This window comes from Canis aureus, chromosome 22 (genome assembly GCF_053574225.1).
Source record: "Canis aureus isolate CA01 chromosome 22, VMU_Caureus_v.1.0, whole genome shotgun sequence".
NCBI lineage: Eukaryota > Metazoa > Chordata > Mammalia > Carnivora > Canidae > Canis > Canis aureus.
Window position 1 is genome coordinate 7,085,238 of NC_135632.1, and position 72,089 is coordinate 7,157,326.

Sequence of the window (72,089 nt, forward strand, 5' to 3'; positions counted from 1 at the left end):
GTGTGGCATTTTCCTTGTTAATGTGGTCCCAGAGCTCAGCCACAGAATATCCTGTTTGGGGAAGATTCTTAGAGAAATGTCCTTCTGGCCTTGGGATCAGGATTCGTTGTGCTTCTTCCAAAGAGCTGTGGCTGTTGATTTGTTTCAATGGTACCATCACCCACTGTAGGTTAGTCACTGAAAAGCCTAAAGCCACATCTGTGGCTCACCTGTTGCTGTGTCTGGGATTTCCAGGGCGCATGTTATATCCTTGTAACTAGCCTTAGTCCTGCTGGCTCTGGGGTTCCAGTGTTTTGTAAGTTTTCTAGTGATTTACTTATCTCTTCTACTGCTGTTTTGATCTTGACAAATTGATTAACGTACTTTATACGTTGCTTTAAGTGTTTTAGAACAAGGTGGCACATAAATTTTACAAATCCAAGACTTTTCATCATCCTAGGACTACAAGGCCATTAAGGAGAGATGTGAATAAAATATCACCCCCTCTTCGGGGTGCCTGGGTGGCTCGGCCGGTTGAGGATTCGACTCTTGATTTTGCCTCAGATGATGATCTTAGGGTTGTGGGATAGAGCCCCTCATTAGGCTCTGCCCTGGGTGTGGAGCCTGCTTAGGATTCTCTGTCTCCTCTCCCTCTGCCTTTCCCCTCACCCCTGTGTATGTGAGCAAGTGTGCTCTCTTTCTAAAAAAAAAAAGTAACATAACATAAAATAAAATTTATATTTACCCCATCCTTAACATACTTTCACTTTAAATCAATTTTGTGTTGTCCACTGCTGAATCCCTGGTTCCTAGAACAATCCCTAACATGTATTAAACACTTGATAACTATCTATTGAATGACTATAGTCAATTTTCAACCTTCTTTCTGTTCCAGAAAAGCTGACTCCGGCTCCTTTTTTTTTTTTTTAGGATTTATTTATTTATTTCAGAGAGAGGGTGGCTGGGAGGGGTATAGGGAGAGGAAGAGAGAAGAGTCTCAAGTAGACTCCACACTCACTGCGTGCCCGATGCAAGGCATGCCTGATGACCGCTCACTGCGGAGCCCAATGCAAGGCTGGATCTCACAACCCTGAGATCATGACCTGAGCAGAAACCAAGAGTCAGACACTTAATTGGTTGTGCTACCAAAACACCCCAAGCTGACTGCTTCTAGATCTTTGGAGTCCCTAAACTGAGTCCCCTCCCTTCCATCTTGCACGTACCCATTCTCGGTTTCCATCTAACCATAAATCTACCAGGGCCTTCACTTCGAAGGGGGTGATGCTTTGGAGACATAAGGCCTACTGTACGGCCACCCATGCCCAATCCTTTGCCAGCAACTGCCCACAACACACGAGAGAAGATGCACAATGTCCATTCTAAGGAATGAGTCAGATGATTCATGAGGTAATGATTAAGCTTCAGCCACATGGCCTACTGGAAAGAGAAGCACAGGACACAGTCCCTGTTCTTAGAATTTAAATCAGTTTTTCAAAAATCACAGAAACAAGGCTGCTGCTAAATTACAGACCATTTTCTCAATAAGAATTCAAGTTAAGCCAGCTTGTTGAAGGTGGGGAGAGCCTTGGTTCAAGTCCAAACTCCTGCTCTCACCAGTTGCACAACGCTGGAGCACATCTAACTTTTCCTGACCTTTGTTTTTTTTTTAAATATTTTATTTATTTATTCATGAGAGACACACACAGAGAGAGGCAGAGACATAGGCAGAGAGAAGCAGGCTCCCCGCAGGGAGCCCGATGTGGGACTCCATCCTGGGACTCCAGGATCATGCCCTGGGCCGAAGGCAGACGCTCAACCACTGAGCCACCCAGGAGTTCCTTTTCTTGACCTTTGTGTGCTTATCTGAAACTAATCTAAATGTCTGCAGACTTCCCCAGGACATGAGCATAAATTTAATCATACTAGGTTAAATTTCCAAATTTTGATAGCTCTTAATAGTCAGCCCCCTGCCAAACAGAGAACCAAGGCATCGCTCTCCACCCTCTCTCCCAGGGCCCTGTCATTTCATTCTGGCAGCGCTGAAGCTCTGTGTCCTCAGGAACAAGTCTGTCTACATCGAGGTAGCTCACAGCCTACCTGCCTCCCAGGCCCCTGTGAGGAGACTGCTTTCCCAGAGCAAAGGGATTGTTCCGTGAAGGATACTCTGCAACCCTAAGGACCCGGAATGCGCTGAAGTCTGTGACAGAAGAGCTCCTCCTCCACTCTGTTACATATTTTGTCATCTGTTTTCCCAACCAGCTTTGTTGGCGTCTGGGATGTCACATATCTTCCGAGAAATCTCAAAACCAGACCCACAGGCTGAGCACAACACAAATGCCACCCAAGTGCTTGCATTCTTTCCTATCACAAGACTTTTTTCTCTCCTCTCCGGACACCCAGCCACAACATTTTCTTCTCCAACCCAAAAGGAGAAGCCCCATGCTTATCGGCTCTTGTCAATGGCATATCAGTGCATCCAGGAGGGTCCCCAACCCACGTTCTGTAGAGTCAGGATTCAATCCACAGCTGGATTATTCATACATGAAATATGATCCCCTTGAAAGATGTCTAGGATCCCTCACAGCTAAAACAGCCAATGACTGGAAGGAATCAGCTCATCCTGAGGACACAGCACTGCCAGGCCCAGCGACACATCATTGCAAGCATAGATTTCAGTGGCACAAGGGTGAGCAGAGGGTACTAGGGCCTGCTATAACCAGTGGTCCCACATCATGGGCATCTGGGAGCCTGTTCTGTGTAGGGTTCCTCCGTGCAGACCAGAGAGGCAAGACGGTGGACCGTCAGTTTTTTAAGCCATCTGTATTCCTGGCACATCTAATCTTTGAGGTTTCTTCTTCCCTCCTTTTTCTTCTTCCTTTATATCAGTACTACTTTCCATTTTTTCTTTAAAAGGCTCTCTTTGGAAATTGGAAGTTTCTGTTGGGGCACCTCGAGGGCTTTCCATATGTGCCCCTTGCTCAGAAAGTTTCAAGCTATACACTGGTGCCTTGTGAATTGGAAATGTTCTAGATTCCAAGTCAAATTCATCACTGACTTTAGCTGAGGTTTCCTGCTAAGAGTAGGGAGGATTGTGTTGGTTTAGCAAGCTGAGGTAGTAGCCTGAGAAGGCATGTGCAAGGCTGATTAGATCTATTCCCTGTCGGCAGTGTGGAGAGTGCTCAGCATCCATAGGAGGCCAGCTACGTAGAGGTGGCATGAAGAGAGCAAGCACAGACCCCAGGGAAGGGCCATGTGGGCTGGTGGTTCCACCAGAAATCACGGAAGACAAATGGCATAGCTGGATTTCCACCCTGGAAGAACCACCTGCGAGGGCCCATTGAGGAGGGACTGAAACAGAGACTGGCCAACCAACAAGAACATTTTATAGAAATTCACCCAGGAGAAGAGAGGCTGTCTCAGGCAGCAGAGGGACACAGAAATGCCTATGAGGCAAAGTAAGTCGGGGTCCAGTGATTGACCAAACGTGAGGAATGAGGACCTGGGGTCTTTGCCATACTCAGAGTTGAGTTCAGCCTCTTCCCCTTGCTTCCATGGTTTGAATAAAATCCCTCCTGTCATTTTGAACAAGTGTCTGGTGAGAGTGTGTTCTACTGTACCACACAGGCCACCCAAATATCAGGAGGTGGGTGAGGCCTGAGAGGACAGGACACAGGACTGCAGCCACAGAAGCGGAGCCCATGGGTCAATGAAGCTGATGGGAGAAGCCACACAGACCACACAGCGGTCTAGAGGCTGGAGGGTAGGCCTCAGAGAAAAGGAGAAATCTCCGGTGAAACATGTGAGGAGCCAGGTCTTCTGTCTTCAAATGCCAGATAGCTAAGCCTGCCTGTGACCCCACAGTGTGGCATGGACGTGGGCCAATGTGGGGATGTGCACATGTGCACAGGCACACAGGCAATCTAGGCAGCCAGGTTGAAAGATCTGCCCTTCCTCCAGGAAGTCCACCCTCATCTCTTTCCCGATACATCCAATCCCTTTATTGGAGGGAAAATATGTTTTTTTTTTTTTATGTAATTAGAATTAAGGATAGCATGGTCACTGTAGGTGAGGCAGAGATCCAAAAACTCATGTGTTTTCACAGCGTCAATGGTGGCAGTTGGAGCCTCTTCTTATGGCTAATTTTGCTTGGGAAGAAGCATGGCAACAGGAAGAAACTAATTTATCAGTCACTTGGAGAGGGTTAAAGGGCACAGATTTTTAAGACAAGGGCATCAAATGTTAAATTTTGCCAAATTTCCCAATAACCCAGTTGCTTGGTTTAAGGTTCTTGTGAGGAAGAGAAACCAGGCTAACAAATTGCAAGCAAAGAAGCGAAGTGTATTGAAGAAATAAGGTATCTCACAGAATACCAAGGCTTGCTGACTTCCAGGACACGGAGAGGACCCCAGGACCGCAGGGACTCTGGGAAGTCCCTGCAGACCTTGGCCACTAAAAGGACTCTATCATCATCAGCTGACCCTGAGGTCCAAATGCATGTTTCCAAAAGAAACAGGCCAATTGGGATGAGATTCTATGTCTGAATCACCCAGCTGTGACCCTATGAGAAGAGTAGTGTGATCAGATTCAGCGACAGTACAGGGCACCAGTAATGTGGCTTTCTCCTTATCAAAGCCCAGGCACTTCCCTACAACTGTGCACATCCTCACTTATCACCTAAGGTAGGCTCTGCAAGGGCTCTTTCCTGGGATGCAGCGATGCTTTCTTCCACGTGAGGAAGATGAGGCTTACAAAGTTTAGTTGACCCAGCCGAGGCTACATACGGGGTAAATGAAGGAGGCGAGACTAAAAACCCATGCCTCCCAAACTACGAAACCAAATGCATGACTGTGGTGTGGGTGTGGGTGTGTGTGGGGGTGGGTGGGTGGGTGTGGGGAGAGGCCGGGTGACTGCGTGGATAGGAACGCATGCACAATAGGTGAGTGGGTGTCTGGATCAGAACCACCAGACCTGAAGGAATGTGGTCACATGGGTTCCCACAGCAAGCTGTTTACAAGAAGGTATTGAAAAGGGAAGGGACAGGGGGTCGGAATGAAGATGGAGGAGAGGGAAAGGCAAAAAAATAAACTCCAAGCAAGAGGGAGACTCCTGGAGTTCGCATACCAACATAAATGTAAACATAGACATGCATGGCAAAGGCTAGTCATTGTGCCCCAACAGCTCTTCTGCCCTTACTGTGTGGATAAAACATGCCTAGTGCAATGGATGGCTCCCAGCTGAGGACTTCGCCCTTCCAACCTCTCTTCCAACTAGTGGCCACGTGATTCTGGCCGGTGGAAGGGAAGCAGAAGTGACACGGGCAAATTCTGTATCATGCCGGCAAGGGCATGCCCTTCACCATTTTCCCTCTCCTACATTCTGGAATGCAGAGTTAATGGCAGGAGGCGAAGCCGCCGTATTGGACTATGAGATGCAGCCAAGCATGAGGATGGCAGAGCCACAAAATGGGAGTGTCTGTGGCCTGAGCCCCAGATGCCTGCTGATTGAGAAGCCACTGTACTAAGCTCTGAGAACCCAGATTTATCTTCATGTCCAAGGAATAATTTTATGACAGTTACATTGAAGAAATAAAATTCCACATGCCATGCATAGTATCATACTATGCACCTGACAAATGGTAAATGTTTCCACGACTGAGGCACACATTAAAATAAATAAATAAATAAAATTAAAAAAAAAAAAAAAAAAAAGGGCAGCCTGGGTTGCTCAGTGGTTTAGCACCGCCTTTAGCCCAGGGCATGATCCTGGAGACCCGGGATCGAGTCCCACGTTGGGCTCCCTGCATGGAGCCTGCTTCTCCCTCTGCCTCTCTCTCTCCCTGGGTCTCTCATGAATAAATAGATAAAATCTTAAAAAAAAAAGTTGATTTGACTAAGAAATTAATGGTAATTTCTATATCTTCTTTAAACTTTCAAATGATTTTTTAATCAATAAAAAGCTTATTAATAAAATATATTCCATCAATCGAAATTTTTAAATGCTTGGAACTTTTGACACAACACAACTATTCCTCCCCAAAGAATTTTTTTTCTCAGGAAAACTTGTTTCTAAGTATTTTTATTATAAACACATCTACAATGACCGTAATTATACAGTTTTGGCAGTTGAGTGAAATTTTTCATAGACCAAATTCCTTTTAAGTATAAACTTTTAATCCCTGGTTATCTATGATTAGAGAAAGTAATAGAATGAACCCCTCTGATCTATTACACATTTCAGCTGACTCCTGACCAGTTTTTTTTTTTTAAACTATACATCCTCACCCACTTTCAACCCTCCCCAACTGGATCATTTTGAGGCAAATTGGAGACACCACATCATTTCATTCATAAACATTTTAGTATGGATCTTAAGGACTCTTTTTTAAAAAACATGATCACAGTTTCAGTATCACATCTAAAAAAATCAATAATTCTTTAAAAAAAAAAAGACTTTAATTATGTATTCATGAGAGACACAGAGAGGCAGAAACACAGGCAGAGGGAGACATCACTCCCATAGGGAGCCTGATGTGGGGCTTGATCCCAGGACCCCCAGGATCATGACCTGAACCAAAGGCAAATGCTCAACCACTGAGCTACCCCGGCATGCCAATAATTCTCTATTATTATCAAACATACAGTGATTCAATTTCCCCAATTATCTCATACATTTTTTTTTTAGGATCCAAATAAATTCTATAGATTGCAAACAGTTGATATCTTTAATGTAACAGTCACCTGGACTTTTATGGAAAAGCCTGGTGAGATTCTGGTTTGTTTAAGCCACTATTATTTGGGTTCTCTGTCATAGCAGGGACATCCTAACACCTCATCTCTTCACTAGGCCTGAACTACTACATATCCCCACTCTCAGGGTAAACCCGTGACTCATTGCCCTGGTCCCCAGGCCTGGGCTGACCCAGAGTGAGGGCAGGCCAGAGGCTAGCATTCCATCACATATTGATCAAAGACATTTCTAGTTTTTTTCAGGCTACCCCAGGGCAGCAATCAGGACTCACTGGAAATGCCAGATTTCCTGTAAGAGCAGCCCAAGTGTGGTTCACTGGAAGCCTGGAATTTCTTCCCCAGGGTGAGAGGGAATTGTGCTAAGAATTAGTCAATTTGTAAAATGGAGTGACCAGGACCTGAGAGACAGCCTAGCTCAGGGGTCAGCAAACTTTTATGGTAAAGAGCCAGATAGTAATTATTTAGGCTTTTCAGGCCTCAACAGCCTCTGTTGGAACCATTCAACTCTGCTACTGACTGTGAAAGCAATCATGGGGGGGAGGGGGTGGCAGGTAAACAGTGGTTGTGCTCTGATAAAACTTTATTTGTGGATGTAAATTTTTGAAAATCATAATTTTCACGAGATATTTTTATATATTATTAGATGTTACATCCTATAGCTATATACTGTTATACTATGACATAGTATAATATTTTGCATCACAAAATGTTATTCTTTTCATTTGTTTTCAACCATTTAAAAATGTAAAAACCATTCTTAGCTTACAAGCCATACATAAAGAGACAGCAGACCGGATTTGCTGGCCTATGGGTCATAATTTGCCAACCCCCGATCCAGCCAACTTTCTCATCTCTTTTACCAAGAATTAAACTGAAGACCAGAGAAATGAATGAATTCGCTCAAAGTCACACAGCGTGCTGATGACAGAGGTCAGATTAGAACCCACAACTTCATCTCTCAAAATGCCTAAAAGAGTTGAATAATTTGCAGGAACAGTCTACTTAAGAACCATTCGAAAGGCCAAAGACTGAGAGCCAGAGCTTATATTCAATGCCATATGGATACGTAATGACAACAGAAAGCCTGACTGCAGGGCCCGTCTCCTAGTAACCACAGCCTCTCTGATGAAAGATTGCTCTGACTTGTTATTTATAACTTATTCCCCAATAGGGAGGGTGAGTGATTTGTTTATATTTAGTTACAAGGGCCAAGGAAATCCTGATCTGCCATCTTAGGATAGACACAAACCTTATAGCCACAGCTGCCAGGAGATGGGTGAAAGCAAAGAAAACTGCGATGTACGGTGTTGTCCCCGTTACCAACAACAAGGGTCACATATAGCAATTACTGCCTGCCTGACACAAATAACAGATGGTGTGAGGGGAGACGGGGAGGGAAGGGATGCATTCCTATTTATACTCTACGGAGGCAGTCATTATGAAAAACCTCTCTGCACCTTGTTCATTACTCGGAGCATCTGTTAATTTTGCCTGGCTTTTGATGTTGTTAGCATTACTTTGCTTCTGGTTCCTGGAATTACATTCCTGAGAATGACTTCTGCTGTCTCTGAAGGGGCTTTCTTGGTTTCATAGAGAACTGCATGATCTGAAGTCCAGGGAGAGGGTACAAAGTATTATAAAACCACAAACGGCCTATAAATAGAGAGGGCTCGTGGGCCTGAGTCAAGAGATTCCAGGTGGAGTTAGACTCGACAGATTAGAACCCAGTCAGAGGAGGTAAGCACTGAAGGGGTTATCAGGCAATGATCTAGTGTTGTCCAATGTCTTATTTTACCTCCTCAGGCCCAGCGAGGGTTAGTGACTCCCATAAGGTCACACAGCAGATTCAGTGAACCCACATCTCATTACTTGCTGCTCCATGACCTTTCTGACACCTAAGCAGCCCCTAAAACAGGACAGAAGATATCACGGAACAGGCAAATGTGAAACACCAGCAAGATGAATCAATCCAGAACCTCTACTTCTCTCTGTCCACAAATATAAAGAGACCATTATGGGTCATTGCACAATCAGAGGAAAGAAATGAAAAGCTACATTCGTTAAAGAATGAGGAAAACACGCCCTAAAACAGTCACCAACCCCATAGTTGCGTGCTATTTTTCAGTTAGCAGAGATGCCTCATCCCCTCTGAGTTTTGTAACAACCCCAGGCAGGTGGTCAGTAGTAGCAGAAATTGGCAGCAATTGTCCCTATTTTGAAGAGAAATAGTTAAAAGTCATTAAACACTTACTACGTGGCTCTGTTCTAAATGCTTCTTAGGTATTAATTAATGAGTCCTCATAGTGAACCAATGGGGTGGTTAATATTATTATACCCATTTTATAAGAGTAGAAACTGAGGCACCTAGGTGAAATGATTGACCTAAGATCACTGCCAGCATGTGCTTGTGGTAGACACACCCTAGGTGACCCTCCCAACAAGTGTCCCTTGAGTGTTGGTGGGACCTGTGATGTGCTTATTAACAGAATATGGGATGAGGGATGCCTGGGTGCCCCAGTGGTTGAGCGTCTGCCTTCAGCCCAGGGCATGATCCCAGAATCTGGAATTGAGTCCCACATTGGGCTCCCTGCATGGAGCCTGCTTCTCCCTCTGGTTGTGTCTCTGCGACTCTCTGTCTCTCATGAATAAATAAATAAATAAATCTTAAAAAAATAAAATAAAACAATATGGGATGGAAAAGGGCCTTATATAATGATATAGGGGTCAATTCTCCAGAAAGACATCATAATTCTTAATGCGTAAGCACCTGACAACAGAGTGTCAAACTATGCAAAGCAAAAACTAATAGAATTGCAAGGAGAAAGAGATTAATCCACTCTCATAGTTGGGAACTTCAACACCTTTCCTTCAGAAGTGGAAAGATCCAGCAGGCATAAAATCAGTGAGGACACAGTTGATCTCAACAGCACCATCAATTAACTGGATACAATTAACATACATAGACTGCTTCATCCAACAGCAGAACATGCGTTCTTCTCAAGCTCATATGGAAGTCTCACCAAGATAGACCACATTCTGGGCAAGAAAACACATCTGCCCAGTTAACTGGTTGACCTCTTAGCGTTGTTATAGAACTTAACAGATGTAAAAGAATAAAAATCATACAATGTCTGCTCGCAGAACGACAATGGAATTAAACCAGAAATCGGTATCAGAAAGATAACTGGAAAATCCCTAAATATGTGGAGATTAAACAGTGCACTAAGTAACACATGGATCAAAGAAGAAACCTCAAGAAAAATAGAAAAATATTTTGAGCTTAATGAAAATGAAACACAACTTACCAAAACTTGTGGGATGTAGTAAAAGCCATGCTGGGAGGGAAAAAAAAATATATTTTTTTTGGGGGGGGAGGAAAATTTGTAGCATTGAATGCATGTATTAAAAAAGAAGAAAGCTCTAAAATCAATCATCTAAGTTTCCACCTAAGGAAATTAGAAAAAGAAAAGCAAGTTAAATTCAAAGTAAGGAGAAGAAAATAAATAATAAAGGATTAGAGCAATTGAAAGCAGGAAATCAATAGGAAAAAACAATCAATGAAACCAAAAGCTGGTGCTTTGAAAAGATCAATAAAAGCATCTGGGTGGCACAGTCAGTGAAGCTGGTTGGACTTTTGGTTTTGGCTCAGGTCATGACCTCAGGGTCCTGAGATTGAGCTCCACCTCACCTGGCGCTCTGCGCTCAGCGTAGTCTGCTTAAGACTCTCCTCCATTCTCCCTCTGCCCCTACCCACCCCTTCTCTAAAATAAATAAATAAATCTTTAAAAAACGAAAACAAAAACAAAAGCAAACCTAAAAACCAAACCAAAAAAGCAATAAGTCTCCAGCCAGGCGAAGAAAGAGAGAGGATTCAATGGCTAATATCCGAAATACAGGAGAGGACATTATCACAGATTCCACGGACATTAAAAGGATAAGAACACTAAAAACAACTCTACGCTCACAAATTTAATAACCTAGATGACATGGACCAATTCCTTGAAAGATACAACCTGCTAAAACTCACAACGAAAAAGAGACAGTCTGACTTAGCCAACAGAATATGGCAAAGGACTACGGGATGTCGCTCCCACCATTATGTTACCTGATCCAGCAAAGGTGAAGCGCTTTTGCAGATGTGATTAATGCTTCTAATTAGTCTGGCCTTTGAGCTAATCAAAAGGGAGATTATTCTGGGTGGGTCTAGCCTAATTTAGTGAATTCTTTACTGGGATGCTAGGGCTTTCCTCCCCGGTCAGAGAGACTTAAAGCAGCGGAGACTCCTTTTGTCTGCTGGTCTTGAGGAAACTAGTTCTATAATCCCAAGGAGATGGATTCGGCCAACGATGACGTGAGCTTAGAAGAGGACCCTCTACGTTGATGGGAACTGGAGGCCTGGCTAACGCCTTGATTGCAGTTTTGTGAGACCCTGAGCAGAGCACCCACTTAAGTCACGGCGGGGCTCCTGATGGATAGAAACTATGAAATAATAAATGGGTGTTGTTTGAAGCGGCTAAATCTGTGCTAGGCTGTTAGTAATAGATAACTAATACGGTGAAGGTGCGAGAGTCCCCACCCAAGCAGCCTGACTCCAGGATGTGTGCTTTAAATGCTAGTTGCCGAGTTGTTTTTTGACACTAAGTGAGAAGTTCCCCCTGCCCCCCCCTCCCCCCACTGACCCATTCTCCAATTCTCTGAGTAGGTGAACTAGGTGTCCTATAATTAATTCAATGCTGGCACTAACTATCTAGAGTTAGAATCTATGGGCTTAAGAGCTCAGTTTCGCAAGAATGTTTTCACTTCAGACTCTAGTCACAAGTATCAGATCATTCTGACCAATTGGTTAGAATAGGGGTTTCTCACAACTCCCTCATGAGGCTCAGTAATTTGCTAGAGGGGCTCACAGGAAGCACTTTACTTACAAGTTTATATACTAATTTATATGCTTTAACATCCAAGTGAAGAGGTACATGGCTGGGGGGTCCAGATGGGTCTCAAGTGCAGGAATCTCTGCCCACAGTGGAGATGGAATATGTCACCCTCCTGATACGTGGATGTTTAGGGGTTTTATGGAGGCCTCATTACACAGGCATGATTGATCAAACATTGGCCATTGGTGATCAACTCGGTCTGTGGCCCGTATCCTCTTCCTGGAGGCTGGGGGCTAGGGCTGGAAGTCCCAGGCAGTCCTATCACCCTTTGTCACTCAGGAAATCCCAAGGATTTCTTAAGAGCTCTGTGCCAGTAACCAGGAACAATGACCAAATATATATTTCCCATTATACCACACTGGTCTTTAAGGTCTTTCGGATGAGGACTGGGGCCTACACCAGTGACTGAGTGACCAACCAAATGCCACATGGAATGAGGGACTGGTTGGGACCAATGTCTGCATCTTCTCACTTTAGGACTTTGACTTCTAGCTTCATGATGCGACTCTCAAAATACATAAAGCGGTGAAAAAAAATGTTTAAAGGAGAGTTTTTAACATATAGGAGGCAAGAAAACATTGGTTAAAGATTAGGAATTTTCACATAAGTCCTATTCTTTACGATTCTATGAATTAAGTCAGAGGAGCCACAGCAAACGAAGCTCAGAGAGACTGACTTTTCCAAGGTTACGAAGTCATGGGGGGAGGCCCTGGGATTTGACACCGTCCTCATCACATCACCAAAGAACAAAAAGAGAAGATATCAGCCATCTTCTGGTTTCCTGTGGATTGGCAGAGTTCTTTTCGGTAAGGAATGTAATCAGGAAATTTCCATCTCCACAGAAAGGAGAACTAAAGAAAATGAATGATTCTCAAAGCATAAAGGATTTAACTTAATCCTAAGGAAGAGCTTTCCAGGGGTAAGGTTAATTAAACACTAATGAGATTCTGTTTTAAAAAAAAATTCAAAAGTTTCTAAATTTTACTTCCGGATTTCTGTTTATGAAGCATCATAAGAAAACAGCAAGAAGAAAGGTTGGGGATGATTTTGCAAGCTAGTCAAAATGCTTGCAAGCCCAACGTTTTTAAATTTGACTCTAAGGCAGATTGAGTAAATGATTGTAAAGATCAGTCATAGCTTTCTGGGAAACGATAGCAAATGTTAATAACGTTAAATTTTTACACAGTAATTTCCAAGTCTGGAATAGATACTAGCTTTTCTCATGAAATCACTGGTATTACTTCAAAATCATCCACAAGGAAAGCAAATGGATTCAGACACAGGTTTTTGCACTTATGTAGTGTACTTCCTTCACAGGTGAACGATTTCGGACCCTCTACCGTCACCCACTGCCCCGAAAACATGGCTGCAAAATCCTCCCCCTCCCCCACTATCCCTGCTTGTTCTTGTTCTTTCCTTTTGCTGCTGTAGGCCTACTGCTGCCCTAGACTCCACATGCAAAACCAATTCTTTGCCACAGCAGGGATGGTCTTGGAACAGGAGCTTTAGGTGACTTCACATGCCATGCCATGGGGTAGAAGCAAGGGTAGAAAAATGCAGAAATGGACAATCCCAGATTTCACATGTTTCTGCACCCCTCCCTTCTTGCCCTGTCGTTCCAACCTGGCCCAGGGTCTTCAATCCCATCTTTTCAGTCTACCCCATTTCTTACACCCAGGCCTCCTGCTCTAAGTCTTGATAAAACACTCAAAGAGATGGGTGGTTTTCTCTGGATGTGGCTGAATGACATTCTTGACTCTTGGTGTCTTCCAGAGACCAGCCTTTTCCATCTGCGGAGCCCTTATCAACATCCGATGGAAAAGTGAGCGAATGGTGAGGAAGTAAAGGCAGTAACTTCTTTATTGCAAGGAGCAGAACCATGAATTCCAACCTGAGAATGAAGGGAATTAGAGGGGCTGGGCAAGGGATGCTCACAAACAGCGATGAAAGTTGGACTATGCATCAAAAGTCTTTAAAATGACCATATACCATTTAATTCAGGCATTCCACTTCTGGGGTCAAACAATGGGAAGGTAAATACGGCCTAAATAAGTAGAGTGACATACCATTTGGATAGATTAGAAGTCTTAATATGGTGAAGATATGAAAGCATCCCCACTTCACAGATGAATAAACTGAGGCATGGAGAGATTAAATAACTTGTCTGAAGCCATACAGGTAGCAAGAGGTGAAGCCATGATTCAAAACTAAGCAGTCTGGGCCCAGAGACCACGTCCTTACCCACTCTGCTCTCCTGCCTGCCTCCTGCGTACCTACTCACAGCCTGCGGAGCCTGAGTTCTCACAGCGTTTCCCTCTCTTGGTGTCCGTTTCCACCACTAGAGAGAGCAGGAACTTCATCTTATTCACCTTGGCATTTCCAAGCGCCTGGCACATAGGAAATACTCAAAACATGTTTATGAAACCCAACAGGAAAGTTTATTTGTGAGTTGTCTATTCGTTGGGATTTATGCTTCTACCTTTACAGAATCTTCTGTAAAATAGGACAGAGACATAAACAAAAATATGCAGATTTAAGAATGATTCTTAAGAAAAAGACTTTCTTAGCGACTCTCCTTTCTTGGGCTGGGATTGTTAAACAATTGAAATGGCAGACGCGGAATTTATTTTTTCTCATGACTTTCTAAATAGGGAAACCCAAGACAAGACATTTCTCATCATTATATTGTTCAAGAGCAAGGATCACATAATTTCTTATTTTTTTCTATACTGAGAGTGCCCAATAAATATTAAATACTAATGCCACTATTAGAAAGATAAAATTATGAAGAGTGGGACAGTAAGGGTTTTAAAAAAAGGATTTATGGTTTGAGAAGAAAAAAAAAAGAAAGCAATCATTTATGCCTCTTACGTTGACACTAAAAATGTGAAATCTGATGAAAGTTTATGGGACTTGTGAATACGAATTGGTTCTACGACCACCAAAAGTTCATTTCAGAAACTGATGGTAGAGAAGTTCAAAGCAAAACCGTGGATGCCTAAATCCACCTGTGGTCTACTTAGTGACTTGCTGTGTCTCAAGGTCTCTGCCATATTGCATATAACCAATCTCCTCAGCCCCGGCCATGCGAGTCATGATAGATCCAAAAAGCCTCTTCGCCTCTTCCCCTCTTAGGATTTTACAAAACTCGTCATCAGAAATGTTCAAAGAGAAAATGACCTCCTGAGGCTCAAATCTGATACTCCACCAAATCAGAAGAGACAAGAAAACTTATATTGGTCGCCGGTATTGGTATTTGTTTTTGATAAACACATTTATATTACTCAGGATCCTCCCGAAAGAGAGGGAGAGAGAGAGAGACCTTTATTGTAAGGAATTGGCTCACGTGACTGTGAAGGTTGACTAGTCTGGGAACGTTCAGGGCGCTTCTCTGGCTGGAGACTCAGGGAAGAGTTGATGCTTCACTTTGAGTCTGAAGACTATTGACAGGCAGATTCCTTCTTCTTCCCGAGACCTCCGTCTTTTAAGGCCTTCACCTGATTGGTTGAGATCCAACCACCTTTTGGGGTATAATCTATCTTACTCAAAACCTACCATTTAAATGTTAATCACATCTTAAAAAAAACAACAACAACAAAAAACAAAAACACCTCCGCAGCAACATCTAGATGGGCATTTGACCCAAAACTGGGCTCTCTATGTAGCCTAACAAGATGACATAAAATTACCCATCACAACAGGAATATTCTTTATTATGCCAGTTATCGCAGCTACATTTCATTCAGCCAATAGGGCATGATATCATTTTAGACCTCTCCCTGAAACAAATCAAACCAGTCCTTCTTCAAACTGTCCGCAAGATTTCTGTGTACTAGACTCGATGCCAAACATCTGTTGGCCAATTTCTTCCTTGGCCTACATATTATCCAACAGTAGTCGATACAGTTTTTAGATATCAACAGGATGGCTCTTACCCCCCTTTGCTAAGTATCTCTGTACCACAAACACTTCCACAGAAGCATGATGGCATCAACTACTCTCACATTCCACCAGGATGGTATCCTTGGCCAATTAAATTATCCCAATTGTTTTGATGCTGCTGAGAAGTAATTGCAATCCTTTTGTTTATAAATCTGGGTCTTGGATTAAACATTCATGGCGTCTATACAGGGAACAGCAATACACAAAGTATTCCGCCTCCAATGAAAGTTTAATTGACATCTGAGAGCAGGGCCTTTCAGAGAGCCCAGAGCAGCAAGTGTATGGTGTGATCTCCTCGCTGGTCAAAAGTAGGGGCCGCACTCCAGCTGGCCCAGTCCAGAGAGCCAGCACCTGGCTTCCCCACTGCCCGACCTTCTTCTCCCAACCTAACAGCTCCCTTCATCAGTTCACCACATCACCCAGAGGACTATGCAAGTCTCGGACAAGGAACAATGCTCCCAGGAGCTGGATTTGGAGGAGATAACTAGGAAAATTTCATTTCTGGACAAATGGCGGCAAATCTTTAGTTATCATCGGTAAGAATGTCCTTGTGTTCTCATTTCTCTAGAACCAGAGGGATTTCAGGTGTTCAGGCAATCAGCTTTTATGCTCGCTACATGAGAAGTCTCCATTATAGGTTTACATTTAAGATGCTTCAGGTATAACCATGTGTGGAGAGAGACTTTGCTAGCAAGGTTGGGTTGGAGGAGGTTTGAGGGTTGAATAGAGGGAGTCATTTACTTGATGTTCCCTCTTTCATTTATAGGTTGGGAGCCAATAACACAACTCTTCAGGTAATTACTTTTCTCAAAACCAGTGTGTTTTCCTCTGGTTGCTTCTTCAAACAATCACATTAACAGCATAATCGGCATTTATTCTATGCACATAATGTCACTCAGGCACCCGGCATTTAACGTGCGAACACAGAAAACTAGAAAGCCTGTTGAAATCTTTTCTTTTGCTTTCCTTTTTTTCTTTTTTCTCCATAAAAATCTCTTCCCACTTTTAAGTACTTTTCATCATTAAGAACACCATATGGTTATTATTTTAGAAAAAAGTAATATTAGAATCTAGAGTTCTTACACGTGCAAAGCAACACTAGATTCTGACATCCAAATGCTTCAGCGTTCCTGAAGAAAAGTAATTTTGAAAGTAGCTATCATCTTTATTCAGCTTCTGAAAAACTGTTTTCCTTCATCATTTTCAAAAATGGGAAAGCTGACTGAATTCAGGGGTTACAAGGCATTTTAAAATCTGTTATACGATATAAGACGAAGGATTTTTTTTTTTTAATCTCTGTAACCCGAGGTTACGAAGTAGTGAACTTGGTATTTCAGATATTAATTCAATCTCTGAACAAACACAGCACAAAACATGAGGGCGATTTTCCTGGCACTAATATATGATATGATCAAACAACTGAATAATTAATATTTTAACTGTTAACGCTAAGGCATCTTCCTTCCAGTAACCTGTCATCAAAAGCCTTATTTGTGCTAAAACTTTCCTAACCACAGTCTAAATTAGAATCAGAGAGATAATGCTTCCATTTTAGTCCTGGAAGTATTCAGTGGAAATAGCTACCATTTGGGAGAACAGAATATTCAAAAGATAAAACAATCTTTGAAAGGAAAAAACTAAATAAATGTCAAATTACGCTTCATACAAGGTGAGGGAAACCCATCGCCACAAATGTAAAGATTTTCCATTTGATTTACGGAGTGCAGTAGTCTGCAACTTGGAGGCTGTGTTTCTGAGATAAGAAAACATCTTGGCCTCTAGGAATCTAGAAAACTAAGGAGACAGTTTCCTTCATGTTTCGGCTACCAACGGGGCAGATTTGTTTCACGGCATCGGTATAGAAGTCAAATAAATTGGAGGAAGACTTGACGCTAACATATTTAAATGCCATAAGAATCGGTCAAGAAGAGTAAAAATAAGTTTTTTTCTTAAAGATAGGGGGTGGTTTTCTTAAAGACGAAAATTATTATAACTCACTTATTAGGGAGCAGGAATCTGAGAAAATTAAAAGGAGGTAACCCGACTTCATTTATGGGCCAGTTAACCACACAGTGAGAAATCCCTCGTAGACACTGGAAGGTTCATTTACTGTTTATAAAGTGTTGTCTTCTCAAAACAAGAGACAGCGACATTTACATTCTTCTCTAAACATAATTTCAAGTCAAGGTCTTGATAGCATTAATTATGTTTCCATAGTTACATTTAACCTCTCCCAGTCATGTAAAACTTAGGAGAAACCCTTTGACACAGACACTGGGATTTTTCTGCCTCTTTTATTGCTATTTATCACAATTTTCAGAGGTCTCTAAAAGGGAGACAGTATTTTCTGAACACTGATATTTCCGAGAGAAAGAGAGAAAAAGGGGAGGGGGGGGGAACAAGTCATCACCAGCTCTGTTTGCTTTGGGTTTTTTTGTTTGTTTGGTTGTTTTTTTTGTTTTGTTTTTTTGTTTTTTTGGTTTTTTTTGGCGATGGCATTTTACACAGAATCATGAAGGCAACCATATAACTGTGGATGAAACTGAAGATGGACCGGGAAAGCCTCAGCTCACAGGACAAGGACATTTGCCATCAAGCAGCCTTTGTTCTATCCCCAAACCCTCTATCATCTCTTCAAAATCAGGCGGCTTCCCTATCTCCCTAGCAATGGCCATGGTAAGTATAGCTTGTCAATTAAATATGAAAGGAAATGTAATCTTCCCCAAACAACAAGGCTGGGAATCTTATCTGCTGTCATGTGAGAGTATTACGGAAGATAAGACCACAGACGGTTGTTATTGGTAAAAGGAGAATATAATTAAAATGACTTATTTATGGTATTTTTCAAGGACGTCGGTGGTGTTAACAATCTTTTCCTCCCAAACTCGGAGAGTCTCTCCATTCACTTCCTTGGTCTGTTGATTAACTTTGAGGGAGTGAGGGAGTTAAGTTCAAATAATCACTACATAAGGTAAGATAGGGCAGGTGACAAGTGCCACAAACAAGCATCCAGAAAGCCAGGTCGCAGCCCTGTCCCAGCACAGGCAGGAGGGAGGGAGTGAGGGAGGGTGGTGGGACACCTGGGCCAGGCCTGGTCCTGGGGCAAGGGGCTCGTCTCAGGAAATGTTTTCTGGGGCTGCCAATGAACATGCAGAGTTGAAAAGAAGCTGACATTGAGGATTCAAGTGGATTTGGAATCTCCTGGTCCCAGGGACAATTCGCTCAATTCCAAACTTGCTGGGTGGGGGCAAAGGGCTGAGGCCGAGACCCAGCTAGGGGGCAAACCAGCAGCATCTCATGGGGTCAAACAGGCCAGGGCTGGAGCCAAATGCCTTGGTAATGGTCCGAAGGCCCAGCTGTCAAGGTCAAAGAGGCACGGTGGGGCACTGGGGAAGCTAAGCCATGGGTCAAGCCAGGAGGGGAAGGGAAAGGACCAGCTAGGGTGAGAGATCCCTTCAGTCAAATTGCCTACAAGATAGTTCTCTCAATCAGAGTGGGACTCGGGGCTTCTTAGGACAATTTCTTCCTCAGGACTTTCCTCCTGTCTCTTCAGCCTCCATACTGTATTCTGGAGCCTCAGGCAGAGACTTTTCCTGGGGGGCCCTAAGAACAAGAATTGGAGGAAGCACTTCCTTCCTGAGGACATGCTGCCCTAAGCCTGGGCAAGCTTGCAGAAACCACCCAGGACCAGCCTGGTCACCTGGCTGAAGGCCAGTAACACTTGCCCTGTAGTCAGGCCTGCCGCAGGCCGTGCGCTGCACACAGGGTCAGGCAGGAGTGGGGACTGGAACCCCTTCTGGGGAAACCACACAGTCTCCATCTGCTTGTTGGGTTGGCCCCGACTGCAGCATTTGCAACCCCGAATACAGGCTTCCCTTAAGGTCCTCAGAGGGGACATCGTCACTTGTAAGGGACCAAGCCCCACATTCCTTTTTACCCTGCGCATCCTCACGGGCCTTACAGAGCAGCTCTTTCCTGTCATCCTTGCAGTACAGATGTACCAGGAGGCCCGCCGTTCTTTCTTATTATCACAAATCTTTGCCTCGATCCACCTTCCCTCCCTTGCTCAAATGCCAGATGTCACAGGAAGACAGGTCAGCAGGCTCCCAGGAGACGCCGCATTTGCTTACTGGCCTCACAGCCCCTGGCGGGTACCTTGACTCGTGTCTTGCGTGTCCAGTTAATGGCTAGCCTCTCAGGGAACGAAGACAGGCCATGCACGTGTGACCCCGTGAGAGTCTCCAGCCTCAGTGATTGGTCTGTCTACACTGTGCCGTAGAACCGGAAGCGAGGGCAACTGTGTGCATTTTCCAAGATAACGAGCAATCTCTAATAGGAATGTATTCCTGGCTCTGTGATGCCTTTCTATGAAGACCCTCATTGTAGGATTTACACATATCAGGAAATTAGACTACCTTTTCTCTGAGAAAAAAAAAAAAAGAGAGAGAAAAGCATGAATCTCTATTGGTATTTGCCTGTCCGGGCTCCCAGAAATTCCAGAAGCCTTCGTATGATGTAACGGTGGAGGGAAAGAGTGGGGTAGGAAGGAGACAGAGGTGGGAGGGAGTCTTCTCTCAGTGTACCTTTTGGTGCTCTCTGGATTTTGAACCATGTGAACATGCGATGTATTTTTAAAAACACATGTAGAAACTTTAAAAACAGGAGAAAAGCAGTCGCAGATGTTTCCAAAGCCTTCCAGTCTCTCCGTATATTGTTGGAAGCAAGAGAGCCTGGGTCTGAATTCCCCCACTTATCCACCAACACAAACGTGATGTGATTGCAGACCTCCCCCGTGACTTTTCCAAGGTAATTCTCTCCCTTTGGAAAAGCCTGGGGGACAAGAGAATCAGACGGCTAGAGCCTGATCCGGAGTCGATGGAGTGGTAAGGAAGTCCCAGAAGTGGAGATAATTGATTTTTTTTCTTTAAAAAAAAAATGAATTTGGACTTATTCCCATTGTGTGGGCCAGATGATAGTGTGTTCTTTAAATAGCAGTAGCATTAATTAAACACACCCTGGGATTTCGAGCTGCTGAGCCTTGGATCCTGAGTACGCGTGTTCCAGGGAGCTGGTTTGGAAGCTTGACCAAGTCTAATGGACGGGTGGGCGGTGCAGCCGCCTGGCACATTATCAGAGCTATTGAATCCTAATATTCACTTGAGGATGCCTTTTGTTGTCATTGGGCCCTTCTCTCTTCCCTCCTGTTTGGGGTAGGGATGCATGGGATTTCCTGACTTGGGACCACACACTCTTTGCTGGAAATCTGCTGAGAAAGGAGGTGTGTGTGTTGGGGGGGGGGGGGGGAGTGCGCATGCCAGCCCTCCTGTTTCTCCCCTTTTGTGACTCGTTTCCAAGACTACAGCCCTCTTCCTTTCCCCAACGGAACATCTTAGGGTGCATGAGGTGTGAGGAATGATGGCCAAGGCGGCTGGCCCGGGAGAGACTAGAGAAGGTGAGCAGCCTCCTCTGCGCTCTTGCACCTGCACCTCCCCGCCCCTCACCCCAAAACTGCCTGCCTTCCCTCCAGGGCACTCTCCCGTCCTCCTCCGAAACCAGGCCCTTCTCCAGAACCCAGCCCTGAACACATTCCTGTAGCCTCTTTCATCAGCAGCCAATAAGCAGGCCCCTGGTGTGTTTGCAACACCACCCAGCAGGAGCATATTATATTCTGGTGGAGACCCAGGTGAGTGGAGCTTCCCTGGAGCCTAAGAGGCAACGGGTGAGGCTTTTTGGAAGGAGGAAGCACAGCCTGGTGCCCCCGCAGAAGGTCTGGCCAGGAGATGGACCTCAGTGGATGTTTACTTGGTTCATTCACTGTTCTGGACAATATCCCAGGGAAGCAGCCCAGTGTGGGGCAGTAGGTACCATCCCGGTGCCCCTCTTGTACTCTCCACCCTTCTCCATCCTGCCCTCTGCCAAAACTGACCTGGAGGGACTCCATCAACAGGGCTCCCTCCTCTCCTGGCGCCCTACTCAGTTTGACCCATGGGAGCTCTGGAAGGAGCCCTGGAGGGAGCCTGGAGGGAGCCTGGAGGGAGCCTGGACGGAGTCTGGAGGGAACCTGGAGGGAGCCTGGGAGAGCCTGGAGGGAGCCTGGAGGGAGTCTGGAGGGAGTCTGGAGGGAGTCTGGAGGGAACCTGGAGGGAGCCTGGGGGAGCCTGGAGGGAGCCTGGAGGGAGCCTGGAGGGAGCCTGGAGGGAGCCTGGAGGGAGCCTGGAGGGAACCTGGAGGGAGCCTGGAGGGAGGATTTGGAAAGGAGTCAGGGTCTGTGCAGCCAGCAGAAAGCCAGTCCTCTCTCCCCAGAGTGGTTCAGGTCACTACTCCCTCCACTCCCCCCTCAGGTCTAGGGGAGATGCTCTCGCTGGCTGCTCTCGCCCCATTAGCCTCTGGGTTCCACCCCCCCTCCCCCATGCAGCCCACGTCTTTGTAAGTAGTCCCTGTCTTCAACTTTCCTCAGGTTGATCATCCTGACCTAGGGCGCCATCTGGTCCCTGCGGGCCCTCTACTGGTACAAGCTGAAGGGCTTGCATTTGGGGCCTGGAGCTGCCATTTACAAGGGAGTCGACCTTGGGCCTACACGCAGCTGCTCCGCACCCCAGATGTTTTCATTGTACACTGAAAGGGCCAAATTCAATTTTTAGAAAATTCAGCCGATGCTTACTGGGAGCCTGTCACATACCAGCCAGGGCCCTGGATGCTGAGGAATCCATGGTGAACGTGACCAGGCCGAGCGTCTACCACTCCATATGACGGGCGAGGAGAGTAATGTTTCCTTGGACCCAATAATTCTAAACTCTGATCCCGTGATGAGCTGGTAATTCCTAAGGCAAGAAAAGGTTTAGAGAAGAAGCTTCAAAAAGTCATGCTACTTAATGTGTGAATGTGGGCATGTGAGCGTGTGTGAGCATGAGTGCATGAGTGTGCGTGAGCGTGTCAGACAACGATCCTCACCGCTGTCATCATCCTGGCGATCAGGAAAGAGAGGCATTCATTACAAATTCTAGAAAACTAACCAGGGGAGAAGAGAAAAACTCAGAACCGTGCTTGAGGGTGCCAAGTAAGAACGATCGTCCTGGTCACTCATTAGGACCGTCACCATTTGCGTCCCGTTAGCCGGCAGCACGATGACCCACACCTCTCCTGAGTCTAGCAGGCCGGGCTTGGGCCAAGCGATATACCTTATGAAGGTCAATGTCAACGTAGGTGAGATGAGTCACCTTTACTAAGTCACGCAGGCTGGGAGGGCCACCCCAGTCGGGCTGGCTGGTGACACTCCCTAAGTTGGAAGTGGTACCTGGCAACAGAAGGAAGACTTTGTTTAGACTTCCAGAGGTTTGTTTTTTTAAGTGAATTTGAATTCTAAGCCTTCTTAGTCTCAGGCTCTCACATTTACACACTTCCCCTCCCCTCCGCCTGTCAGGATAAGCAATAAAATCTTAGGAGGGGCAATCTGTCCAAGGGCACGCGGTCGGCGTGGAGTCAAACCCGTCGTCTTCTCAACCCGGGAGTGGGGGGTGCTCGGTCTGTCTTCTGGGCTGTGCCGCCTTGATGGCAGGGAAACACTCGATTTCATCGTCAGCCCTCTTCCTGGGGATGTCCTGTGGTTGGTGGCCTGTTGGCCATGGGACACACCTGGTCTGTGTCTCCCAAGAGCAGTCTCTATGCCCTTCTCTTCTGTCTCCTTGACTTGCTGTTACCCTGAGACACCAAATTCTTTCTTCCTTCCTTTCTTTCTTTCTTCCTTCCTTCCTTTCTTTCTTTCTTTCTTTCTTTCTTTCTTTCTTTCTTTCTTTCTTTAAGATTTTATTTTTATTTTATTCATGGGAGTGATTGAGACAAACAGAGGCAGAGGCAGAGGGGAAGCAAGCTCCTCGAGGAGCAGGGAGCTCAATTCAGGGCTCCATCCTAAGGACCCTGGGATCATGACCTGAGCAGAAGGCAGACGCTTAACCGACTGAGCCACCCAGGTGCCCCCAGGCAAATTATTTTTCTTCAAGTGCACTTCTGGGCCCTTGTTCATGCTGAAATGCACCTGCCTCTATTTCTTTGTAGAGGCGATCTTTTCTTTCGACAGTGGGAGCAGAGATGGCCAGGAAATAAACTCCAGCCACAGAAGCAGACCCTGGTCCCACCAGGGGACGAGCATTCCAGGTGCAGGCTTCTCCTGCATCTCTTTCTTAGAAACCATTTAGCTCTGGACCAATTGGGCTGCATGTTCTTTTTTGTCCACACCGTCCAGTTGGCTTTGAGCGCCCGAATGTGATATTAAGGTTTCCAGGATCAGCCCCCAGGAACTCTTCAGTCTCAACTTCCACAGACTTCCTGTACCACGGTTCTGGAACACACACATACATGCATACGCATGCACACACCGCAGAGTCTCCTAGTTGCACTGAACCACTCCCTGTCCCAGGATGCTCTGAGTACTCTGTGTGTGCGTGTGTTTGCAGATCTTCTCTGCCTCCTCTCCCCTCTGTTACAGGCAATAGGCCAATGTGTGGTCTGTCCCAAAGTGTGAGACATGTGCCTCTGCTGGAGCATGAGTGCTTTTAGGGATACGTCATTAAGTGCCATATTACATAGACTGAGGCACCTTGCGGGAAAGTTAGCTCCTTCCTCACCCAGGCAGACCCTGGAAAAAGGCTCTGTAAGGGATGACACCTCATTCACACTTCCTGCTTCCTTAATTCCTTAAAAAGAATGCCAGCTTAGGTGGAGCTTTCACAGGCAACGGTTCCTAGCATAAGTCAATCGAACATTGTTTTATTTCCATTATTTTTTTTTCAAGATGTGGCGAGTGATTTTGATTCCTACTTAAAGATGTGATATGAAGTGTCCTTACTAAACAGATATTTTTGAAGTTATCGAAGAGTAGCTCCAGCTAGTGAAAAAATATTAATTAAATAAAGACCAGCACGCAAAAACAATAGCGATCATAGGATGACACATACTTAAAGCTAGGGAAGCAAAGCAATGGATGCAAGTCCCAGCTGTTCCTACCAACTGGGTAACTTACTCGAATACTTCTCTGTGAAAAGGGGATAATAAGAGTACCTACCTCAAAGAATTAAATCAACATAATGAATATAAAGCACTTAGGCCAATGCCTGGTGCATAGAAAATGCTCAATAAACGCTAGATGCCATTTGCCAGCCTGGTTCAAATGCCGCCCCCTCCCTGAAACCTTCTGGAGTGCTTCAGTCAGAAGTTCTCCTTCCTCTGTTCTCTCAAGCTACCTTGTACTTACGGAACTTCACACCTTCTATCTTATACATAGTTGTGGGGTATCAGACTTTTTATTTCTCTATATCCCAAATAGGGCCAAGCGCATGCTAAACAATTTATATGTCCTTGATCATGAATAGATTCTCTCTCTCTTTTTTTTTTTTTCATGTGTTTGGTTTATAAAGGCTTTTTTTTTTTTTTTTTTTTTTCTGGGAAGCTCTAAAAGACCCTCTCTAATCTCAACACGCTATAGAGTAGCCAGGAAAACCTTAAAGATTCTGGGGCAAGAGAACGGAGAATGCTTTGTTTAGTGTCATTGGAATCAATGTTGTACTCAAGCTAGAAATGCAGAGTCCTGTTTCGTCCTGTTTCTTTTTCCTAGAGCAAGAGAGAAAGACTCAAAGATGGGATGGGTAGGGGCTGTGGAGTCATGGATATAGATAGGGACAAGAGGCAGAGGGCCAGCGCAGCAGCCCGCGGTGGACTGCAAGGCGTAAGGGAGACATGGCTGGCAATGGAAGGTGAGACAGACACAAGGGACAAAAATTGGTTGGGGACCACAGGGTGCAAAGTCGACACACTGAGCCTTCAGGATAAAATAGTCAAAGGGCACCTGGTTGGCTCAGTCAATTAAGCGTCCGACTTCAGCCTAGGTCATGATCCCAAGGTCCTGGGACTAAGCCCCATGTTGGGCTCCTTACTCAGTGGGGAGTCTGCGTCTCCCTCTCCCTCTGACCCTTGCCCCTTGTGCTTTCTCAAATAAATAAACAAAATCTTAAAAAAAAATAGTCTAAGGGAACCTGGTGTGATTCTTCTGCACATGACTCTACACTTAAGATAGGGGAATAAGGTAACATGTAAACCAGAATGAAGGAAGGGGACGGGCCTCCCTCCATAACTTCACCAGCATACTTAAGGCTCTTTATGAGGATTGTGTCCAAGAAGAATTATCTTTGTTTGAATCATTTATTTCCCCTCTTCTCAGAAGTTACGGCAGAGCCTCTTTGGCAATACCATCCATGTCTTCAGCCATGACTGGAAAAAGGCCTATTTCAGGTTCCATGATCCTTTTTCTGACCTGGCTTTCGCTTTGGAAGTAGGAAAGGTAATAATAGGCAAAATTTTGTAGATATTCTAATCCTATACTCCCTATCCATGTTTCCCTCCATCCTCACCCATCAGGAATGCATGTTTTCATTATAATCATTTCTAGAAGCATATTTAATATACTTTAAAATTTAACCTTAAATGACAAGAGACTGTTTGCAACTATAAACTTACTGCCAGGATTGTAGCAAAGTCTCAACTTCCCCCCCATCCCCCCCATACACCCCGCCCTCCCCAATTCTAGCTTTCCTGGCTCTTCCCTCTAAGTTCAAAGTATCCCTGAGGATTTAGAAGACAGCAGGAGACCCAGGATCTTCTTTCTGTCTTGTTTGAAATCTCAGGAATTCATGTCATCAGTTACCAGTCGCACAGAATTTCAAGGACTAGCCAACAAATTCCTTGCATCCTACAAATCTACAAGTTTGATATGAAGCAGGGGCATGGTGGAGGAAGGGTGGAGGAGGACACACATCCCCAGGTGCCAGTCTACAGAGCTCCTCGAAGGAGCTGGTCATTGCAGATTCTGGCCCAGCCATGGCATCTGACCATGGCCCCATGTCTATATAACACAGTGTCCCTTTGCCACGCTCAGGGATGCTGTACCCCAGGAGGCAGAGAGTTGCCGAGAATAGACAGCATCCATTTCCAAGAATTCTCCTTTGTCATGTTGGCCCCGAAGGAATTCCATTAGAGCCCCGCTCCCAGCCTTCACATGCCTCACTGTATTCACCTTCCCCATTTCAGGGAGGTGCCCGAAGTATTCAGATGGCTGTACAAGGATCTATCATCAAATACTTGTTGTTTACAAGGAAGGGAAAAGACTGCAACTTTCAAAGGTAAGAGGCCTAGAACTACTTGAAAGTTACGCATTTCAGGAGAACCTTTATGTGCCAAATAGTCAATATGGAAGTTCCCCTGGCTGGGGGGGGGGGGGGGGGGGGGGGGGGCTCTGGAAGGGGACTTGCCTCATGAGACCAAAGGGGCTCTGGTTCTCCCGGAGGGACTGGATTTTGTGATTGGGGAGGACTCTTCTGAAGCCACTCTCAATGGCTGCAGGAATAATGTTGACAGTTTTTATGCTCCACTGCAAACCATCCTGTCAGGTAAAATGATGCACCTGGTCTCAGGTGGGCTTACTTGACAATATTTGATGGGAAGCCCCAGACTAACAATTTCAAGGAGGAACAAAAGGGCTGCTTTTTAGAAACCCTGGTAAATGAAGGATTAATTCTCCTATTTAACCAGGCTGATAAAGTACAGTGTTTGGTAGTTGCCAACTTAAGAAAATCAGTTCATCTGACTTGATGTAGAAGTCAATAAACCCCTATCGTGTGCAAAGCTCTATGCTCGATATCAGAAGAAATAAAAATAAGTAAAACGTATGTATCTGCCTTCAGCAGGGTGAGTTATCCCTCAAAACAGGAGCTAAATGTATAATTTATTCTAAGATCATGAATTGCCAGTTTCCTGAGAAGCGGAGCCAGAGATGGGAGTTCTTTATACAAGTGATTTATGAAGGGAATGCCTTGTTGGAGAGAGAAAAAAAAAATCTTTTATCCTTCTAGCTTCTTTGGCTGGTCTAATAATTAACCTGACAGAGGACAGATTAATAGGAGAAAAACGAACATAAGTTTAATGACACGTATACATCCTGTATACATGGGAGAGACCCAGGAAAATGGAGTAACTCCCCAGAATAGCCAAAGGCATCACCTGAAATACCATCTTTGGCTAAAGACCAAGGAAGATGTTGAGGGAGGGGAGTCCGTCATGGGAGATTACCAGGAAAAGCAGAGCAAACGAGGGGTAAGGTTGTTGTGCAGATTTACATCCATGCGTTCTTGACCAATAGAAGTTTCTGGAGATTTAGAGCCACCCCCCTCTTCCAGTGAGAGAGATACCCTTACAAATGGCGATTTCCCTTATAATGTCTTTTGCAAAAGGCTAACTTCTACTGAGCTTTCAGACCTTCTCTGAAGTCTGTAGTTAAAAAAGGAAAAATAAACCAGCTTAAAATAATCAATATGCCAAAGAGGTTGGGGTGGCAAGACTCACTCCCCTTCAGCCCGCAGGAGGAACCTGTAAGAGGGAGGGATGCAGGGTAGGGAAGGAGAAGCTGGGGATGTAGTGTCCAGTGATGTCCAGGCTTGGTCTGATCCCATGGGAGTTCTGCAGCCTCAGCTGCCCCATTTTCAAAGAAGTAAGTGGGGCCTTTGGGCTTCCCACCCTGTCGGCCTTTGGCTTTCAGCCATCCCTCAAAAGGCAGGCATAACTCCTAATCACTCCCAGGCCAGGTGGTTCCTGATCTTCAGAGAGAGTTGAAAAGTAGGAGTCGCGGGTAGCCATCCCCAAGAGCAGCTGGGAGAGGTGTCCGCCAAGTAAGTAAAAGGGGCCTCAGGGAATCCAGATGAAGTACACACACATTTGCTCCACACATAAAGCATCTCGCACAGCACCTGGTATGCAAATTTAATTTAAATATTAAATATGTGGTGATGAGGAACCGCTATCCGAGACCTGCTCCATGAAGACTTCCTGAACCTTCTGAGTCAAAAGCTGTCTCCCTCTTCTGGACTGTCATAGCCCTTTGGTTTATTCTCATCCACCTCCTCAGACTAGGTTTTGGAGTATGGAACTCCCTGATGCCCAGTTCTGTACCACCGCAGAGCTAGAAGGATGATATACATAAATCATTACTGAGTTCCTTAATGAACCCCAATCATGTGTTTCTCCAACAGTTGTCAGTGTTAAATATTTAGAAAACCGGCACAGTAGAGGTCTACAATGTAAAGACTGGCTCCCATGTCCTGGGAAATCCTGACGGACTGGGATTGCTCCATAGACTCTAATGGTTAAGAGCAGGGAGTCAGGAGCCAGCCTGCCTGATTTCAGATCACTGCTCTACCATTTCCCGGGTGAATGACCCCCCGGGGCGGGGTGGGGGGGACAATTACTCAACATCTCTTTCTTTCTTCACCTCTAAAATGTGAGTAACAGGGGCGCCTGGGTGGCCCAGTGGTTGAGTATCTGCCTTCTGCTCAGGTCAGGATCCTGGGGTCCTGGGATCGAGTCCCTCATTGGGCTCCTTGCAGGGAGCCTGCTTCTCCCTCTGCTTCTCTCTCTGTTTCTGTGTGTGTGTGTGTGTGTGTGTGTGTGTGTGTGTGTGATGAATAAATAAAATCTTTCAAATAAAATAAGATGCAAAGTAGCTGTAGTATCTACTTCACGAGGTTCTTGGGAGGATGAAATGAGGTGACGTGTATGAAGCACTTAGAGCAACGCCGGGGACAGTGATGCCAGGCAAGTAAGTGTGAGCTACAAGTCAGTAAGGACAACACGAGGTGGGCCTCCAGCGAGGCATAGGACAGACATGAGCAGGCAGGACAGACAATGAAAGATACACCTTGGCATGAGCAAAGCTGTGGAGGGGCAACGTAGGATGTATGTTCAGGTCACTGGTCCATGGGGGCCAGCGGGCTTGCACAATAACACAGGGAGATAATGCTGGGAGGATTGTTTGGGGTCACACTTGCAAAGGGCCAGTCATTGGGTTAAAAAAGTTGGCTCAGTCTCTGCTGGCGTTCAGGAGAGAGGACAGTTGGTGGGGTCACAAAAGGTGGGATGACTCACAGGGTGGCACTGGCTAAGATCACCCACAGAAATAATATGCTGCTGTGAGGATGCCAGTTTCCGTGATGTTCTCACGGCGTAGTTGATGAAGGAACCAAAGAGACCCACCTGGTGTTCAGAAAGGGACCTAAAGGTAGACGCACCTCGCGTTCAGCTAGGTGACTATTGATGCCAGTGTTTCCCCACCCAACCTTCTGCATTGTAGTTTATGTGCCATAAGCAAGCAGGAGCAAGAGCAAGCCCTGGCTGCGGCGCTCGCCAGCATCGTGTGGGCTGCAGGAGCAGCTGAGAAGGCCACCGTCTGCCTTGTCACTGAGGACACTTACATCACCTCCACCCCCGACTATCCTGGAGATGATTTCACTGAGCGAGTGAGTGCACCCCTGCCTGTCCTGCCACATAAAGGGCCAATGAAGCCAAAGAGTGTACTAGGCTCACCATGGAAATGAAGGTAGAGCCCCATCGATGCTTCTGGAAGTGTCGATGTGACCAAAGGCATCTTCCAAGGAGGTAACCACCAGGGTTGTAAGTGATCCAGGCGGCCTAAGAGGAGAGGAGACTCCTGCTGTGAATTTTTCCTTCCAGAATTCATCACGATCGGGATTATCCCATACCTGAGATCATTACAGGCTGCATTTCCACATCCACTGTCTTAAACATTGCTGAGTCCTACCCATCAGGAGAAAAACATGTTTATGGTTTTGCTGCTCAAGATATCATATTGGCTTAAAACTAAGGAATGTAGAAGTGAGGCCAGGTCATTCACTTCCACTATGTATGTTTTGCACGGCCTTGTGGAAGACGACACGTCAGGCTTTAGCAATGTGATTTTGCAATGAAACAAAAAGCTTCCTTGAGGAAATAGCCATAAGTTGACATCTTATAGATGTAGCTTTCATCTTCCTTTTCATTTTTATCTTCTGTTCCTGATTTATAGCTCCAGCTGTTTGAACTTGTAGAGAAAGAAGCCACTGAGAAATTCATCTATGATCATTTACAAAGCGTAAGTGTTTAAGTGTTGAGATAATTCCTTTATGTTGAACTGATCTTACAGGAATCTTCTTTCTCTTACAAAGTGTATTTCTAATGATGCTTATTAAGAAAACCAGGTCATTTTGAAAGCTAAGGAAAGGCCAAATGAGAGAAAGAGAAGCCCGCCTCTCCCTCCCCACAACCTAAAAAGAGGCCAGCTCACACACAGGCCACTCACAATTGCCTCTTTGTCCCTGGCTAATCAAACCCAGAGAATAATGCTATAGAGGGCATATGCCAAGATTTCTTTTGTGGGAAGAGAATATGTCAAAGCAGCCTTGTCTCATCTGATGGATAAAACACAAAAATGCCTTACAACAAAAGCCCTGGTCTAAATTGCCAAAATGACTCCAAGGAAATGACTTCTGTTCTGAAAAAGGTGGCCTCGTTTCACCTTGTTTTACCAGCACCTTCCATGCAATGTCCTCCTGGCAGTGGAACTTCCCCACCTCCCAGGTGGGGACAGTGTTGGTGGAAAATCTAAGGAGCTTTTTAAAGATTCCTTTGCAGTGGAAAGGGATGAGTACTGATTTTCTAAAGAATCAGAACCCTAAGAGGTAAAAGAGGATGATTAGTAGGGTAGCCACGAAGCCACACAACTGTGGATTATACAGAAGGGGGAGATGTGTTCTACGAAACTCACTGCTCCGTTCCTTCCAAAGTCTATAGAGGCAGAAAACTTGTGGCCATACATTGGCCACACGATCTTGATTAAACCAGTTACCCCAGGCCAACCTCCCCCACCGTCTCATAGGTCTGTATGGCAGGTAGAAGAAAGACCCTCCCGCCAATGCCACCTCCCACACAAAGGTGTCCATACCTTACCTCCGGAAACTGTGAATTTTATTCTTCCGTAGAAAAGGGGAATTAAGGTTGCTAATCAGCTGACTTGATTTTTTTTTTTCATTTTTAAAGCTTGTATTATTTAAGTATAGGTGACACACAACATTATACTGGCCTCAGGTGCACAACATAGTGATTTGGCAATTCTGTGCATTGCACAATGCTTCAACATAAGGAGAGTACTCTGCATCACCCAGGTGAGCCCAATTAATCACAAAGGCCCTTAGATGTGGAAGAGGAAGTCAGAGGGTATAACATGAGGAAAGTGGCACCTGCCACTGCTGGCTTTGAAGATGGAAGCAGGCGGACAGGACCACTAGAAGCTGTAAAAGGCAGGGAAACAGATTCCCCCCTAGAGCCTCCGGCAGGCCTGCTGACATTTCGATTTTGGCCCAGTTAGACCCACTTTGGGCTCCTGACCTCCAGAACTGTAAGATAATACATTTGTATCGTATTTCGTTTTATCAACTTTTTCGTTGTAATTCCGGCAGAGTTAACATGCAGTGCTGTATTAGCTCCAAAATTTGTATTATTCAGGCTATGAAATTTATGGTTATTTGTTACAGCCTCATTATAAAACTGATCAAAGCTGTATGATAGACTTTAAAGACCTGACATGAAATATTAAGGGAGAAGTTTGCTTAGGGACTCTTTGTTGTGGGCAGGAGATGTCTAATGGGGTGACACAGAGAGAACCACGTGAGGCACAAGGCTTCCAGCAAAAATAGGCAAACCCCTTCCTCTTAGTCCTCTATCTCCTCAATGCAGACCTGGGGTCGTCTGATGCAATAGGAAGGACTCCCACGTCTGTGGGCGATTCCTCAGTGTAGCCAGAGTCGAGAATCACAACTATCCTCATTGAAGACTAAGAGTAAAGCCAGAATAAGTAAAACAGGCCCAAAGCAGAGGCAGACCATGTGGTGTGGGTGAGCGTGGCACAGGAGCTACCCTGGTCAAACAGACCTCTGCCAACTGTCACCAAAGCCACTCTGGGGAAGTGTGGGCAGCAGTTCCTCAGTGAGGGTGGCACTTGATGCTCCTCTCAAGGGCACCCCCGACCAGGGACTTCACTCTAGGATGAGCCCCCATCCCAGACCTTTACCAAAGCCCATTCACTCTCAAGATGCACAGTGCTGTGTCCCATTCCTGTGTCCCATCTCGAGACAGAAATCAAGCCAGAGGTCTGCGGGCTACATGTGAATAGTAGGACCTATTGTAATGGGTTGGATTTCATCCTCCAAGAAGATATGTTCAAGTCCTAACCTCCAGTGCCTGTGATCTTATGGGGAAAGGAGGTCTTTGCAAATGGAATCAAGTTAAGAAGAAGGCATGCTGGATTGGGGTCGGCTCTAACCCAGTGACTGGTATTGTCGTAAGAGGAAGAAGGACATTTGGACACAGACACGGGGAGAGCACCAGTGGTAATGTGGGCAGAGGCTGGAGTGGTGCATCCTATAAGCCAAGGCACCCCAGGGATTGTCAGTAGCACCAGAAGCTAGAAGACGCAAGGAAGGATCCTTCCCTACGGCCTTGCCCTGACACCTTGGTTTCAGATGGCTGGCCTCCAGAATAAATTCCTATTGTTTTTAAGCCATTCAAATTTCTGGTGATTGGTGACAGCAATCCTAGGAAACCAATACACCCATCGTACATGATCTGCAGCAGTAGCCCACACAGCGTTGTATTTTTAAAAATTTGACTCAGCAACTGTCGAAAACAATCAGGAGATGCCACACAAAACTCTGGATTTTGTAGCTTCCCCCCCAAAAAAAATCAGGAAATCTGGTTGCCCTAGGCCTATCTCCCGGCAAGTCCTCAAATTAGCTGACATGGGGGCGGTGACTCCCATTGGGCAAGCTCGGAGAGGCTGGATGATGCCACCCACCTGGCAAAAGGACTTTGCAGATGTGATTAAGTTAAAGATCTTGAAATAGGGAGGTGATCCAAATTTTCCTGGTGGTCCCAGTTAATAAGAGGAGTCTTATAAAAGAAAGTGGATGCCAGGGTGGGGGGAAAGGAAGAGGTGTGGCGAGGAAAGCAGAGGGAGAAGAGGGGTCGCGGTGTAGGGTCACACTTTAGGATCATGAGCCAAGGATAAGGACGGTTTCTAGAAGCTGGAAAAGGAAGTGAACAGCATTGCCCATCAAGCCTCCAGAAGAAACACGGGCTTGCCAGCAGCTTGAATCAAACTCATGAAGCGACACCCCTGTTGGACTTCATATCCCAAACCATATGAATTTGTGTTGTTTCTACGCCACCAACTTTGTGGGGTTTGTTATGGTCGTAACAGGAAACGAACACACCAGTGCCCCCAGTCTGCCTCAGGCCCCACCTCTGCTCATTTCTCCGACACCCTGCAGCACACCCATTCGGGTTCCTGTCTGGCTCCTGTGGTGCTGGAATGTTTTCTCCTGCCTGAGGGTCCTGCCCCTGCCAGGGCACAGAGCATGAAGGGCACAAATTAATCCAGGAAAGGGAAAGCACCTGCATTTTAGTAGAGGCCCTCCTGTGCCTCTGGAGGAGTGGCTTTCACCCTGGGAACCTTGAAAGCCAGCCAAGGAGCTACTTTTCAGCAGCCGGAGCACGGACGGGAAGCTAAGGCCTACTACCTGAACGTTGGTTGGGCAATTTGGATCTGATCCTGGAGCTCACAGGGAACCTTTGGAAACTTGTAAGCAGAAATAGAACCTGGCCAAGAAAAGACACAGGGGAGACATGTCTGAAAGAGGGACGGATACTAATTTTGCTGTCGTTCCAGCGTGTTCCAAGAACTAAGGTTGGTACTGTGCCTGATTTCATTGGACTTTTGCAACAAACCTGCCATGTATCTGCAGTTGCAGATCAGGAGATTGAAACTCACAGGCAAGTCAGTAAATGGGAATAAGAGTAGAGCTGGTTTTGAACCTAGACCTGTCTAGCGCCAAAGCTATGTCTATAGAGGATCTCTGCTCCCCCCCGGGGGCAACGAGGAGGGAAGGGTACCCCGACCGAGGAGAGGCTGGGAGAGGGGCCAGCCAAGAATACACAGCGGGCCTGGGCTAGGATGGAGGCCGGAAAAATGGAGAGGAAAGATCTACTACATGGTAGCCCTGATTCACGTGATACAAGTGGAAGGAAGAAAAATAGGTCAAAAAGCAAGAGAATGACGTGCCTTGGGCAGATCTGCAACAGGGAAGAATGCATTTGAGAGTGAAGATGACCCAGGGCAGCGTCCTATCAGCAGCTCAGAAAAAAAAAAAAAAATCTTCTTGGGCTATAAATCCTTGAATTCATGCCTAGAGATAAACATAGCTGCATTGCTTTAAGGCAAACATGCTTTTTTATTTTTATTTTTTTTTCTGTCCTCCCAAACAGTTCAAAGGGGAAGGAAGCCATGGTGTCATCTTGTTTCTTTATAGCCTGATCTTCTCCAGAACATTTGAAAGGTAAATCCAACAAATATTTGCACAGGCATTTCCTATAGCTCTGAGATCACATAGGTGATATACTCCGGGGTCGGAAAATACTTTCACGCCCTGTTGGAAACACGAGTACAGTGTGGCTTCTCCTGGATGCTCTTCGGTGGGTTTACCCTTTTCTGTAGTCGGTTTGGCTGTATTAACGGGTGAGTGGACGTCACCAGGAAGGTTTGGATTTGCTTTTCTAGGACACTGGTGGCTTCCTGCTTCTGGTGGTTATAACTGTGGACAGAGAACGCCGAAGCTTCTTCGCATAATTTTCATAATAGGAATATTTTATTATTTATATGCACAAAAAGATATATCCACAGATTTTTTTTTTTTTGCCTCTATGATATGCAAAGCCCTATTCTTGGCACCATGGAAAATATAAATGAAAGAAGAGGTGGCCTGGCCTGCAGGGTCTGGTCTGGGAAAGACAGGAGGTGTACACAGGGGTACTAGGCAAGGTGCAGGTGGTACTTCATGTACCAAATGAGGTGTAAAGACAAGGGGTCTTAGGGGATTCCAGGGGAGGAAGGATCCTCAGCAGATAGACTAGTCAAAGAAGACTCGTTAGAAGATGTGGGCTCTGAAAAGAAGGTAACCTTTTAAGAGTTAGAGAGAGATGGAAAGGAAGATTTCCAGGCCCCAAAGCAGTGTTCCCAACACCTGGCTTTTGCATAACATCGTCACATTTTTGTGGTCTCTATTATTATTTGCTTAACAGTTTTCTTTAAATCAATACATATTTGACTATTAAATTCCCCCCAAACCTTCATATCCTTTAAATCATGTATTTGCTGTACTAAAGAAAAACGTATTAAGCTCATCACTATAACACTTTTTTTTTTTTTTAAATCACGCTGCACTTTGGGCAATGCTGCCCTGAAGCATATCTGAGGCCACCAAGGCACTCATGATGCTTGACCCAAGTTTGCAGTTCCTATTCATAGAAGGGCGGTGGGGTAAGGATGCCTCCTGTGAATAGGTTCCTTCATCACAGGTCACACGCCAGTACTCAGCACTTCTCCCTGGGTGAGAGCAGGAGCCACATTCCACCTTGACCTCACACAGTCCAGGCTAGGACCCCAAGTCCTGGTCCCTGGTGAAACAGCAGAGGCCACCCCTTCTGCTGCCAGGAAATGGGCTTAACCCTCAAACTGGTATTTTCCCCCTTGAACAATCTGTTCAACTCTACCTTGGGCCAGCACTCTCTGCAGTGCTCATGTGTCACTACCCTAAGCCAAGCATCCCTTGTTGCCCAGAGCAAACAGTTTCTCCCCCGTGCCCCCACCCCAGCACCCACTGGGATTCTAACACACACACACACACACACACACACACACACACACACACTCATAGACACGTGTGAGCCTGACACTTGAGCCTTCTCCCTCACCGCCTATCAGCAGCTTCCCCCAACTGCATGCCTTGCTCTCCCATCACCTCCGCAGCCTCAGAGGCTTTTCCAGGGAGATACGCAGGTGTGAGGCACGCAGTGGCTAGGTGACCCACTGGACCGCTGCTTTGTGTTGGAAGGTGGAGAAGGAGAGGTTGCAGGTCCCTGGTGCAGTCATCGTCTCTGACCAAAGGCTGATGGTGTCTCACATTCTGCAGGCTTCAGAAGGACCTAGATGCCTCCACCACTCATCTGTTACAGCCAAGTGCGGGGGGCTTCCTGTGCAGGCAGGTAGGTTGGGAGACTTTGCCTTTCTATTGTAGAATCTGAATAAGGCTTTTCCCCCCCCAATTAAGTATATTCTCTCCTGAAGTGAAGAGTGATCGAGCTACCTCTGAAGGACTGAGAAGTTTGTTATCAGACTCTACCTTCCCACTTAACCTCTGAGGGCCCCATATCCCTGGGAGTCTTTTTTTCCCCCCCAAGATTTTATTTATTTGTTTGAGAGTGAGAATGAGAGAGAGAAAGAGACAGAGCACCAGGAGGAAGTTGGGGCAGAGGGAGGGGGAAAAGCAGACTCTCAGCTGAGTGGGGAGCCCGAAGCAGGGCTCCATCCCAAGACCCCAAGACTATGACCTGAGCGAAGGCAGCCGCAAAACCAACTGAGCCGCCCAGGTGCCCTCTCCCTGAGACTCCATAGACCTATTAGAAAATACCTTGACGAGACCCACCAGGAATCCCTAATAATGGAAAGAAAAGTACTAGAAAAACAGTTTAGCTGATTGCTTCTTAAATTGCAACTATGAGAAAGCAGAGTTTAAAAGGAATGTAAAGGGAGGAAGGGCAATAAGATCTGAGTGCGGCCATATGGGGTATGGCTCAGGAAACAAGTCAATAGACTCCTGTTTTAACCCTACCAGAGGTTGCTGACATGTTTTTCCCAAAGTGGATATTAAGGGATCCAAAAGTGGATATTTTTGAAGCAAAACTGGTAATTCTTCAGTGATCATTAAAAGGAAAAAGAAATGAAGTCCTTTTGTCATTGCTACCAAGAATGTAAATATTTGTAAAATATGTCCTCCAGGCAATTTTGAACATGATTTTAACTGGAAGAGCAAGTCCAAATGTCTTTAATGGCTATCAGGAGGGCAAGTCTCAAGAAATATTACATGGAGTCCTGACCCGCAGTGACGTCGGGTATTTGCAGTGGGGTAAGGATGCCTCTGAGGATGACAGGCTTGCACAGGTGAGTGTGCTTTGATTCTCAGCCACACAACCTAAGTGTAAACATTTTGCTATTTTTTTTTCGGTCTCTATATTCAGGCAATGAAAATCTGAGCTAACTTTGTCCTTTACTATATTCCCGCACGCTTCCCACCCACCACATACACATATACAAACAGAGACTTTCAGAGTCTAAATGTAAATATCCGAGTCTCCTGTACTTGTTTCATATTTATTTTATGCATTTTTGTGTATAGAGAGTACAGGTAGTATAAGTAAAATGCAAATAACTTTTTGAAAAACAATACTTGAAATATTCAGACGAAAAGAAAGCTCCCTTCATCCCCATCCAGGGACAGGCCTCCTTCTCAGAGATCAGTACTGTCAGCAGCCCATGGGTATGGTCCCAATTTATTTATGCAAATGAATCCATATTTCCTATCTATTGCTTAAAGCTTGAAGAAAAAAATCACTGGGGAAAAAAACTTTTATGAAACTCCCCCTTTATGAAACTCCTCCCCTAAAGATTTCCAGCTCAGGGGATTCACAGCCTCCGACAACCAGAAAGGAGAATGTGCTTTTGAAAAACATCACGAGAGAATTAAGTCAGATGTGATTCTGCAGAAATAAACAGGAGAGAGGGTGAGGAGGCAAATACACCCAACCCCAAACCAGATATCAAAGACACTTCTGTGATAGTGTCACGAAGATCATCACCCTAGAACCCAGGGAGGGCAAGGCGGGTCCTGTGAAAAGCAGCGCTTCTGTGGAGTGGCCATGAGATGAGCAGGGCTGTGATTCAACAGGATGAGGACGGACCCCCCAGCCCTTCCCCCCTCACCAGCACCAAATGGGGGCCTGTCCTGTCCTTCACTCTCCTCCTTCAGCTCAGAATCCCTTTCATGGACATGAGACTTCACGCTTTAGAAGATCCTCTTCCATCCAGAGCTTCTCACCTTCCCTCCTGCCATTGGCTCCGGCCACAATGCCTCGTTCATGAAATCCGCATCTCGTGCCACCTACAAATCCTATATCGGATGGCACCAGAGGAGTAGAGTTTGACCATAGCAGAATTAAGTACGTGTTGCATTACGAGCATGTTTAAAAGTTTGTTTGCTATTCCTTGGGTTTGAAATCCAGGCCCATCGTAGAAAAATGAGAAGTGACTGATAAGCTAAAAGCAAAAGAAATGAACCCATTCCCAGCACCCAGGGATCAATCCTTTCAGAAATGCTTCCATGTCTTTTTCCTTCTTATATGAATATGTCCTATTCTACTCTTCAAAACATGATTTTTATCATTTGACACAGATATCTGTAATGTGTCAATGGATGTATGCCCTTCGTCATATGTAATGGATGCAAAGAATTCCACTGCGTGGATATGAAAGACGGTGTTTTGAATATATCCTGAACACAGAAAGGATTTGTTATTGTTATAAGATTCCTAACCATTCGGTCCTAGATCATCTGAGGACTCATCTTAGAATTTGATATATCGATAATAAACAGGAAAGGGATCTATAGATTTCATTTTACGTATTTTTCTTTTTTTTTTTTTTCAACCACACACGGTCATTTGATGTCCATATGGGGTCAAGCACTCCGTACCTCTCCCAGCCCAGTAAGAGGCCAAGACTCAGTTTGGAAAAAAAAAAAAAAAGGGAGGATACACCAGGGGCAAGTTTCAAAGAGTGGGGCACAGAAACCATAATAGTAATTGTACTGCTTTGTCTGTGATTACAAAGCTCTTTCACACTGTTTCACTATATTCTCATTATAAACTACAAAGATTTTAAAAAGCGTTTCTCGTACTTCAGTCGTTTGCGTAGGTAATTCACAGCTCTGTCGCGTCTCCACACCTGCTCCACACTCTGCTATTATTTGATTAATATTTTTCTTTAAATCAAATCCTTGTAAAAATTTGAATGTAACCTCTTCTGCAGCAGTAATACAAGCCATGGATTTGACAGGTGTTTTTTTTTTTTTTTTTTCCTAATACATGTTCACATAAGTAAATAAACAGGTTTTGTTTGAAAGCTCACCCCAGGGCCACTGGCTTTCCTGCCACATGCCACCAATCGGCATTTGTGCCACACTTTGGAAACCTGATTTAAAAGTGAGGGAGGTTCTATAATGCGTAGGAAGTGGCCCTGACCTGAAAACCAGGAGACTCCGTTGGAGGCTTTGCCCCGCCACTCACAGGATCATCACTTGGGCTGGTCACTTACCTTCTCTAGGCCTATTTCCTCACTCAGACTAGTGTCCTAATATCTGCTCTGCAACCACAGGACTGAGGTGAAGAGCAAACAAGATAATAAATGCCAAAGCCCACTGAAAAGCCAAAAATGGCCCATATGCCTATAAGTTTATGATGGATGATAAAGAAGTAGTAGTAAACCACCACCGGGGTGGCTCAGCCGCTTAAGGGTCTGCCTTCAGCTCAGGTCATGATCCAGAGGTCCTGGATTCACCCTCTGCTTCTCCCTCTGCCCTGCTTGTGCTCTCTCTTGTACCCTCTCTCTCTCTCAAATAAATAAAATCTAAAAAAAAAAAAAAAAAAGGACAGTAGAGTGCATTCATTGATCATCTCCTGATTGTGAGGCTCTGTATCCAGATACAAAGATGAGTCACACATGGGCCAGTACATATACATACACCGATTGTTTGAGGAAGGATATAGGCACTAAATGATGGAGAACAGTGGTCTTGACACTGGCTGTACACTGAAATCACCTGGAGAGGTTGGTTCTTTAACTGAATTTATTTTTTTTAGTTTTCTTCCTCAACAAAATTATGTGGAAGACAGAGACTTTCCATATATTCCCTGCCCTCAAACACGCATAGCCTTCCCCATTGTCAACATCTCCCACCAGAATGGTGTATTTGTTAAAATTGATGAGCCTACACCGACACATCAAAATTACTCAAAGTCCATAGTTTACAGTACAGTCTTGACGTTGTATACTGTATGGATTTGCAGCAAATGTATAATGACACGTGTCCACCATTATAACATGATACAGAGTAGTTTCACTGCCCTAAATATCCTCCGCACTCTAACTAGTCACCCCTCCCTCCCCCACCCCCAGGGACAACTGATCTTTTTTTTTTTTTTCTTAATTTTATTTATTTATTCCTGAGAGACACACAGAGAGAAGCAGAGACATAGACAGAGGGAGAAGCAGGCTCCATGCAGGGAGCCCGACGTGGGTCTGGATCCTGGGACCCCGGCATCACAACCTGAGCCAAAGGCAGATGCTCAACCACTGAGCCACCCAGGCGCCCCAATAACTGGTCTTTTTACTGCCTCCCTGGTTCTACCTTTTCCAGAATGTCGTATGGTTGGAAGGAGAAAGCCTGTAGCCTTTTCAGATTGGCTTCTTTCACGTAGTAATATGTAAGTTCAAGGTTCTTCTATGTCTTTTCACAGCTCAGTTGCTCATTTCTTCATAATGCTGATTATATTCCCTTGACTAAATAATATTCCGTTGCTGCACCACAGTTTATTCGTCCATTCACCTGCAAAGGACCTCTTGGATACTTCCGAGTTTTGGCAAACGCTGCTATAAACACCCATGTACAGATTTTTGGGGGACAGGAGTTTTCAACATCTTTAGATAGATACCGGGGAGCATGATTGCTGGCTATACGGTAAGAGTGTGTAGTTTTGTAAGAAACTGCCAAACTGTCTCGCCAATGGCTGTGCATTCTCGCGTCCCCACCAGCAGTGAGTGAGAGTTCCTATTACTCCCCATCCTCACGAGCACTTGGTGTCGTCAGTGTTCTGGATTTTGGCCATTCTCATAGGTGTGTAGCGGTATCTCATTGCTGTTTCCATTTTCATTTCCAGGATAATATGTGGTGAGGAACATCTTTGCATATGCTCATTTGCATCTGTATATTTTGTTTGGCGAGGCATCTCTTAAAGCCTTTGGCCTACTTCGAGAGCTTTTAAAACTACCAGTGGCAGCTCATCCCCCAGAACACTGTCAGATTCATGGATATAGGACCTGTGTAGGCACACAGGGACCCATGCTCAGAAGGCCCTGCCCTTGCTGTCACCGCCTAAAAAATTCTTAATAATTTTTCAATAAGGATCCCTGCATTTTCATTTCACCCTGGGCCCCAATGGCAAGGCCAGTCCTAGCCAATAGGGCCAATGCCCCTATTCTATTTGATCTAGAGAACATCTAAGCATTAGAATTTGAAAGCCCACAAGTGATTCTAATGGGCAAACCTCTGTTCTAGAGCAGGGCTGCTCCACCTTAGTCCTATTGACATGTTAGACTGGATAATCTCCTTGTGGTGGGGCCTGTCCTGTGCACCATGGGATGTTTAGCAAACCCCTGGCCTCTACCCACTAGATGACAGTAGCTCTGCCCTTCAATGTGACAACCAAAACTGTCTCCAGACATTGCCAAATATTCTCTGGGGGACAAAATTGCCCTGGTTGAACTAATGCTTTAAAGGAAAGGAAACTCTCGTTAGATCTAACTGATTAAATCCATGTGTGTAGAATTGAAAAACCCACTATTGCAACTAAAATTACAAGAAAGCACATCTTCTTTCAAGTGGTATCAGCATGGTTGACAGCTTTCTGCTCCTGTAAACATCTGCAAGGCTTTAGGGACAAGTCTAAGAACTTATCTTCAATTAAAATTAAGGAGGTGTTTGCTAAATAGCTACTAAGTGGCTCTGAGAGAAGGGACGATGTCAAAGACTGTGCCACATGGAAGGGAGGGAGGTGACACTGAGCACGTGCCTCAGAGTCAAGAATTCAGAGATCCAGTGCTACCGTTTTCTCTGGAACACATTTCTTTCTACGCGAGTCAGCTCAGACCCGTAGAGCTGCTAAGTCATGCTTTACAGAAAATTACCTGCAGAGCCTAAAATATCCTCCAATAATAAAGTGAATATTTGTCGGGACCTTAAAGTAAGCCAAAAGGCCAAGGCATAGATAAAAAATTAGGAGCTTTCCTATGAGAAGAGGGCAAAATGTACCAGACGACAGGACCACCGTCCAAATGCTTGCTCATAAATTGGAAGTAGGGCAAAGCACGGAAGCTGCCCACGTTAGCTTTAAAATCTACATAGAAGTCAAATCTGCAATGCTTCTATCTTTTAGAAAAGTGACTCATGTGACTCTTCATCCTTCCTTCTTGGACTCAGTGTTCTCTCTCCAGGGAGACTCCTATGAATCCTGCCCTCAGTGAAAATTGCCTGCAATTGTACACTAATGGCTTGAAGCCCCAAGGATGTTTATTATGCTGTCTCTGTCATGCACCTGGAGTTTGGCTTCGGAACAAATGTATGAAAGAGCAAATACTGGCTGGTGGTTAGTTTGCTTGCTTGAACCGCCGAGATCTATGAATGTGTTAGACATATACACATATACATAGAAAGTTTTTTAGTGGAAGGTGCTTTTTTATTCTTTCTCGAGCAGCTCATTATTGGGGATAGAAGCCATTCAGAACTCATTTGTATTATTAAAATAATTATATATAATTATGCTTTATATATAAATATATGATATTATATATATATAATTTTAAATGTATTTTTCACATCCCTGAGGGTGGTAATTAAAGAAAGTATACACGAAGTGTATTTATTTGTTGTAGCCCAACGGCCTCTTGTATAGAGCACGCACTATGTGCTAGGTTCTCTCTGAGCCATTCGCGATGCCTCATTTTGTCCGATCCTCCCTTCCCCTCAAAGTTGTAGTATTAGTTTTAGTCCAGGGTCTGTCGTTTGGCCATTAATTTTGTATATGAGAAAATCCAGCCAGAGACAAGTGCAGGAACTTGCCCACGGCCACCAGCTGGGTGTCAGAGCCGGTGCTAGGATGCCAGATTCCACCTGTATCAAAGCCCATCTTCTGCTACTGGGCCATGCTGTCCTTAGCATCTTTTCTTGTCTTCGGATAAAGTGCTCAATGCAAAATGCCAGTTCTTAGAATGTTAGTCCTTCACAAGTGCTTTTATAATCTATCATATCTTATCTATTTACATATAGATGTGGATGTGTATTATATCATCTGTAGTGTCTATTATAGATGCACTGATGTTAGACTCGAACATTTATTTATTTTAAAAGATTTCGTTTATTCATTTGAGAGAGAGAGAGAGAGAGCATGAGAGAGCGAGCAAGCATGAGCAGGGGGAAAGGGCAGAGGGAAAGGGAGACCCAGGCTCCCCGCCAAACACAGAGCCCAACTCAGGCCTTGACTCCAGGGCCCTGGGATCGTGACCTGAGCTGAAGGCAGATGCTTATTGGACTGAGCCACAGGTGCCCCTCAAACATTTATTTGTTTTTAGAGATTATTGATTGATTTTGGAGAGAGACAAGGAGGAAGGGCAGAGAGAGAGGGAGAGAGGGTCCTCAAACAGACTCATTGAACACAGAGGCCAAATTGGGGGGCTCGATCCCAGGATCCTGAGATCATGACCCAAGCCAGAATCAAGAATTGGGTGCTCAATCAACTGAGCCACCCAGATGCCCTAGATGCTAACATTTAGTTGGTGGCAACACCAGGGCTAGGTTTTAGAAGTCATGACTCAACAAGCGAGACCTTTTTACATTGACTTCTAGGTTAAAACAGATGCGAGTTTGAGCTGATAGTGAACTACACATACGTGGGGCACATACTCTCAAAAGTATCTGCCCCCCTTCACCTGTGGCCAATTATATGGCCCTGAGACTCGTGCCAACCAGAAGACTCATACGACTGCCATGTATCCAGAAGCCGAATAGTTCACAGTATTTTATCATAGAACTGAAATACTTTGCAGAGCAAAAGTCTGCTCAGAAAGAACTAGATGTGGTTCCAGAACAATGCTCTCTGTATCACTGGATTGAAGATCCCCGATGGATTGAAGAATCCCTTCCTTTCTGCTCCGAGCAGGGTAACTCCTCCACACAGGACTCACGAATGTGCCACCTGGGTCCTTAAACGCTTTATGGGCATTTAGGGGCTCCTGCCTCCGGTGAGTGCTGCAGGTCAGAAGACTGTATGTATCCACGGATACTAAAGATAGGATATAGGAAAGGTTCCCGAGTTCAAAAGAAAACCAACGTGCCAACAGATTCTGCTGGCCAGGTGAATCCCATCCTGTAATGCTGCATCTGTCTTCCTAAAGTAAATCTCTTCTTAGTCTGGGGTAAAATTGCAGAGACTGCAAAAACACACTGCCTTTCAGTCCCAATGTCACAACCCAGTGGGTGAGATTTAAAAAAAACAAAACAAAACAAAACAAAAAAAAACTTGGAGTTCTCATTAGATGACACGGCGAGCCCCCCAGAGCCCACCAGACTGACAGCTCCTGCGGAACACAGCCAGCTACCCGCAAGATGAGGCGCTGTTTTGAAGCCTCCCGTCACTTTTCTATTTGGAGGTACAGGTTTCAGTGTGAGGTTCCAATACCTAAGTGAGAACATAAAGCAGTTTGAGTCTAACGCCATCTGGAAAGCCTTAGGAGGTTCGCATTATCTTCGCACCTGCCACCGAGAAGAAAAATCAACTCTGATTTTTTAGGAGGGACCGAAGCCATTTAGGCCTTGCTGGAATCACTCCCCTGGCAGGCCTGGCAAAGCACACCAGCATCCCAGCCATACCCTCTTCCCTCTTTAAAGTCCCTTTAAAGAGATCAGGAGGGAGGAATCCAACCATAAAAGGACCACATACCTGCAAACTCGCTGAGGGGAGTTCCATCGACTCCGTGTTGCAGCTGCAGAGATGAAAGCCAGGCCTCTCACGGTTATGCACGCGAACCGTCACCAGGCATGAGGGAAGAAAGCACAAATGTCCACCTTTCTCCCACTCCGATTGCCACCCTGGGCCCTTGGGACTTGCCATAGCAAAGCTCGTTAATGCAAGGGCACGTTCCAAGTACCATCGTTCTAGATGCCCTCCCCCCCCCCCAAAAAAAAAATTGCTGGACTCCATCCTTGCCTTGGCATGTGTGCAATTTGTCCACCCTTCGTCCTGTCCCTATAGTGTCACGCTGACTTAAAGGATACAGGTTATGAAAGCCTTGATTACTGCACGTAACGCCGGGCTTATTACACAATAAGTGAACTTAAGGAGAAAGGTATTTTATTTATAGCACTACTGTATCACAAGCTAATTTCCTTGTTCACCATGGCAACGTGAGGCAACACGCACAAATTCTGCATTGGGGGAATCTCACCAATAAAACATATTTAGAACGCTGCTTTTTGGGGCTGGAGGTTAGCAGATCCACCGTCTACCCAACAGCGATACACATCCTCCACCGAAGGTTCCAGTCAAATACATTCTGTGGCGTATTAAGAAGAGAAGGGGCTATAATATACGGCTGGATTCCATCGGGAGGTGCTTTGTTTTTTTTGTTTGTTTGTTTTTGTTTTTTTGCAGGACTCACTTTACACCAGGTGTATTCTCAGCTGTGATCTTAAGGCTTGCCTCTCAGGGTTAATACCCCCAGAGTGCCTTGACAGTCACACATGACATTTTCCTTTCCACTAGGATCTCTCAAGGCAAGCGAGGCCCTGCCCACTCAGTTGTGCAGTCTCTGTATGGTGACTTTGGGGGTTGGAGATGGTTGTATTTATAACTACTTCATCTTCCTCCTACTCTAATAAAATCTTGAGTAGCTTTGAGCTCAGAAGAGAAAACCGTTGCCTTGTTGCAGGAAGTACCAAGAGTGTGGTGTCAGCACCTTGCAGGGTGTTCAATCTGAGCGCCAGCTGAATTTTGCCTACGTTACAAAAACTCTGTGCAACAATATCATGCGTGCCTATACGCTATGACATCCCCCCCTCCACCCCAGTCACAATTTACAGGAACTTTCATTGGTTGGAAATCAGCCAAAATTCAGGGTTTTTTTTTTTTTTCTCCATTTCAACAGAAGTAACACTTTATTCCAAACAGCCCTCGATTTCCTAGTTTGCCCAAGTTTTCCAACCTTACTGATTCCACGTCCTGCAGATCGTATTTTGATTACATATGACCTTAGTGCACTAGGTGCCCCGGCAAGCAGGCCTAAGAAAGAAAATGCTTCTCTTATAACTAATGAATGGTTACAAGGTTATTTGGAACTTGTGGGTGGATTCTTGGAACGTAAACACATTGGGCTGCTTCCATGGCACATCCTCTGTGTTTTATTTCCGATGGAGCCAGTGGGCGACTTGCCCGTTTGATATGTGAGATGCTCATATTATATTCAGCCCAGAGGGGGCTAATTCTAGTGTGAGTAGATAAGCAAATCCTGCACCCCCCATGAGCATGTCCAAACTGAGGTGCTAGGCCGGCACCCCCTTTTCAAAACTGCTCGCTAACCCTGACTTTGTGTCTTTCAAACGCAGTGATAAAATTTTCCTCCGGCAGCTAAAAGCCAAAAACTTAAAGACAAAAGCATTTCTGATTCACCCACTCACCCACAACCGAAGAATTTAAAGCAAAACGAAGAGACTTGAATAGAACTATTGAAAAATCAAAATGTCAAGTTATTAGCCCTTAATACTTGGGTTTATGCAACGTGGTAATTTCTCAAAGCGGAATCTTCCCTAACACAGAACCTGTTCTTGAACACGCCATGAGACTCTAAGGACTGACGAAGAAAAGAAACAGAATTGGGTCATTATGGGAAGACACACTAAGGCTGAGGGTCCAGTAGGTTTCCCTGGCATCACATGAAAATGATGTGTTTTTTTTTTTTTTCCCTAAGTAGTTCATGCTCATGTCTCTAACTAGAAAAAGAAAAGTTTTTAATATTAATGAGTCTTGATGGCAATATGTGCTTTCTTGCCTCTTTAAACAAAGTGGTAGATATCATAAATAGAAATGCACTGTCATACCGAGATACCCTCGGGGGCTGTGGGGTGTGCCTCTCGGAGTGCTACTTGGCCAATCTAACTCACTAGCTATGAGAACTCCAGGCCGGATTGAAAGTTGCCTGGAAAAACGAGATGAACTAGTTAAAAGAGTGAACTGCGTATTATTACTGTAATGCTAAACTAGTGTACTCTGCTCTCAGCCCCTCTCCCATCCCATGTGCATGTTGATATGCAGATACGTGGATATATGTATGAGCATTTGAATGTGTATATGACTGTGCATCCCCCTCATTTCCTGGGAGCCCTGTCTCCATTCAAAATATTCCCTATTTCTCTATTCTAAATATTTTTTTTAAGATTTTATTTATTTGAAAGAATGAGTAGGAGAGAGAGCGTGAGCAGGGGCGAGGTGGGGGCGGGGATTGCAGAGGGAGCCTGCTGCCGGCCTGGAGCCCAGGACCCTGGGATGATGACTTGAGCCGAAGGCAGACACCTACCCAATGGAACCCCCCAAGTGCCCCTCTCTTTTTTCCTATATTCTAAATAGTTAGTGCTTCCAGAGGTCTGAGCACCTGCTGAAGGAAATATTGCCCTATCTTGGGCATAGGACATAGGACACCAGTCGGTGATGAAGACAAACTGAAGTTCTGGTATTCCACTCCCACACTTGTATTTCAGTTTATCTATTTGTTCTCTCCTTAATGTCAAAGCCAAACTGAGGCGTTTCCACGTCCTCGGTGAGGCCATCCCCAAACTGCAGCAGCCCCCCTGGGCCACACCATTTGTACATGGAAATTCACTCATGATGCAGCCTCCACTTGAAAGCACACGCACGCGGGGCGCCCTGCACACCTGCAAGTGCAACAAGAAGCCTCCGAGCTGCTTTTTGATCACGATGATGTGTCAGCATCTGCCTTGATGTGACCAAATTTCTATATTCATCTGCATTTGCTCTCCCCTTCCAGGTGGGCAGCATGCTGAAGACTCCCAAATTACCTATTTGGCTGTGCAACATCAATGGAAATCCCAGTGTCCTTTTTAGCACCAACAGGCAGCTCTTGTCAGACTGGAAAGCGGAGCGTCGCTTCGATCTGTACCTTTACAGGGGCCGCCCCCCCCAGCAGAAGCCTGTGCATCTTACAGTAGGTGAGCATTTCTGGCTCCGAGGGCCCCCCTCGTGGGCGCTGCAGTGCGCTCGGAAAGATGCACCTGCCGATGTTTCACAGCCCTGTGCACATTCACACTAGCTCTGCAGGAAGATGCTTCGGCTTGAGCTCTGAAATGAAACCCGTGCACGAGTCCCACGGGCCTGAACCCAAGCATTGCAGCCTGGGCCATCCAAAGCTGCTCTCAGTGAGAGCAGGGGCCTTGAGAAGCAGCACAGAAGCTTTGGGTGATGAGAAAAAATAAAAGGGGGAGAGTCAAATTTCCAAGAAGCCCCCTCCAGGGTCTTTGATCTGTGAGCAGGAGGCATTTAATGCCTGAAGGAAGAACTGGAAAAAGGGAGGGGATTGGGGCAGGGGTGTTGGACTTGGTCAGTTCTATCCTACAACTGATGGGCTGATCATCCAGTGACCTAAGCAAGCAAACCCAGAGGGCATTTCTGTTCAGATATTTGAGGGCCTACTAAGTGCCTGACACTGGGAAAGCAACAATAACTAAGACAGAGTCCCAGCAAAACTTAAGAGGTTCCAGTCCAATGGGAGAAGCAGACGACCACGCAGGTCATTTTATTTCAATTACAACCATACTTGCTTAAACTCGTAAGGAAAAAGGACTAAACTTTAAGTGTGTTTACACACTGGCCCTTCGGACAGGGGAATAAACATGATGAGACTGGGAGTCTGTACTGGGTACCTCGGCTCTACTGGTGGAGCCTTGCTGGTTTGATGTTTCACTCTTGGCATTTAGCATCATGGGCCTGGTGTTAAGCAACTTTTTGGTCTAATGAGCAAATTTGGAAAAGTATCTTAGTGACTCTTATCTGTCTGGCTCCTAATTCTTCCTTAATTATGAGAAATATATATTTGCTCATTTAATTTAGGGGGACGTTGACAAGACGTTCCTTCAAGTATGTTATCGTTTCTACTTTATTCTCTTCTTTGAGAAAAGTATCATTTTTGAAAGATTTTATTTCTTTATTGGAGACAGAGAGAGAGAGCCCATGTGTGCTCGCAAGGATGGGGGAGGGACAGAGAGAGAGGGAGAGAGAGAATCCCAAGCAGACTGCGCTCAGTCCAGAGCCCAACATGGGGCTTGATCCCAGGACTCTGAGATCATGACCTGAGCCAAAACCAAGGGTCTTGCTTAACCAACTGAGTGACCCAAGCACCCCAGAAATATATATATATATATATATATATATATATATATATTTTTTTTTTTTTTTTTTTTTTAATTAACTCACATGCATTGCGAGCATTCTCTTCTGGGCACTGTCTTGGAAGCTATACATGTAATCCCATTAAGTTCTCCCAGAAGTCATATGAGGTAGTACTGTGAAGTTATTTTCACAAAGAAGAAACTGAGGTAGAAAATAAGCAGTTATTAACTGACTAAATGAGGCTGAGAGATGTTAATGCCCTCTCAAATGTCACATGAGACAAAGCTGGCTCTTGAACCTAGTCCTTGACTACCTCACTCAACTCCTTCGCCCTTCACGCAAACATGTGACTGTATTCTTAGAAGCGATGAGCTCTCCTTTCTCCTGGTTTTCCTGACAACATCCTGTGACCTACACTTGGCTCTATGTGTCACATCATGGTGTTGGAATATGTATCACATGACACAAATATTCATGGTCTAAAATACACAACCCGTGTAACCATAGACTTGTTTTGTATGGGCATTTCTACATACCATCTACTGGAATCCCCCTCTGTTTAACCAGTTCTAGGAACACAGGCCCAACTCCTGCCTACCTGTGGTGTTTTCCTTCCCTCCTGGCTTCCTCTAGAATCGTGTGTTGATGCTAGGGCCTAAATGCTGGCCATTCGGGGCACCTGCGTAGCTCAGTCAGTTGGGTGTCTGACTTTGGCTCAGGTCCTGATCTTGGGGTCCTGGGATCTGGCCCCACAGTAGGCTCAGCGGGGAGCCTGCTTCTCCCTCTCCCTCTCCCTCTGCCCCTCCCCTCGCTCATGCTCTTTCTCTCTCAAATCAATAAAATCTTAAAAAAAAAAAAAAAAAACCACTCTGGCTCTTCCTCACTCAGATACTCACTCCCATCACTGGGAAAGGAACCAACATGAAGATGAACATGGACCAGGAAGACGGCTTTCTCCAGTGGAGATGGCAATCAGAACCAAGTGGAGAGAAGCCACTGTCAACTGGAATGGAACCATTCCTTTTCTCTAAAGAGAAAGCCAGGATGTGCAACGACGTCTGAAGCGTGAAAGCTGCTGGGGTATGAAGCTAATGTGTGTGTGTGGGGGGGGGGGCGGGGGGGAGACCGCTTCATACATTCCTCATTCATGAACCCCAGTGAAAAAACACGTTAGCCATTCTCATTCTCTCTCTCTCTCTCTCTCTCTCTCTCTCTCTCTCTTTCTCATCTCTGTGAAGCCCTCTGCAGTTCCTCTAAGTGCTATGGAAGAAACACAGGCCCTTCCAGCAGGGCCTTGCAAGGTGTATCCTCTATACTTGCATAGACTGGTTCCTTCATTTTATTCAATAGAGCAAATGAAGTGTCTTTCCTGTATGTTATTTTCGAATTAGTCTTTTCCTGGTGTGACTCTCCCTGAGGATTATGGACGCAGGCAGTTAGCTTTCATTTGGGGATGAAGTCATCAGTAATGCATCATCAGATTTTTAGTTATGGCAAGAACTCAAGCCTTCTCAAAGACTTCCTGGTAGAGAGAGCATTCCTTTCCAAGGTTACATTTCACATGCCCACATTAGCAAGATCTGGTCATTAAAATAGTAAATGGGCTTCTTTGGGCTTGAAGCAGGGACTATTCCTGGTTCTGGCAGCTATAGTAGTTGACTTCTGGGTTCAAGCAGTCAAGGCGAACACACGGAAGGAGACATTCTTTCTACCAATGCTATGTTTCTTGTCTTTACAAGCTGAATATAAACACATAGACAGACACACAGATAAAATGAGAAAGAAATCTTATTCCTAGATAAAACAAAATTACATGTAAAAATAGAATCTCTTCTTATGTCATTGTTAAAAGGGGAAACAGTCCTTTTTAGAATGTGATCTTTCCCTGTCCTGTTGAATGCTTACGCTTGTTTCTGAAGACATACACAGAGTAGGACACATAGTCTTTCTTTAAAAAGTACTTGGAAGCCATCTAGACCTTTTTTCCTACCCACTCCACCCATCTGCCAACGCACAGCCAGGGCTCTGTATTCGCAAGGCAAAGGTTAGATTGCTAAGAACACCTTTTCCGCACCCGTTGTCCGAATTAATCTGTGAAATGCACTTTCATTTGGCTCAAAGAATAATATTTTAACTTAAGGAGCAGTAGAAAATGAAACTTCAAGGTGAATAATAAATTATGTCAAAAAAGAAAGCCAGTTTGGCTTGGATTGCTGATTACAGTATCTTTATTACATTGGTGTTTTCATGAGGGATTTAAAATCCATTGGACAAATAAGTGGATCCTTTTCAACCCTTGTTTTCTTTGGTTTTAGTCTTAGCAATAATGGGCTTTTCCTGAGGTGCAGATCTGGGTTTTTTGTTTTGTTTTGTTTTATGGGTACTGGGTTACTTCTAACCAAATGTCCCTGTTGGAGTGGACTGCTGGAAAGCTTAGAGACACGGAGAAACAACCACACAGGCCTCAGGGAGGAAGCTTCCAGCATGAGTAAGAGATTTCACTCCAAGTGTCTCAAACAATAAGGACATGCTTTTCCAACAAGAATGGTCCAGCAAGGGATCTGTGGCTCTCTTAGGTCAATCATGATTCATCTTCTAAGGCTGAGAACAGGACACTTGTTACCAGGACAAAATCAGGGCTCTACCAAAGGATAGAGTCTACAACAGGATGACTGTTGTGTAGACAACCGGCCGCACCTCCTGGCAGTGTATCTGTCCTCACAAAAGGCATTTTTTAATTGGCCTCATTTTCTGAGTCTATTTTTGGTCCCTACCCTATTTTTCCTTTAAATTTCTAATTTATTTATGATTTGTGGCATTTTGTCATATTTTATTCTTAAAATTAAAGAATTTAATTAAATTAAATTAAATTAATTTAAATTGTCTTAAATTATTCCTGGAACAAATCTATAAATAAATAAAATAATAGAGGAAAGATTAAGAACCTATGTCTTATATATAAAGGTATAATAATTTTGAGATATATATATACATATATATATACTTTGACATAAAAAATAAAGATGTTAATCACTTTTTTTTTTGTTATTTTTTTTTGTTAATCACTTTTCATGTCAACATTGGTAAATGAGTTTTTATTTTGTCTTATTAACAGGGCACCCAGTAATTTTTTTTTAAGGTGGAAACATGTTCTTTTAAAGTAGCTAGAAATGCTCTGGGACAATTAGATCACCTTTGAACTTTCATGTTTTGCGAAAAATGACTTTGTCCTATCAGCTTCTTGTTTGTTTGTTTTTTTTAATTTTAGATTTATTTATTTGAGAGAGAGAGAGCATGAGTGTGTGTGGGGGGGAGGCACAGAGGGAGAGAGAGAGAGAGAGAATCTCAAGCAGACTCCTTGCTGAGACTGGAGCCCTACGTGCGGCTCCATCTCACGATCCTGAGATCATGGCCTGAGCCAAAACCAGGAGTCACTTAACTGACTGAGCCACGCAGGTGCCCCTGTCCTATCAGCTTCATTAATCAGGAAAAAGCTGATTGCTTGAAGACAGAGACTAACAATTTTTCTGAATAGTTACCTAAACTGACTGTATCCATAGTGAGACCAGGCCTCTGAGGAGATGGCAAATACTTTTTGTTTCCTTAATATTGATTCGGAATGGTCTCTCCCTTAAAAATTATTGTTTGTTCTTAGAGAAGATACATGTGTGATTTTTTCAAGTACATGTTCACCAATGTGGCAAGACTAGGTGGGAGCTGGCCCCGGGGGTGGGCAGCCCAAGAGTCCCTTCCCCCATACTGGCTGGGTTTGGCCTTGTGCTCACCAGGTCTGTGCAACCTGCAGTCACCCCTGGGCCTGACTCTGTTTACAGGTAAGTAACCCAAACTGTGAATATATACTGTTGATTGTTGCAATGGCCTTTTCAGGGCCTTAGAGACACAACCATTTGTTCATTCATTCGGGGAACTCTTCTAACAGCTCCTGGGTGCCAGGCAGTCTGTTGGGTGCTAGAGGAATATGGTGAGTACCTCGACCATGGGCTCTCTTCTCTCATGGAGCTTAGGCCCTTCCAAGGAGATGGCATTAATCATAACACCACTTCAATGAATATAAGCTTGAAGACTGAGATAAGCATTGAGAATAAAGGCCTGGAAGTTCAGGAAAAGGCTTCTCTGAGAACAGAGGTTAAACTGAGGTAGGAAGCTCAGTAGAAATAACCAGGAGAGTCGTAGAGGGAATGGCAGGCGCAGATCCCGGTGAAGGTGCTTTAGGAACAGAGAAACCAGTGGGGCCGAGGTGCAGAGAGCAAGGCAGAGAATGGCCGGGAAGCAGCTTGTGGTCAGGGGAGGGCAGGACCTGCTGTAGGGCAACCTTGGAAGGTTGTAAGGGGCCTGGCAAGATGTGCATTTTGAAGCAAGTGCCTCAGTGTGGAGAATGGGCTGGAGAGAGCCTGGAGGGGATGCAGAGACTAGTGAGGAGGCTATGGCTGTGGTACAAGGCTAGAGACAGTCAGAAAAGGCACTGGCAATAAACAGCAGACCAAAGCGGGCCACTTGGGAGATACCCACCAGTAAAGCAGACAAGGCCAAGAGATTGATCTCAGGGGTAGGCAGAGGAGGGGGAGGGAGGGCTCAAGAATGACTTCCAAGTTTCTGATTTGGAAACTGGTGGAAGGCTGTGCCTCCACTGAATTGGGAAACACTAAAAGCATGGCAGATTTGGAGAGGAAGAAACCCTAAGGTCAGGCTTGGGTGGAACATTTATGTGGAGAAGTAGAACAGTGGGTTAGAAACAGGGACCTGGCACTCAGAGGAGAGGCTTGGACCAAACACATCTGGGAGTCTTGATGGGAAGTAACGTGAGGGTCTGGAATAAATGTGCCTAAGGAGAGTAGGAAGCAAGAAGAGGGCTGGTCTAAAACTGAGCCCTGAGGACTTCCAGGGTCAGTAGTTGAGTAAGGTATGATGGGCCGGGGAAGGAGGTAAAGGAGGAGCAGATGGATATAAGAGGTGGCTGTCCAGTGATATCTAAATAAAAGGTATCTTCGGTCAATGATTCTTGATGTTAGGGTCAACAAGAGGGGGGATCAAGTCAAGTCTGAATAAATCCAGACAGTTGTTTCCAGGATAGCAGTCTAACTTTAATTCTAAAGAACATATTCATTTCTCATTTTCTTCCACGAAGTACTTGGAATGGCTGGTAACTGGTGAACCTCTTAGAGAACTGGGTGTTGAACCCAATAAGAAAACTTCTCACTACTCTCCACAAGGTGGTGCCATGAGAGTGACTTTTTTCAATATCATTATCAAATCTAATTATCAAATACATGCGAGTGACTCGGTCACACACACAAAAACCAGTAAATAATTATAAAATTAATGTAAAGGATATTTCATCTTTGTGGCACCTGGAACAGGTATCTCTAAGCATGGTGGGTAGAAGTGCTCTAACCTAGGAGTCTTCCGCTCTCCTCTGCTCCAAGGGGGAGAGCAAGAACTAGAAATGTTAACTTGGGAATCGCCCCACGTGCACCACTACCTCCCCGATGCTGGCACCGCTTGCTCTCCCTGGACTATTAGGAGAGCCATCCACCTGCTCCCCTCACTTCTCTCCCAACCCTTTCCAGTCCTTTTTCAACACAGCCATCAGTTCTCTTTTTAAAATTTGAATCTGATCATATTATAAGTAATTCACATTACGGTCATTTTTATGTAATTAGGACAAAATGCCAAAATCTTAACGTGATCTGTGAGAGCCTGTAGGATTTAGCTCCTGATCCATCCCCTGCCACTCTCCTGCTTATCACCATACTCCACCCAAGTCAAGCGCATCCCCATCTCAGGGGCTTTGCCTGCATGTTCCTTCTGCCCACAGTGATCTTCATGCTTGTTCTTCAGATCTCTGCTGAAAATCACTTCTCAAAGGCACCTTCTCTGATACCACCGCCCCCCCCCCCATCTAATAGGTCTCCCTAGTTCTTTATATCACTTGCAATGATTTGCAATGATATACTTATTTGTAAGCTTCTGTGTTCCATGCCTAGCGACCCACTAGAACTGTGGTTTTCAAGCTTTTGGTTTCAGCCCCCCTTGATGCTTTTAAAAATTATCAGTGACCCCAAAGAGCTTTTGCTTATCTGAGTTATATCTATTAATATTTGTCCTATTAGAAATTTAAACTAAAAATTATTTAAATACTAACTCATTTAAAATAGCAATAGTAAAACTTATTTTTTTAAAGATTTTATTTATTTATTCATGAGAGACACAGAGAGAGAGAGAGGCAGAGACACAGGCAGAGGAGAAGCAGGCTCCATGCAGGGAGCCTGACGTGGGACTCAATCCTGAGACTCCAGGATCACACCCTGGGTTGAAGGCAGGCGCTAAACCACTGAGCCACCCAGGGATCCAGCAATAGTAATACTTATTACATATTAACCCAAGGTAGTATTTTATAAAAACAAAACAAAACTGTATTTCCCAGAGGAAAAAAATAGTGAAAAGAGTGTCATTACTTTACATTTCTGTAAATCTGTTTGATGGCCAGCTTAACATAAGATAGCTATATTCTCACATCTCCCTCTGCATTTAATCTGCTGTGATATGCTTACAGGTTAAAATGTATGAAGAAAATCTGTCCTCATATAGATATTTAGCTGGAAAAGAAGGAGAAATTTAATAGCTTGTGGCTATTCTTCTTTGATACTACACCAAAACTCTACAAGTGGTCATTTTTTTAAAGGTTAGTTGCAGTGTAGAAACTGGAATCATATCAATGAATTCTTCAACCACTGTTACATCAAAATCCATTCATGTATATTGCACTGTAAGTGGATCTTTCCTATGCATTTATCATTTGGAAAATACTGGTTTGTAGGGGTGCCTGGGTGGTGCAGCCAGTTGTGTGTCTGACTCTTGATTTCAGCTCAAGTCATGATCTCACGGTCATCAAGCTCCATGCTCGGCAGGGAGTTGGCTTGGGATTCTCTCTCTCCTTCTCCCTCTGCCCCTCCCCTCACACACTGGCACACATGTGCACTCTCTCTCTCTTTCTCAAATAAATAAACCTTTTTTAAAAAAGAAAATACTGGTTCATTGAGTTATGAAGATCCTTAAATGACATATTTTATAATACAACATCAAAAAATCACAGTAGTTACTAATGAACTATTGCTACACGAAACAACACGGATGGAACTCACAAACATAATGTTGAAGGAAAAAAAACAGATAGGAAATAGCTCATGCTGTATGGTTCCATCGATATATAGTTCAAAAACAGACAAAACTAATCTATGGTGATAAAGTTCAGGAGAGTAGGTACCCTTGGGGGCAGTGACTAGGAGGATTAAGAGGGGCTAGTGGGAGTAGTAATAATGCTATATTTCTAAGTCTGGGTGCTGGCTACACAGTTTTGTTCACTTGCAAATTTTTTTCAGAATCATACGCGTAAATGTAGGCTCTTTTCTATGTGTATGTTACACTTAATAAAAAGATTTCTCTTGAGAGGACATTTGGAGATAGACATAAAGATCAATGGAATGGAATTATGAGCCCAGAAATGAATCCTAAATTTCATAGTCAATTGATTTTTGACAAATAGGCTGAGACAATTGAGTGGCGGGAAGAATGGTCTTTTGAGCAAATGCTGGGACAACTGGCTGTCCACATGCAATAAATGATTTTGGATCCCTAACTCACACCATATGCAAAGATTTAACTTAAAGTGGGTCAGAGATTCAAACGCAAAAGCTTAAAGTGTTATCCTTTTCTTCCTTTCTTAGAAGAAAGCTTAGGAATACATCTTTGTGATTTTGTTTTAGGCAGTGATATCTTAGATGCAAAAACCAAACACACAATAAAAGACAAGATTAATAAGTTGGACTTTCTCAAAATTTAAAGCTTTTGTGCTTCAAAGGACACCATCAGGGAAAGACAACCCACAGACTGGGAGAAAATATTTACAAATCATGCATCTGGTAAGAGACTTGTATCTGGAATATATAAAGAACTCATATACTTCAATAATAAGAAAACAATCCAATTTTAAATACGCAAGTGATTCGAATAGACATTTCTACAAAGAAGATCTACAAATGGCTCAATAAACATGCAAAGCGATTTCCAACATTATTAGCTATTAGGGTAATGAGATACCACTTCACACTCACTAGGACTGTTATAGTCAAAAAGACAAGTGTTGCTGAGTAGGCTAAGAAATTGGAACAGTCGCACATGACTGGTGGAAGTATAAAATAGTGCGGCCACTTTGGAAAACAGTTTGGCAGCTCCTCAAAATGTTAAATATAAAGCTACCATATTACCCAGCAATTCCACTCCTAGGTCTATACCCCAGAAAAACAAGAACATACGTCCATACAAAAAACATGCATACAAATGTTTATATCAGCATGATTTACCATAGCCAGAAAAGCAGAAACCACTCAAAGTTCCATCACCTACCTGATCAATGAAGAAACAAAAAAATCACACATCCCTACAATGGAATATTATTCGGCCGTAAAGAGGAATAGCATTCGTAGGTAACTGCGTCACGATTGGCTTTAACATAGGTGAATTTCAAAAAAGTATGCTACGTGAGAGAGGCTAGTCACAAAAGAGCACATATTGTGTGCTTCCATTTCTGTCAAGTGACCGGAATAGTCAGGTCTACAGAGGTACAAAGTAGGTTAGTGGTTGGCAGGGGGACAAGGGGGTGAGGGTAGGTGAGGAGGAGGAGGAGGAGGAATGGCTGCTAATGGGTCCAAGGTTCCTTTTGGGGGATGATGAAACATTTGAAACCTAGATTATGGGCAGCCCAATGGCTCAGTGGTTTAGCGCCGCCTTCAGCCCAGGGCGTGATCCTGGAGACCCCGGATTGAGTCCCACATCGGGCTCCCTGCACGGAGCCTGCTTCTCCCTCTGCCTGTATCTCTGCCTCTCTCTTTGTGTCTCTCATGAATAAATAAATAAAATCTTAAAAAAAAAAAAAAAAAGAAACCTAGATTATGGTGATGGTCACACGCTGGGCACATATAATAAAGGTCGTGCACATAGGTGAACTTTATGGAATGTACGTTATAAGTCAATAAGGTTGTTTATTAAAAATAGCTGTTTATAAGGGGTACCAAAACCATTCCTGTGAAAGGGACCATCGTGAAATAATAAAGATCCGATCGATTTGCAGAGGCCAAACATCTCTGCCCCTAACCAGGGAATTTTGAGAGGCGTGACTGTTCCTCGGGGTGGGAGGTGGTGAAAGTTTCATCACCATCTGCCATCCCCAACAAACCAACTCAGTTCCCTGCAGAGAAACTGGCATTTGGCTGGTTTCAGACCTTGAACTCAGACTCTTCCCGGACCTGATCTCCCTTCCCCTCTCGTCAGCTTTGTATTTTGCATGAGGTTATAAACCCCGGGGAGGGATGCGGCCGGTCCTTCCTCTCCCTTGGATGCTCCAGTGACACCCACGTCACGGCCCTCTTCCTTCCTCCTCTTCGTGCTTAAATGACTGAGCACCAGCCGCACGAGATGGGCTGCAGGGAACACCCAGGTTGCCCCTCGGCAGCAGCCCAAGAAGCCACGTTGTGCAAGAGCTAATCAGACTTGACCAGGCAGAAAGACGGGGTGGAGGGGGGAGCCCTGATGGGCAAAACAAAAGTGGCAGGTGAGCAACCTGCTTGGCTGCTACTTAAAAGTAAGACAGATTCACTAACTAAGCAATTTAAAACCACAGGGGAGGAAGGAGGCGTGCAAATGAGCTGGCTAAGCCACCTTAACCGTCGCTGTCGCCAAACACGACTGCCACTGGGCGGTTCACAGGACGCTCAGAGAGCGCCAGCAGCGCCAGGCCACGGGGGAGGCGTGTGCACATGTGCACACTGAGTCATCTGCTAACCAAATCCGGTTTCGAATAGCATCATCGATGCGATACTCCAGAGCCCGGATTGCATAAATGTAATAAAAATGCACAAAGTTGTTACCCGCACAAGGTTGCAAGCACGGCTTGAAGTTAGCTAAGGCCGCCCAAAGCTAGCGGCTCCTGGGATGAAAAGCTAATCTGTTATTTCTTCCATCGAATGGGATTCCCTATTTTGAAAAAGCAATGGCACAGCCCAGAAAACACTTTGCTCTTTATCATGTCCGGGTCCCTTCGGCCCACACGCTCAGGACGAGGCCGTGGGCATCAGGAGAAGGGTGAAGCTACTGTCCAAGAATTTAATAGATCTGCGCACGTAAGGTATGATGGATGTCCTCGTCCTGCCCTCAGCCGGGGACCCCTTCCCAGGCACCCCCAAGGAAATTTATGTCCCAGACAACAGGCCACATCTGGGTTGGTTGTTTCCCCCCCTCTGGCTTCTTCTCCCCCAGAAATCGTCAGAAAGCTCTTGGACAGTTGTGTCTACATGGAGCCTGTGGCTAAGTAAGTGACCAACCCTTAAGCATCACGACACCCTGTCCCTTCCATCTTTCTCTGCTCCTTCTTTTCACAGACTCCCTCGTGTGTCATCTTTTGGCCTGGGAAATAGATTTCATCAGTCCTTTGGTGTTGATGGAAAGGTATCTTTCGGTGATCTCATCAGACAGTTCCCTCTTTTGATGAAAATAGGCAACAAAGCAGGAGTGATGCTGGTGGGAGCAGGTGGTGGGGGGAGGAGGGAGAAAGGGGGTGAGGAGGGAGAAGGGGGGGAGGAGGGAGAAGAGGAAGAGGAGCTGAGAGGGAGGACAGACCGACCCTCCAGAGTATGTCAAGACAGGTAGCTAAGGGTCCAGCTTCCCCAAGAAAACAGAAAACAGCACAGCCCCGTAGCTGAGCACATTTTAGAGAAAGCTGTACCAGACACCTGTGTAGTCAGGATAGCTGAGTCCTTCTAGAAAGCCTGGCTCATCATTTTGTTTTAGAAGGTAACAGTAGTCCCACGCGGAGCTCCAGTTATTTTGAAATAACCACGACCCACAGTCTATTTCCCAAACTATTAGGAAGACAGGAATTCCGTTGCCTGCCTCAGGCTCCTCCCCACAGTCGTGAAACAAGGACAGAAAAGAGGATGACAAAAAAAAAAAAAAAAAAGAAAAGAAAAGAAAAGAAAAGAAAAGAAAAGAAAAGAAAAGAGGATGACTCCAACCTCAGCGAACCTCCATAGTTGAGAACTTGGCATAAATGTCTAATAAAACACAACGTGTCAACCACACTTTGAGGCCACAGGACTAAAGGAGAGAGATGCTGTTTCCTTAATCTTCAAATTGTATCACTGCTTGTTCAAAATAGTAGATGTTGATCTAGCTGTATTCGAAGGAGGGGCCAAGTTCAGGGTCGCCCCACTACTCTGCCCTCCTCACTCTCCCCCCATAATGTTTCCTAAAATGCTTTAGGTCTGTACGTTGCTCATTTTTGTCTCTCTCCTCCACACTCCCTCCTGTCTCTCCAGCTGTAAAGATTTCTTAAGTACCCAATTTTATTTTATTTAAGAGATTTTATTTATTTACTCATGAGAGACAGAGGAGAGAGAGAGAGAGAGAGAGAGAGAGAGAGAGAGAGAGAGGCAGAGACACAGGCAGAGGGAGAAGCAGGCCCCATGTAGGGAGCCCTACATGGGTCTCAATCTCAGGTCTCCAGGATCACGCCCTGAACCGAAGGCAGACGCTTAACTGCTGAGCCCCCCAGGTTACCCTTAAGTGCCAAATTTTAAAAGTGCCCTTGACATAACCTGGATGGTTTTAGAGCATCACTAAACGTTAAGTGTGGCCCAAAGAGGCTGCGTGTGAAATGATAGTACTATTGTGGTGTCACACAAATAATGACCAGAAATTAAGTGTGTTATTTAGTTACAACCAGGGGCACCTCACATGTGCAATTCACAGCTGTAGGAAATAGTTTTCCCCTTAAATTCCATAGAACTGGGGCACCTGGGTGGCTCAGTCGGTGAAGCATCTGCCTTGGGCTCAGGTCATGATCACAGGGTCCTGGGATCTAGCCCCACATCTGGCTCCCTTCTCAGCAGGGAGTCTGCATCTCCCTCCCACTACCCCTCCACCCCATTTGTGCTCTCTCTCTCTCTCTCTCTGACTCTCTCAAATAAATAAGCAAAATCTTTTTTTAAAATTCCATAGGACAGAATTTTTCTTGAGATTTCATTTTTTAAAGAAATCTCACAGCAAGCTTGGGCTCAAACTCACAACCCCAAGATCAAGAGTCACGTGCTCTACCGACTGAGCCCACCAGGTACCTCTCCGCTCCCCCCCGTGCCCCCCCCCCCCGCAAAGAACAGAATTTAATGCAAGGTGCAAGGTGGCAGAGAGGGTTGGACTTATGAAAGACCACTACCCACATTGACTAAGGCGGTTCTCCCCTAGCGCACCTACACCTGAACATCCTGCCCCTGCCCACCCTACCTCCACCTGAGCCCTACGGCAGCCCTTGGGTACCAGGAAGCCCCCACTGTGACCTTTCTATTAGGTCAAGTCCCAAGAGCCCTCTGCCAAGGTAGAAGGGGTTCACACTCAAGCAGAAGTCTCCCACTGCCACCACCGCTACTTCACATGCCTCTTTACTATTTGATTTAAATCCCCGCTTGAAAATTGCTCCAGTAGCCAATATCGTACCGGAAATGCTGTTTATGTCACAAGAGAGAGAAAGAGACACACGGCGGATCTCCAGACTGACTCACCTCAGTCACTATATCAAAATCTTAAAAAGTGCATTTAGGTAGTGTTGTATCGGCCACGGGAAGCTTCCCGGTGATGCTGAGGTTGGATCCAGTAGCTGTTTGTCTCGGTGTAGAGGTCAGCAAAGCTGCTCCAAGTCTTAGATTTAGTAAATGGCAAGGCCAGGGTTGGACACTGGGCTCCCTCCCCTCCTTGGCCCGCCCACATCTGTGAATGCTACCTCAGTGCCAGCCACACGGCTCAGAGGTGACAGCGAGGCAGGCCAGCCGCCCTTTCGAAGGGCCCTTGGACCGGGGAGCCTGGCCAGGCCCTGCACCTCGGAGTTTGAATCTTGAGGGGTGTCAGCAAAGCTGTCTGGGAAGCCAAAGAGTGCCCTTCCGGAGCCTATGGCAGGATATCTGAGTCTTGGAGCCTTTCTAGAAGACTCCAGGTCTGCTCTGCTTCCTCTAGTACAGAGTGAATGGTGCCCCTGGAGGCCATTGGTCCTTGTTCACGCAGCACTCACTCACTCACTCAATCACTCATTCATTCATTGCCCCTCCTCCTGGGGCATGAGCTCCGTAAGCACAGGAATCCTGAGTACTGGGCTCACTGATAAATCTCAGCACCTACTACAGCGCCTGGCACATTGTGAGCTCAGAATAAAACTATGTTGAATAAAAACACAGATCCTATAAGCTTCCCCTACTTTGACCGAGTTACATCTCGCCAGCACATACGTGGAAGGCCGTGGGCCGAATCCTGGAAGACAAGGAAACCTGGGGGGAGGAAGCTGCCCCAGAAGGGGGCCCTCTCTGTGCTGGGGGGCTGGGGCCCAGGCCACAGCTTAGCACTACCAGCCGCCCTTCAAGATAACCACTGAAGAGCGGGGAGCGGCTGATTATAGTGTAACTTGGCATTTCTTTGTGTTTTTTAAAATCCCTAGATACTCTTTTGAGGCAAAACTCAATTTCGATATTAAAGCAAATGTATACCGTGATTTCCAAACCGAGATCCCAAAGGCAGCTGGTGCCACCAGATCCTGGTTACGGCCTCTGGCCCAAACGCTCAGCTAGAGGCTCCTCATTGAAATATTGCACAGCTTTCAATAACATATGAAACCTGAGCTTTTGGGGCCTGGGGATGGGGTCCCGGGCTGCCTGCACAGTGGACTTGGCTTCTCAGTGTCTCCGCAGTTGCAAAGGAAGGCAGGAAGGAGGGAGAGAAGGGCAAAGGGAAGGAGAAAGGACAGAGGTAGCGGAGTCTGTTAGCGGGGAGTTGCTTTAAGTGGTAGGTATAACTTGTTTTATTTTTATTATTTTTTAAAGATTTTATTTATTTATTGAGAGACAGAGAGAGAGAGGCAGAGACACAGGCAGAGGGAGAAGCAGGCTCCTCACAGGGAGCCCAGATGGGGACTCCATCCCAGGACCCCAGGATCACGTCCTGAGCCGAGGACAGATGCTCAACCGCTGAGCCACCCAGGCGTCCCCATAATTTGTTTTAACCTAATAATTAAACACACACAAAAAAATAAACCAGGTTCTCTAAGGTGTTTGATAAGTACAGAAAAACTGGGTATCAGGAGCTTTATTTTGATACAGTTTAGAGACTCTATTATTTGGTATAATCCCAGTTTTTAAGTGTATCATGGAGTGTATTTTATTTATTTACTTACTTAGAAAATGCTTCCAGCAGTTCTCTGGTAGCAATGACAAGAGGTGCCCTCAGAGCGGACCTCTGTTTTGCTGGTCCCTTGAGGCAGTGGTGTCCTGGAGCTGGCTGGACTCCCACGAGCAGAGAGTGCTGACTCTATGAATCGATTCCCAGCTCCAAGTCCAGGGGCATCACCTTAGTAGGTTGAAATTGGCCACGCTAAGGGTATTTGCATCACACAAATTGGCAAACAAAAAATCAGGGCTTTTTATTTTTTCAGAGGGCTGGTGGTTAAACATTTTCTCAACCCGTTACTGCTTGACAGGTCTTAGGAATAATAGAAATATGGGATGGTGACCATCCATGGTCCTGGGGAAAGGGTGTAACTGCTCTCTCTACCTTTTGTGGAGCTTTGTGAAGGCTCCCTGGCCCCCTGCCAAACTGGAGGATTGTGGGGACACACAGATCAATAATCATAAAGTGTCCACACTCCTCTGGGTGAGAAGGTACCTGGGATGCCCCACCCTTGCTTCCTGAATTCAAGTTAGGAACGTTTGTTAAGAGAATCATGGTGTGATCCCAAGCGAGACCCGGTATTAGCAAAAGCCAACAAGGTCATGAGAAAGAAATTACCCTGAGGAAAGGGGCTAGTTGAGATCGGATCCAGACTCAACACAAAGGCCTTGGGGGTTTGGTGGGGACTATATGGTTTCCCCAACTGTGTCATTCCTCAGCCGTGTCATGCTTTGAAAATCCATGACGATGAACATGAAGCTAACATATGAGTCACCTCCGTAATGCTTTCAAGAACACATGAGTCACCTGTCCAGTAGCACGGAGCTGTCGGTCTTCCAGAACAAGGCTGTTCATGCATCGAGCGGCAGAGGAATGATCACAGCTTTTGGTGCTACTCACGCCTAGACCAGACCACTCTCTCCAAGGAAGCTCTTGAAGCTTTTCTGCAAAAAGCGGTGGTGGGAGGGGAGCATCCTATAGAACAGGATTCCAGAGGAAGACACTGGGCCTCACGCTAAGGGGGCTGTATGGGTGCTGAAGCAATCACACGGAAAGCCGAGAACCTTTTATATGTATGTACAGAGGGAAATATATTCAAGGAGTAAGAATGAACATCACGAGATGCTGGATGGCGGATGATTTCCTTCTTTACACTTGATTTTCTACAGTTATTGACAAAAAGGAGAGCCTGAGCTCATGTGTTCTGCTATTGTAGCAAACACACGCGCGTTCCCCCGAATGGCAGGAAGTTGCTCCCAGACCCAGAGGGTTGTCTTTGAGGGCTGATGGGGGAGCCAGCTGGACGGCACCCTCCAGTTCACATCATGCCAGGATCCACTCCACTCAAAACACAGGGGAGAATGGCGGTGCTGGGACTCAGCTGGGGGCTGACAGTAGGGCTTGGGAAGGTAATGGGCTGTCACCAGCCTCAGCAGGATGGGGAAGGGAAGTACAGTCACAGCCAAGAACCAGACTCCTAGACACACGCAACACCATGAAGGTCACCTACCCCAGCTGCTCCCAGCAAGTGCCTGGCACTGTATTAACAGAAGGGAGACCGTGGCTGATCTTTTATCTTTTTCTGAGATTTCTTTCATGTCTGTTCTTGTAATTAAACAACACAAGGCAAACGCAAGATTGGTCAACAGGTAAGAGATAAGATTTCCTCCGAGTATCATTCACAGTAGCGACTCTACAGTCAAGATGAGACTTCTGTGCTGTTTTTTCCTTACTGCATCTCTGCGGGGAAACTTTTTTGTGGGTCTGAGTGGGGAAGGGGGACTGTTCTCCTAATATTAACTTGACTTGAGAGCTGGGTCTGCAACTCCGGAAAGGCGTCCGGAATGCCTGATGTGTGCAGCTCCACCTCCCGGCCTGGCTCCCCCATGCCAATGACAAGCTCCTCCGTGACAGGCAGAGGCAAGGGCAGGAACCAGTCAAGCACAGACTCTAATAACTTTCTCTCTACATGCTAACATGGGATCAATGAGATCTAAATTGAAATGTGTGGTTGAATGGCTTTCTGAAAATGTCCTGCACCTCTGAGTCTTTGCAAGGGTTCAAATCTCCTTCAGGGACAGGAGGAAAGAGAGTGCTCGTGTGAATGGCTATTGTGCACCTTACCCTTTGCAGAGATAACAAAGAGGGGAATGGATTTATCCCGCTGATGGAATGGGGAATGGGGCTCAAGGAGACAAAGTGTTCTCCAGAAAGCAGAGTCTGAGAAGCAAAGGCTTCTGTATTCCTCCTTTATTAAGGGTGGCAAGTCCGTAGAGCAGGAGCGAGGGACAAGGAGGGGGCATAAAGCAAGGAAAGAGGGAGTGTCAGGTGAGGGTGCAACACGTGGAGAGCACCTGACTGCTTGACCTCATGCCACCCTTCCGGGAAGCCACTTAAAAATGCACCTCAGGACCATTCACCTGGGAGAGAGAGAGAGAAAAAAATTACCCATGGGTTCTCATCTCAGGTCGAAGGCCCATTCCACGGGGTATCATCCACCCTACACTTGCAGGTGTGTAAGTGTGGGTGCCCCATGGGGCTCCCCAAGCTCCCATGCCTCTGTGTGAGCAGGAAAGCCCCAAAACAGAAGGCAAGAGGCCTGAGGTGCAGGCATGAGGCCGGGTGCTGTCACACGGGTGCTGCATGAAGTTGACAGGAGTCCACGCATAGCTAGCTGGTCACCCCTGCAGCCCCTGGACCCGGAGACGTGGGCTTGTCTCTACCCGGCTAACTCCTACACGTGTTCTAAGGATCAGATCAGATCCTCCTCCTCCAGGAAACCTTCTCTGACAGGCCTCTCTCTCCTCCATCACTCCACTAAATTGATTCACTTAATAATACATACGCTGACAAATTATTCCAGCCAGGAAACGCTTCATTTAAAGGCTTTGGAGTCTATAAAATAAATGACTATTCAGTAAACTAAAAATTCAACAATCCACATGCTGATTTCACTCAACACAGCATATATATATATGATACAGTGATTCCACAATCCTTGTTCACTGCGGCAGAAATTGATAGCTATTCCCAAATAGTCATTCCTTCTCTTCTATTATGATATGGCAACACTAAGGGTTTCTTTGTGGCCTCCCGGCATACATTTCCCACGGGCTCCCTCACAGCAAGGTGCAACCATGGCTCTGGGTTCTGACCAACGGGATGTGAGCAGAAGTGAGTAGGTCACATGCCACATGGGGTCCTCAAAGGGAAAGAGGGAGTGATCTCCTCTTTCTTCACACTGGTTTGAAAGAGGGTGGGCATTGTGGTGATGGTTCATCTAGGCCCTCATGGGCGCAAGCAGCAGCTTTGGGATGGGAGAGCAAGAAGACAGAAGGAGCCTGGGGCCCTTCACCCTGGTGCTGCTCTCCCCACCCCGAATGCTTGCACCCAGACAGTTAGGTGAGAAAAAGGTCTATATCATTCATTCGTTGCCTAAAAGAAAAAAGCAGTGTTGACTGTCATACTGTGTACTTAGGAGTTCCTAAATTCTAGGGACTCAGAGTGGGGATACGGAAATAAGACATATAGACCCAATCTAAAAGAAGCTGTTAGTCTAGTGAGGAAGAGACTATTAAAAAAAAAAAAATCATACACCCCCCCCCCAAACACACACACACACACACGCACAAGTGTGACAAGTTCTAAGAGGGAATTAACTGAAGGTGCTATGGGAGTGCATGGGTAGGGCTTCCTGAAGGAGGTAGTGTCCATAAGGACTTCTAAACAACACAAGGGAGTTGGCAAGGCCTGAGAAATGAAGGGAACAGCAGAAACAGAGACAGCAAGGCCAGAGAGAGCATGTTGCCATCAGGTAGCAACGCAATGCTAAGCGCTTAGGGGCGTGGGGTCTGTGGTCAGACTATATGGATTCAAACCCTAGTCTAACACTTATTAGATACATGACCTTAGGTGAATTACTTAACCTCTGTGTATCTCCCTCCTGGAGTTGTCATCAGGATTAAATGAGATGACCCATATAAAAATCCTTAGCATGGTATTTGACTCGTGGTACAGAACAGGCTCAGTAAATATTAATTTAAAAAAGGAAAAGTGGGGGGGGGAAATAAAAGAAAAGTGGGGACACCTGGGTGCCTCAGTGGTTGAGCACCTGCCTTCAGCTCAGGGCGTGATCCTGGGGTCCCAGGATCGAGTCCCACATCAGGTTCCCTGCATGGAGCCTGCTTTTCCCTCTGCCTGTGTCTCTGCCCCTCTCTCTTTCTCTGTGTCTCTCATGAATAAATAAATAAAATCTTAAAAAAAAAAAAAAAAGAAAAGAAGAAAAGAAAAAGATGCACTTTGTTATGACTGGAACCCAGAAGACAAAATAAAGAGTGATCAGAGAGGAGGCTAGAGGGATAGTCCGTGACCAGATCATCCGAGAGTTTGGGTTTCATGGTGAAGCCTAAGGGATTTTAAGCAGGCAGCTGACCCGGTCAGATCAACTTCTGCCTTTGAGGGCTCAGTTTGACAGCAGAGTGACACATGGGTCAGAAGGGTCAGGCCTTCTTTCTAAGTGAATCTCAACGTTGCACAAAGGAAAGCATTGTTCCGCACATTGCACCCCAGACAAACATTTTTGTGAATTGTAGATGGTGAAATGGGTGGCCTGAGTTGTATCCACAGATTACCTACCCGGTAATGACAATTCACAACTCCGTGTGATGGAGGCTCACTGCCTCGTCTCTGCTTAAAAGGAAGACTTATTATTGCCTTTGCTATTATTATTCTATGATAGCCTAAATTCCCACTTCCTGTCTTGCTAGGAAAAATGCCCATGGTCAGATGACCAAGAATATCATTTTCCACCTGAGTGGGGTTAAACCATTGCGAAAGGCTCCCTCATATGCAGAGGTAAATTCACGGAAACTCTTCTTAGGATGAAACTTGACTTACTGGGTAGTCTGATTTTCCAGGCCAGCATATGAGAAAAATACTCAGGACTTTGCCCTCTTGTTTACATCATCCAGAAGACCCAAGTGCATTGACCAGACTCCCAGGAGCAGTGCCCTCCTGTTGGGGGGATTCTCTGAAAGATCTCTACCTGGTATTGGATCACCCAGGCCCCGTCATGTAATGATTTTCATCCCTTCAGAAATGACAAGTACCAATAAAACTGTGATTCTTCCTTAAAGAATAATAAAGAATGCCGAATAAGGATCTACACACTTTCCTGTAAAGTATCTGCAATCTGCACTAAGGGAGCATAAATAACTATGCAAATCCTTGCTGGAGGGTAGGAAGTAGTTTTCTTCCCCCAAATAAAATCACCATGAATCAAGATTTAATGGGATTTCCTCATGGGTAGTAAGTACAAGCAAATTCACCAAAATCCTAAAAGCTTCCCAGGAAAGACAATAAAAAGCACTAAAATACCACCTCCATTTTCTGGAAGGGGAACCAGTGCAGAGCCTTAGCTCCAAAGGCAACCCTTTGGTCTTTGGATTATACGTTTTATAAATCATGGTGAGTAGTCACTAAAGATGGTGTGAAATACCCCAGGTGGCGTGTACAACCCGGGAACTCGCAGCCTCTGGAAGGGGACACTCATCCTTAAAGTGTTGGCTTTTGATCTCCCAGCCCCCTCCTACCTGAAATTCTAACTTTTTCTCTAGGAATTCACAGTCTCTGAATTGCTAGAGACTGGGTCTTGTCTCCTCATTAGCAGGGGCAATCTCCTGTTGTGTCACATGCATGGCTAACGTCCCATTATGGCTGCTCCATTACTTAGCTTTAATTATTCTAAATTAGTGTTTTCCCCTGGCACGCCAAGAAGGGAGGAGCAAAACCTCTTCTCACTCTTTGAATGTCTCATCTATTCCTCACCTTCAAAACATTCCAGACACAGGTGGCATAGCTACCCAGGACTCTAATTGCCTTTGACAAAACAAAGCATTGGCAGTGTGACCTTTCGGAGGTGGTGAACAATGAAAATGACACAAATCTAGTTGATTCCAACATCCCTTTGTCTTGAGCTTACCAAACCTTTCAATGATTTCTGCATTTGAAAGCAGAAATTGCTCATTCACAGATTGGGGGAAGCTTCAAGATTATTGTTATAGTTCTTCAATGTCAGCTACTGGAAGAGGAAAATGCCCAGAATATGCATATGTAGATTCATCCCACCTCCGAGTGATCTCTGAGGAATTCATGATTTATTATACGCTGCCACCGTATTGAAGTTAATTACGTACATGTATTATTTCTTCTACTAGACTGGAAAGGCTGGGAGGGCAGAGATAACATCTATTGCTTCTTTACTTTTGGGAACAGGCCGAAAAATATAATCACGCGTACACAAATTCACACACACACACACACACACAAATGCACAAACACACGCACACTACATACCTCACAGCCCAGCACAGTGCCTTTCCTCTGACACTCTTCAATTATTAAAAACAAAACAAAACAAAAAATGAGCTCAAAGACGTAATGAGAAAAACGAGGTATAAAATTGTCCATTTGGGTTGTTCCTAATATTATCAAATACAGCCATATGGAGATCTCTGCATAAAAAGGAGATAGATAGGGAATCCCTGGGTGGCTCAGTGGTTTAGCACCTGCCCCTGACCCAGGGCATGATCCTGGAGTCCTGGGATCAAGTCTCACATCGGGCTCCCTGCATGGAGCCTGCTTCTGTCCCTGTCTCTTTCTCTGTGTCTCTCATGAATAAATAAATAAAATCTTTAAAAAAAAAAAAAAAAGAAAGGAGATAGAAAACACCGAAGTGGTAACAACACTTATTCCGAGTGGTAGAATTTTATTTGTCTTTATTCACAGCGTGTCCGAGGGGGTGTGTGGCATTTTGGGGGGGTTTCTTGTGTGTGTGTGTGTGTGTGTGTGTGTGAAGAATATGTATGATTTTCATAATCAGAAAATGTTTCGTTCTAAAAATATTTCTGTAACAAGCATTGTATATCGAAAATGTTAAAGGGGTCCGTGTGTAATTTTCAAGATGCTCAAAGTATCTAAGTTTGCCACACGGGCATGTGATTGGAAGGAGAAAGGAGAATAAGAAGATCCAAATTATGCTGCCTTCTTAACACGACTGGATAGACCATGTGAGGAAGACCTCCCGCCACCAGCCCCTCAACACAAAGCTCCAGAAGCTCCAAAGTGCCTATGAGTCTGGGTTCCTACTGACAGAGGCCTAAAGTCCTGATACTGGTCAGGTGATGAGACTGGATGAAGAATATAAAGTAAGGACCCCCCCGGGGCTAGAGTCCCCCCACCCCCACCCCACTAGCACTTGTGGATTTCCTATAAATCCCAGAAAACTCCCCAGCAGCTACGTTCACAAAGGCACCTTTCCTTGCCAGGCTACAAGCTTTGGAGAGCCTGGGGCTGGACTCAATGCCCTCGATTGCACTCTGGCACCTTCCTACGGGGCACAAACTGGCCCCCTACACAGAGACCTGGCCGGAGAGCCCCCTGGCGGTGGCCAAAGAAGCAAGACATCTGGAAATGATAAGAACCTACTCAGAACTGTAGATTGGCCATCTTCACATGAGCGTGTGAGCCTTTGCAGGTAGACAGAAACCTTCCCAGAAGCACCAGGGTGGGCACGGATCATTTTAAGGCACCAGATTTCCAGACCCTGTGCTGGCTTATGTCCTCTGCAAAAACCTATCGTCCTAGGACAGGAGGGCTGCGCTCACAGTAGCTGTCTTCCACGCTATCCCTCACCCATCCCAAACCTAATGGTTGTGTGGCCTCAGGGTATAAAAACCATCCAAGCTATAAAAGGGATGTCTTTTTAATGAACCAGCTAGGAATCTATCACCCGTCCCATCTTTCTCCATGCGGTACCTCATTCTGTTAAAGGCGATGCTGGGCCTTGTAACAGGCGGGCTGGTGTTGGGGGCTCTAAATTCAGAACAGAGAAAGCCAATGGCTCACGAATTCTGTTAAATATAACTGTCATCTTTAAATGCAACTGGGCATTTTGGCTTGTGTTGAGATGTTTATAAATTAAAATACAGGTACCCCCCCGCCCCCACTTTTCAAAAGTTTGAGTCATACTACTTCACTTTTATGAAAGGCTCACATCTGTACTTGTGTTTGCTAATGAAAAGAAATCCAAAGAGGATTTTTCACTTTTATGAAAAAAGGCAATCAATCAATCAATCAATCAATAAATAAATAAAAATCGCTTTCAATGTTTTTG

At 45.2% G+C, this 72,089-nt stretch overlaps 1 protein-coding gene across 1 annotated transcript; it reads left to right on the forward strand.

The window, feature by feature from the left end:
* The first annotated feature begins 2,575 nt into the window (after positions 1-2,575).
* On the forward strand, positions 2,576-50,733 carry MINDY4B (MINDY family member 4B). Its single transcript, XM_077864536.1, has 15 exons — positions 2,576-2,665; positions 13,430-13,489; positions 14,792-14,902; positions 15,992-16,134; positions 16,365-16,392; positions 18,107-18,274; positions 25,809-25,928; positions 26,675-26,766; positions 29,766-29,931; positions 30,498-30,563; positions 34,790-34,860; positions 36,493-36,565; positions 37,359-37,520; positions 48,282-48,462; positions 50,528-50,733. Exons 1-15 carry the CDS (start codon positions 2,576-2,578, stop codon positions 50,668-50,670), a joined length of 1,674 nt encoding a protein of 557 aa, XP_077720662.1. The 3' UTR covers positions 50,671-50,733.
* Positions 50,734-72,089: the final 21,356 nt, after the last annotated feature.

Coding starts and splice junctions, on each gene's coding strand:
- MINDY4B (XM_077864536.1), top strand. CDS start 2,576: ATGACTGGAAGGAATCAGCTCATCCTGAGGACACAGCACTGCCAGGCC. Junction 13,490..14,791: donor GATGGAAAAGTGAGCGAATG/GTGAGGAAGTAA, acceptor TTCCCCTCTTAG/GATTTTACAAAACTCGTCAT. Junction 48,463..50,527: donor GCCTGTGCATCTTACAGTAG/GTGAGCATTTCT, acceptor TTCCTCACTCAG/ATACTCACTCCCATCACTGG.